This window comes from Talpa occidentalis, unplaced genomic scaffold (assembly GCF_014898055.3).
Source record: "Talpa occidentalis isolate TD23 unplaced genomic scaffold, MPIMG_talOcc4v2.1 talOcc4.5, whole genome shotgun sequence".
NCBI classification, from domain to species: domain Eukaryota; kingdom Metazoa; phylum Chordata; class Mammalia; order Eulipotyphla; family Talpidae; genus Talpa; species Talpa occidentalis.
The window spans coordinates 98,597,047-98,657,994 of NW_023604861.1; the positions used below are offsets into that span (position 1 = coordinate 98,597,047).

Genomic DNA, 60,948 nt, shown 5'->3' on the forward strand with positions numbered 1-60,948 from the left:
TATATTGCCTTTGTTTCTTTGCCAAAGATCAGTGGACTATATTTGTATGTGTCTATTTCTGGGCTCTCTACTCTGTTCCATTGATTTGTCTCTTATTTTGCCAATACCACACTGTCTCTGATTGTTGTAGCTTTATAGTAAGTCTTGATATCAAGTGCTGTCCGTCTTTGGACTTCGTTCTTCTTCAGTATTGTTTTGGCTATTCTGGGTCTTTTGGCAATCTGTATAAACTTCAGAATTAGTTTGTCAATATCCGCAAAATAAGTTGCTGGGGATTTTGATTGGGGTTGTATTGAATCTGTAGATCAAGTTGGAAAGAACTGACTTAAAAATTATAGCAGCACCATCTTGACCTTGGGGTGAAGTCAGCTTGGGGAATACGTTTTGAACTTTGATTCTCTCCTTCTCTCCCAGTTCCTCAGGCCCTTTGCAACCTCTTGCTTGTGTTTACCACAGAGACGTGGCCTTGGATTTACCCTGCTGGTGGCTTCCTCTTGGGTCTTGGCCACTCCACTTTCAGTATTGCCTGTTTGAACAGTTGTCCATGAGGGATTGGATGATTTTGGAGTTTGCTCAGGAGTCAATATTTGAAATCCTTCTCTCCCCTACTTTTCTCCCTCTGTCTAATCCCTTTGAACCTCTCACCAATTAAAAATCTTTTAGCACACTAGAGTTTGTTTGCTTTTATGCAACAAGGCTACATGGATTTTTTCCTCTTAACAGTCTGGGGTCCCTGGGCCCTTCATTTTGTCTGGTATCACACTTACATTTTTTTAAAGATGTATTTATTTATGCATACAAGAGCTGGGGTATAGGCCAGAGATGCGGGGAGTTAGAGGATCCACCAGAGACAGAGCAAGAAACAAAACAGGCAGATTGACTGAAGTACGCTGCTGAGGGGAGCAGCAGCAGAGACAGGAGAGGTCTGCTACGCCATATGGGTCGCTCCCTGGCCAGCCAGAGATCAAACTCATGCTGCAGAGGCTGTGGATTGCTTCATAGTGCGCCACCAGGGAGGCCCTGGTATCACACTTTTCAATACCACTATACCACTTCACAGACAATGCCTTTATACATCAAAGTAATCCTATTTCCTCTCTCCTATGCATGTGTCATTGCTGTCATTCATTTCATTAAGGATAAGCATACATAATCATGATATGGTTTACTTACCATACATCACATATGTATAGTAGAATCGTTTCTCTAGAGGGCAGACTATGTTAAAAACAGAATGCTCTGGCGTATTTTGAAATAGTTCCTTTCTCCCTCCATCTGCTAAAAGCAACTGCGATTTTTTTCTCTGATATTTTCTGTGAGAACCTAGTTAAGTTCCTGGAAGTAAAACTCACAAAAGTATGGGTACCCCTTAAGACTGGGTTCCCTGGAGCCTTTATCTCTCTGACTTGTCCACACCGAACCTCCCGCAATTCACTACAGTTCAGGTTTTCCTCCCCCAGGACTGGTTCCTACAGAGCTTTCTGCTCTAAAGTGTTGTGATGCTCTATATTTGCCAGCTATCTTTCCAACCTGGGGGTGGGCAGGGAGAGAGTGGCCCCACTTCTCTGACCAATCTAAAAAGAGTTGTTGATTTTTGAGTTTGTTTTTTTTTTTTTTTTTTTGCTTGTTATTCTGATAAAGTGACAACTTCTGACTGGAAAACAGAAGTGCCATCTGCTTATTTTTCAGCATTTCCATTTCTCTGTTTGCTCATCTTATTTCTAAATGCTTTAATACCATTATAATTGCTATCGTAATGTTCTTTTCTGTTAATTCCAACATCTAGGTCATTCATGGATCTGCTTCTACTGATTACTTTTTCTCTTAATTATGAGTCAACATCTTCCTACTTCTTTGTATGTCTCATAATTTTGTATTGTATGCCAGAGAGTATATATAAGAAATTTACAGAAACTAAAGTAGCTCTAGCCCCACCAGAAGAAGCCACACCCTTTGCTCTGTCAGACTGCTAGCACCAGGGCTTTATCTCATTGACCTTATCAAGGGTTGAGCTAGATGGAGCTGAATTAGTATCAGCTCACTGAGGTTTCAATATTTCAAGAGATAGTTCAGCCACCTCCCTCCGACAAGGTTTTTGAGCTAAATGCTCTAAGTCTCTCTCTCTCTCCCCCCACTCACCCACCCCTTTCCTTTCCTTGCTCCTCATTCTTTCTGAACCACACGAATTCACCTGAATGTTGAAAGATTATATATTTTCTCCTTTCCCAGCAAAATTGCTACTCAGTTTGGCAACCACTAGGCAGTAGGAAAGCACTGCCAGTGTCCTTTCTCCTGGGAAGGGCTGCTCCTTGGTGGTATTTAGCTCACTCTGTGTGTGTGTGTGTGTGTGTGTGTGTGTGTGAGAGAGAGAGAGAGAGAGAGAGAGAGAGAGAGAGCACAGCTTTCCTATGGCTTTAAAGAAAACATTTAAAAGATTTTATCTGCTGTGATTTTCAGTTTGGACAATTTATTTCCATCTGCCTTTGAGTTCACTGATCCGTGTTGCTATGGCAAGAACAATAGTGTTTCGCAGCCTTCTACATCCTACCAGGGCTGTATCTATTATCTCTTTTCAGCCTTCTCTTAGCAACTTGAATAGGTCAGGTCAGGGATTGACATCACTGTCCCCATTTCACAGTTGAGGTCACAAATGACCAGAAGACCTGGGATTGCTCAGAAAACATAATGAAGCCGGGACCACAACCCCAGAGCCTCTGTCAAGGGTCCATCCCCACAGGGCTCTGCCTCGGGGTTCCTACTCATGTGGGCAGATTCATCGTCCTCGAGCTCCAGATGAGTCATCAAGTATCTTATAGGGCTCCCGTCTCCCTGGCCCCGCTCATTGGTCCCTGTGGCCATTCCTGCTCACTCAGATTGGAGGGAAAGGTGTAGCAGCCCCAGCAAAACTTGAGTGACCCCCAAACTAAAGGAGTCTATATGACCTCCCTGGAAGCCACAGGGTAAGGCTGTGTGTACCCTTTGTACTTTTGCCCAACTCATCCATCAAGACAGGTGAACAATTTGTCCTCCAATTCCATCAGGGCTCCAAGGCAACCCTGCATTTTTGACCGTTTTAACCACTTGAGTTAAATCCCCACAATTCCAGTTTTCCAGAGCAAATAGTTTAGCTAACACAGAATAGCTTAATTCCCATGGGGATCATAGTTGCACGAGGGCACCTCCCAGGTGACAGAGTTCTCATCATAACGTTCCTGCCAAAGAGAAGGAAACATAAAATAGATCCACAGAAAACAGAACCACAGAAAATAACCCTGTCTTGTCTTGTGCAATTTTGATCTTAAATCTCTTTTTAAGTGCCTGTTAAGTGCCAAATTTGGGGCAGTAATCTAACTCTTCATCTTAATATGCAAGTTGGCCAAACTCTGCAAACATCTGTGCCCAAAAACACCAGCAGGCATTCTTCCTTGTGGTCTCAGTCCTTTGGCCCCGCTCTCTCCAGGGGCCATGTGTCCTCCGCACAATTAATGAGCCTGTCCTACATGTGCAAGATCACTTTCTCAAAATTAACCTTTGTCATGCTTCACTCATGCCTTCCCAAATTTCACCACCCCTCACATATTTGGAAGTGGAGGATGCCTCAAGATCCTCCCTGGACCATTCATAATCCAGAACCAAGTCATCACCTCCATCCTTTTCCTGGAGCATCCTAGGATGGCTCCCTCAGGCAAGCTCATCTGCTCACAAGGGGCTGATTATGGGGACTTGACGGGTAGAGCCAAAAATCATCATCCCTGACCCTTCTGTTCCTGGACCATGTTTGTGATGGGCAGGAGCCATGAGAAGTACAACAGCCCCTCAAGATTGTCAGCAGTGCCTCCTGCACCATTACTGCTTGGCCTCCCTAGCCATGGTCATCCATGACAATTTTGGCATCAGGGAGGGACTCATGACAATAGTCTATGCCATCCCTGCCACCCAGAAGACCATGGAAGGCCCCTGTGGGAAGCTGTGGCGTGATGGACAAGGGGTAGCCCAGATATCATACCTGCTTCTACTGGTGCTGCCAAGGTTGTGGGCAAGGTCATCCCTGAGCTAAACAGGAAGGTGACGGCATGGCCTGTCCTGCAGGAAGAAGCTCAGTACACTGTGACCTGCAGTGACTCCCTCTACCCCAAGAGCTCCATCAGGATGGTGCGAGGCCTGGGAAAGATGACCTAGGGGAGAGCAGGCTGAGAGATGGCATGATGCTCTTCCTCGAGCACTTTAGAGAACACGGCACAAGACTTGCCTGGCACAGATTCAGAGGATGTCTGAGGATGTTTCCAGGAGCTTGGAGTCTCTGGCTTTGGGTCACCCCAGGAAACACTTTCTAACAAGGACTTCCCAGCAATGGGCACACATTACCTGGGCACCTCCATGGGCTCAGCACCATGTCCAGCATATGGGGATGTTACTGCTGTCCTGTCTGTCCACCTGAAAATACTAGGCCAGTTGCCCCCAAAACAGTGAGATTCTTACCCCTGGAAGCATGTATGCAGAGCCTGGATGACCACGTGACAATGGGATGGAAGCCCTGCACTGGGAGGACAAGATCAGACCAGGTGTGGCTCCCCTCAGAGCACCCTTGGGAGAGGCCACCTGGGAGGAAAGTGGTATTTCCTTTTGCCATGGCCTGCCCTTCCCAGCTACCAGCTAGACTGTTGTATAGCCAGGGCTCCAAACAAGCATTTTGGGGAAGAGCCCGGGGCAGCAACCCACCCTCTATCCCCCACTGTCTGTCTTGGACCGCTGCCCAGGGCTCTGAGACCTTTAATTATGGCCAGGATTGTTACTAACCATCCCCATGAGCTTGGGCAAGGACTAGCTGTAGGAGAGGGGGCACTGAACTAGCACTCTTGTGAGTAACTCAAGCAGCTTTGTCTGTCTCTCCAAGACTCTGAGTGCATCTGCCGTGGCTGCACAGTGAAGGCATTGGCCAGCCATTCAGTGTGGTTCCTATAACACACCACGGCCTCCCCACTGAGCACACAGTTCTGGTGAGGCCACCCTCCTGCTGTATGTAGAGAGACTCTCGGCTCTCTCATTGTTGACTGGCTTCCCAAAGGAATTAGGCCATCTTTCCATTGTAATAAGCCTCCTCATGAGGACAGTTTGCAAAATACAAACTGATGGGCACTCTGCAGACTCCAAGCCTATGTCCTGGTCAGGGCTGGGGTTCAGTCCTGGACTCACGTGTATCCCAGTCCAGGTGTTAGTCTGGAAGTGGTGCAAAGAGAAGGCTCCGGCTTGCAACCCCCCTGTCCCCTGGGACTGTTAGGAGGAAATGATGTCCTGAGCTAATCCCATACAGGTTTTGTGGATTCCACTCCCACTCCAGACTAAAGCCATCAAGACATTGGGAAAGACAAATCCCGTCACCACCAAAGAGAAGGTGGCTGGGACCTGAGGGTGGAGTTAAACAACCAGGTTGGGTATAAAAACCAAACACGTGGGCCTTGGGGGTTGCTTGCTCTGTCACTCACCTCCTGGCTTTACGGCTCCTGGCTTGCAGCCAGCTCTCAGAGCGCCATTTGGGATTCCAGATCAGTGGATTGGGCAGGACGCATTTAAAACTTTGTCTCCCACTTTTCTCCCTGAACTGTACATTTCCTCATTTCCCCTTCCCTTGTAAATAAACCTTTTATTAACCTTTCGCGTGTGCCTGCAGTAGAGCATTGATAAGTCCTTTTAAGCGCGTGGGTGAGGACCCACAGTCAGGCACCCCGTTTTGTATCGGGGCTGCCCTATAACAGGACCACTCTGCTTGCCTGGCCAAATGGTGAGATCATTGGCTCTAAGGCCATCTCTCTGTGCCACCTCCCATCTGAATAGCACTTTCACAGTTTACAAAGGAGGGTATTTCACTCCATAGCTTCCTTAGAGAAGAAGGAGCAGCTTGTGTAAGTCACAGGACTGCTATGCAACATGCATGGGCAGGGGTCCGGGTCTCCTGTCTCTTGGAACCCAGGGTACCACAGTAGCCCTCCCTCCCACGCTTCTCAGGTACTAGCTCTTGGGCTGCCTGTAGGTGAGTGGGAAACCCACCTGCCTCTTCTCCAGCCCTGGCAAAGTCACTGTGTCCTGAGTCAAGGCCTGATGAACTCGGCCACTCACTGTGCAGTGTCACTTTAATAGGAGCAGATGAGGTCAAGTTGCCAAGGCCTTCATGGAGACTGCCTTCCCCTCTGCCCTGCAGATTCCTCTTGCTCCAGCCCAGCCTAGCACAAAGCCATTGACCCCCAGGGCAGTGGACATGGAGAGAGGGGGAGGAAGAGTTCAGGCCTGGCTCCAGGCTGGCCAGCCAGAGGCTGGGACTGCAGAGCTGCTCACGTCTGCAAATTTCTGAGCATCTACATCCCTTGGCTCGCTTCCGGGGGCCAAGGCCCCCACCCCTCCACTGGGGATGACCGCCCTCTGCACTTAACAAGAGGTGGCCCAAGAATTCTGACTGGCTTAGCCTCACTCCCGACCTCAGCAGAGAGGCACGCAGAAGGTCATGTCTTCTGAGCTCTCCCATCCCTGCCCTGCCTGGGCGTGCATAGTCACAGGCCTAGAAGGGTGAACCTCCTGGGCTCCCTGCCATCTCAACTCAGTGCAGGTCACCTCAAATGCCCGCAAACCCCTCCTTGACTCACCATCTCTCCAGCCACGACGCCCCTCCCCGCTCTGACCTCGTCCCTTCTGAAGGCCCTGGTTAGGCATGTGCCTCCTCTCACAGCCCAGCCTCACCAGCAGGCCCAGGGCACTGTCACTTACAGGATTTATTTCCATTTTCCCTTCATGGCCCTCCCTCCTCCCATCTCTCCATGGATGTCCTTAAATACCCACATATCCTTAGAACAATCTCATGTGACTGAGTGTGTCAAATAACATAGGTGGCTTCATGGTCCCACATCTATGACTTGGGTTTTTTTACTCAGCACATTTTTAGACTAGGTTGGGTCACTAGGTCATGGCTGGTGACAGCATGTGGCTCACGTCTACTGGGTCTCCCAGTGTTGGAGCGCTAATACAGCTTCTTTTTTTCTTTTCAAGATTTATTTATATATGCATACAAGAACAGGGGTACAGGCCAGAGGTGCGGAGGGTGAGAGGATTCACCAGAGACAGAGTGGGGAACAGAACAGGCAGAAGACCGAAATACACTGCTGAGGGGAGCAGTGGGGGAGGCAGGAGAGGTCTGCTACACCGTGTGGGTTGCTCCCTGGCCAGGGATTGAACTCATGCTGCAGTGGCTGTGATCAGCTTCTTAGGTTGCATCACAACCCCTTGCACCACCAGGGAGGCCCTAATCCAGCTTCTTTACTGTCATAAATAACATTGCAGGGAACATCCTTGTGAAGGTTCCTACAGGCCTGGGTGGGAGCTTTCTGGGTGAAACGTCCAGCAGAGGGGGGCAGTTCATGGAGCCATGCATACTTCCTATGCCAGGATTGCCCCCGGAGTGACTGGACCAGTCCACACTCCCACCAGCAGGTGTGATGAGAGGAGAAAGGAGGGATCTTGTTTGAAAAAGGCTCTGCCTTTAAAAGAAGGCAGACTCGTGTTTGCTTCGGCAGCACATATACTAAAAGAAGGCAGACTCAAGCTACAGGAGCTAGGAGAGGCTGTGGTTTTCCAAGAGGTGAGAAATGAGGGAGAAGGAAACCAGAAGGGAGAAAGGGGCAGAGGAGAGAGTAGCTGAGCTGTGTGCAAGGGAAGGACAAGTGGCAAATTTGGGGTTGTCTGAAACATCATTTTAAAGCTGTTTATTCTGGGGCCTCCCTGGGGCACACCAGGTTGAGCATAGCGCTGTGAAGCTGTCGGCAGCCCCTGCAGTGCTGGTTCTATCCCCGCCAGCCGCGGAGATGCCCACATGGCGCGACAGTCCTCTCCTGTCTCGCCCGCTGCTCTCCTCAGCAGTGTATTTCGTCAGTCTGCCTGTTCTGTTCCCCACTCTGTCTCTGGTGAATCCTCTCACCCTCCCCCACATCTGGCCTGTACCCCAGTTCTTGTATAAATAAATAAATCTTAAAAAAAAATAAAGTTGTTTATTTTGCACAGTCTAGTGAGAGCCCCTCCTCAGTAAGCCAGAACACAACCACTGGCCCCATGTTGCTTTTGTGAAAGGGATTCTTAGTGAGCAGGGAAGGTTAGCTGTGATGTGACCAGACAACAGTATGGGAGCCAAATTGGGAAGAACTGAAGGTGTGTGGTCTATGAGTTTCACCCAATAGTCACAGAGCCCCCCAAGAAGCTTCAGAGACCCCTCCCCCAGGCCTGTGTATATATAGGCCAGGATATTTTATATCCATCCAGGATTTGGGGTTCATGGTCATCTTACCTAGATCCCAAGGACAAGGAGGTGTCCCTCACCTCTGGGAGATGCTACATGACAGTGAGGGCACTATTAGGAATGTCATTTCCTCATGACAGCATGCCTTCCCCAGCACCCTTGGGAGAAACGAGGTTCTGCCCCAAGGTCACCTGTGCTATTTCTGAGTCTAGCTCTGTTTTGAACTAGAGGGTTATAAATGGTGTCCCTAATCAGGTTTCCCACAGCCACCCCTCCGCACCTTCTCTCATGAGTGTGCAAGATGTCACAGGGGGCTCTGGATATCCACTTCTCTGGGGATCCTTAGGTTTTCTTTTCAGTCCCCTGATGGTGTCCTTTAAAGCAGTTTTTTTAATTGAAGAAGTTCAATTTTTAAATTTTTTTCTTTGGCTGCTTGTCCTCTTGATGTCATATTTGAAAGCCATTGCCTAATCCAATGTCACAAGAGTTATGTCTATATTTTCTTGTAAGAGTTTTGTAATTTTAGTTTTTACATTTAATCCTTTGACCTGTTATGAATTAATATATTGTGTGAGGTAGGGATCCAAATTCATTCTTTTGCATGTGGGTATCCAATAGCCCCAACTCCATTTGGTGAAAGGACTGTTCTTTCTTCTATTAAATTGTCCTGGCACCTTTGTCAAAAATCAATTGGCTGTATATGTGAGAACTTATTTCCAGATTCTAAATTACATTCCACTGATTGGATTGTAATATTATGCCACAGTCTTAATGTAATTTTGTATTAAGTTTTGAAATCAGAAATCCTCCAATTTTGTTCTTTTTCAATAATGTTTTGGCTATTCTATGTCCCTTAGATTTCAATATGAATATCAGGATCAGCCTGTGAAGTTCTGAGGAAATCAGCTGCATTTTGACGGAGATTCCATCAAATCTGTAGATTAATTTAGGGAAGTAACACGACCTATCCAGCAGTTCCAGAAGCCTGCTAGTCACCTCCTCTGGCCACCTCTTCTCTGGGCCTTATCGCCTACACAGCTGGAGGGCCAGTCATTTCTGAGAACCTTTTCATCCTTGATGTGTAATGACTCTTAAAATTGGCAAGCACTTTGAATCAGCAGCCCTCTGGAAACCTCACTGAAGAGCTATCCTCATGGATGAGAAAGCTCCGTGCTCGAAAATGTTCCATGCAGAATTTTCTGTAGCATTGAAAGAACAGAAAATGCCCAATTGTCTAACAAGAGAACAGGTGTTTTCAGTGCAGTTGTGCCATTTAAAATAGGGCCTGCAAACACTGGCAGCAGGAAAGATGCCATGTGACATTGGTGGAAAGGTAGGATCCCAAACTGAGTGAGTACAGTGGGCCATGACCACATAAACATCACCAAGTGAGAGAGACTGACTGAGCAGTAACACTGAGCATGTCTCCCTCTTCTCTTTAGAGGTGCATCTATGTCACCATATGGTGTCTCTGTGACCTGCAAGTTAGAAATCAGTTCCTCTGTGTATGATCTGTGCTACAGGCTACCTACAGGCTGCAGCTGCCTCATGAGGCAGGTGGATTTCAGAACAAGGAAGCCAGGAGGCTGGTGGTCACTCCCCAAACTGCCTCGAAAAGTCCCCAATGGGCAGAGCTTCCTAGGGGCAGCTGCTGTGAACCACAGTGAGCGCCAGTAGGGGAATTCTGCTTGCACACTGCAGAGCACCATCACCCAATTGGATTAGTATCTTAGGAGAAACTGGGGCTCCATCTGGGGTGACATGTTGCCCCATATCAAACGGGAAATATTTCCTGGACAGAGATCGTGATGGTAACTCATTCCATGTCCTTGTCTTCTACTCTGGCACTACCCATGTTCCAAAGCATCAGTGAAGGAACAAAGAAGTAAGAAAATATAACCACAAGATCCAACCCATGTCTCCACAGCCCAAGGTGTGGGATGGGAAGTTTCCCTTTCCAGACGTACCTTGCAGCTGGGCAGTGGTGGCAGGTGACTGACTGGACCTCTCCTCTAGTTGTGCCAGGCCTAGCCTAGTGTCCACTCAGCACAACTCTCCTCCTTTCCTTTAATAGGCCCAACTCAACCATCATTGGAGCCCAGTGTGCACAGTTTCTCCTCACCTCAGCCGAATTTTTACCTCATCCCATGTGTAGGGTAGGTAAAAGGTATCAGGCTTTTCTGCCCTCCCACCATCAGGATAGATGATGGATCCTTGCGGTCCTGAATGCATGCCTGATGGTGGGCACCTGGAGTAGGGTGTGGGCATAGGTAGATGGGATTCACCTGGGCTAAGACTGGACTTTTAAGGGCGGCATCACAGGGACGCCAGCAGAAGCCAAAGCCGAGACAGAAGTAGAACAAGCAGAAGCCGAGAGAAGGAGAGAAGCAGAGAAGGCCAGAGAGCCCAGATAGAGTGAAGACTTGCTGTGGGCTGGGAGGCCTGCCAGCCTCCCAGGCCCCCAGCACCCCTGCCTGCTATGTACCAGGTAAATCCCAATAAAAGCCCGCAAAAGCCCCTGAGGACTCTGACTCCTCCTTTACCCAGTCTGCTGGATCAGAAAACCTGCACTGTGGCCCATTCCTGACCTTACACCATGCCTCCTGTGGGTGGCTCCCTGAAAGCCCTCAGGACCCACACTGTCACCCATATTTCACAGGGAAACTGGCTGGCCACACCCCTCTCACCTGAGCAGAAGGAAGCCCTACATTCCTGATTCCCTACATATGAGAGGAAGAAGGATGGAGGTGTAGGGTGATTATCAGGCTTTTCTGCCCTTGTGCCATGAGCATTAATGATGGATCCCTGGGGTCCACATGCATGCCTGATGGTGGACACCTGGAGTAGGGTGTGGGCATGCACAGGTAGGCGCACCTGAGCCAAGAGACTGGGGCTTAGAAAGATGGCGTCCGGGGGACGCCAGCAGAACAGGGGAAAGCGTAGCAGAATGAGAAAGGAGAGAACAAGAGGAGAGCCAGCAGAGAAGCAGAGACCACAAGAAAATGCCAGAGAGCCCAGCAAGAGTGAAGATTCGGCCGGCTGACAGGCCTCCCAGACCCCCGGCACCCCTGCCTGCTGTGTACCTGGTAAAAGCTCAATAAAAGCCTGAAAAGCCACCGAGGGCTCCAGGACTCTCCTTTACCCATCTGCTTGGATCACAGAGATCCTGCTCTATGCCTTCCTGGCGTTACAGGAGGAGATGAAGGAAATGAGGGAGGGCTGAGCTCAGCAGTGGCTAGCAGGAGTACCCAGGCTGGCTTGTGTCTGATTCTGTTGTGAGAGCCTTGTGCTTTCTGAGGGCCTCTGATCATCAAACTCAGCTGTCCTCTGCCACCTCCGGCCAGCAAAGAGAAAGGTGGGGCCTGGCTGGACTGAGAAGAGGGCAGCCACCGATCCAGGTCACAGCTTCACCTGAGTTCTGCTTGGGGCAGCTGGCTTGGTAACTGCTGTCCTTAGGCCTCAGAGGGAGAGAAAGCAGTGACAAGCGGAGGAACCTCAGTGGAATGGTTCCTGGACTTGGGGCCAAGGCGAGAACAAGGGGCAGAGTTGTGCTTGTTCAGGGAACTGACCCCTAATCCTAGAGGGTTTTTTCCATTTTCCAAAGTTCTTTCACAAGCAGGCCTGCAATCCCCCTCACAACACCAGTCCTAACCTGAGAGACAGGAAGGAAAAGCATGTGTGTAGGGTAAGGGAAATTGTCAGGCTTTTACACCATTGGCCTCTGTGGCTATCATCTGCAGCTTTCAATGCAGAAGGTGCGTGGAAGCGTGTGTTTTGGGGGAGATAGGTGCAAAGAAATAGTGATGATGTCAAATAGCTTCAATTTGAGAGCTTACTAATATGCTGACTGCATGACATCATTCCACAATTCTGTATTATTATTGTCTCATTTCACTGATAAGAAATCTGTCTTATGTTACATGATTTGCCCATATAACATATAACATATATTTTTGTAAATCAGGGTAGGTTAACTGCAATAACAGAGAGCCCCCAAATCTCTATAGCTTAGGGCAAAGTGATTTCTGGCTCACGGGACTCAGGCAGCTCTCCTCCAAGAAGTGACTCTGGGACCCTGTCTCCATTCAGCCTCTGGTGCCACCACCCTGGCCCATGGCCTTCAAGGTTGCTGCAGAAGAACAAAGAATTACACGTGGGAGACTTTCCTGGGCCAAGTGGAAGTGACAAAGGTCTCTACTGCCCCCTTCCCACTGACCTGAATCATCTCTAGATCAAGGGGACTGAGAAATGTGGTCTCAATCTCAGGATGGAAAGGAGACCAAGAATTCAGGGGTATTGATAGTTCACTCCTAAGCAATTGCCCCTGAGCCCTTGCCTTAACCAGAGGTTTCTGCCCCCACCCTGGAGGAACTGGGAGCCTTGGCAGCAAGGCAAATCACTGGAATGGCTCAAAGTGGAGGCAGAGAAGAAAGAGCCCCCACCACCACCCCTAAGGCTATAGGCCAAATGTGAAAGTCCCCAGCACCAAGGCATCTGGACTTTGTCCTTGGACAGTGAGGAGCCATGACAGACTTGAAACAGGGAAGTGCTGTAGGCAAGTCTGGGTTCCAAAGAGATAAGATTGCCTGCTGCAGAGAGGAAGGGGGAGCAAAACCAGGCCTGGGGGCCATGTGAGCAGGGCAGGGTACCCGGTGCCCCAGAGCTAACTCTCTGGACCCCTGCTCCAGTCCATCACAAAATCCCCCATATCTGCAGGGGTCCTAGGCAAGACATTCGGGTCCCATCCTGGAGGACAGCTGAGGGAAGTTTGCCCTGGCTCCGGGAGGGCAGACATCAGGCTATAATTCGATTGCCAAGGGTCTGGAAGCTGGCAGGGACAGAGAGGACCCATAACTTCATTTTGTTCATTGCAGGCACAGGGACATCACTCAGGTCCAGAAGGAGCCATTAACCCGGACTGAGTGTGCCTGGTAGGCAAACCATCTCCCAGCAGCCTCATTAGGGCAGGGCCTTGCAACAGGGAGGATAGAGGGGCACCAGAGCTGCGAGGGTGCCCACTCCTGGGTGAAGCACAATGGGGAAGATGGGTAATCTGGTCTGGATCTCAGCCCTTTGTCCACAAGGGAGAAGGACAGGTGTTTCCAGATGTATGTGGATCACCTCGTGCCCAACATGTCAGCTCCAAACCCCACACACCGCTTCCTGTCTCTACTCTGCCTGGTGACAGCACCTACCCTCCTACATCCGAAATCCCTCTCCTCTCTGCTGTCCGTTCAGGCTCTGCACCAGGAGGTGAGAAGGTACCCTGGAGGATTTCCCCCAGACCCCCAGCCCTGACCACAGCTGCTGGTTCTTCCCCTGCCCTGTCCTCACTGCCCACCAGAGGCCTCCTGGCTCACCTCAGTGGCCACCATAACAACCAGGCTGTTTCCCAGTGCTGCCACCAGACAGGCCTGTTCTCAGGCTTGACTTGCTTTACGTTACTTCACCTTCGTTAACCACACTGTGAGCACTGTGCTTCCCCAACCCAGAGGATGGAATGCTGCCCAGAGCAGGTAGGGAGCTTGCCTGAGTTCTCACGGCAATAGGGAGCAGAGCCAGAATTGCCATGACTTCCCCTCCTGTCCCTGCCCCTCCACAACCCACCATCCTTCCCTCCCACTGCTCTCCCACTCCAGCCAGTCTTCATCCCACCCTGAGGAGGAGCGTTCAGATTCCCTGGTGGGTGCAGCAATGTCTGTGGATGGAGTCAGCCCCTACAGATTAGTGGGTAGAAATGAGAGTCCAGAAATAAACTAATACATCTATAGGTAATTGATTTTCAACAACAGTGCCAGCCCCTCAGATCTGGGAGGAGAGAAACCAGCCAATGGGTGGCCTCAGGGCTCTATCCCAGTGGATCCAGGAGGAAAGGGAGCAGGAATAACTTCAAGAAAACCAGTCTCTACCTAAGGGAGCTGCACATGGCGGACTGGATCCTGGGGAGCTGAGGATAACAACACACACACACACACACACACACACTCACTGCCCGCCCCCCACACACACACATGGCCTCGGGAGCACTGGAAGACCAGGTGTCTGCCTTCTACTGGCAAAAGCAGCCAGAGAAGGTCTCTGGTGAGAAACAGGATGGCTGGCACCTGCAGAATTGTGGAAGTTGAAGGTGAGGAGGAGCTTAAGAAGAGGACAGGAAAGTGGTGTGAAAAGGCCAAAGGGAGGCCTGGTCCAGTCTTAGTTTAGGATCTCAACTCACTCTAGCCACTTAGTCTATCAAGGTTTCATCTTCTAGCTGTGCCTCAGTGGAAATTACTGATAATCTAATTCCTTCACAAACAGCTTCTGCAGGTGCCTGAATCATGGTTTCACCGACTCCATTTGAGTCTCACCAATCCTTGTTTCTCTGCCTTCAGCTGGTGCATCAGTAAGTACAGATCCAGGGAATTCATCAGAGTCAGAGATCAGGGTGTTTATCCTGGACCCTTATTTTAGGAACTGTATGCCCTGGGCAAGTGGCTTCACCCCTCTGAGCTCCATTTCCTGATACATAAATAGGCTGACATAGCCTAACTTTTAGTGCTGTGAGGGCCCCGTGCTGGCAGCACAGACCACACCTGGGCTTGCCACCCTCAGGAGATGACTGGTTGCCCAGGATCCTGGCTGCCTCTGTGAGCTTCTGTCTGTCCACTTATCCATGACTTCCAAGTCAACTTGTAGAAGATAACTTGCTGTCGGTCTCTACAGCAGGTCCCCGCTTGACTTCCACATTTTCTGATGATGATGATCATCCCAGATGCTGAAGCAAAAGCTATAAAATTATCTTAGACTTTGTCTCTTAACTTGTATCCTTCTACCCAATGGTCACCAAGTTTGGGTCAGTCCTTCATCCAAATTTGCCTTCACCCCAGTCCCCTGAACTCAGATCAGGGTCAGTACCAGAGCCTGTCCATAGCAAGGGCCAATCTGTGTGAGCTACAGGGTATGGGTGGGGACACAGAGGTGGGGTCTCTGCCCTCAGGGAGTTCCCAGTCAAAGACAGGAGGTGGACTTGACCAACCCTCCCCATGACAGAGGACAGGAGCCCACACCTCTGATGACAAAGACTGCAGGCAGGTACCTGGGTGGGATCTTAAAAGACAGGGAGCATTTACATAAGTGCAGAAGATGGGAAGGGCATTCCAGGCTGTGGAACAGTGACTCCATTCAATAATATTTTACGTGCCTGTTATGTGATAGTATACTACCTATGCCCAGTAACAAGGATAGAAGACTCTGCTCTCGTGGAGTTTTCAAATTCAAACACAACAGGTACTGTGAAAATAAAACAGAGTATGTGGTGGAGGGTAACAAGGAGAGGTCTCTGTAAGGACAGATTTCCAAAAGATCTTGGTGATAAAAAGGAGCCATGTGAAATTGAAAGGAAGAAAATTCTAGGCAAAGGAACAGCATGTGCAAAGAAGAAAAGCCCTTCTTATTTGGGGGACAAAAATACATTTGCCAATCCAAACAGTATGGTGCTGGCATCAGGATAGACTTACAGATTAATGGAATAGAAATGAGAGTCCAGAAATAAACCCATACATCTGTAAGTAATTGATTTTCAACAACGGTGCCAAGATAATTCAATGAGAAAAGAAGAGTCTTTCTGACAAATGGTAATGGGACAAGCTGACATCCACATGCCAAAGAATAAAAATGGTCCCCTACCTCACACCATATGTAAAAACTAATTCAAAATGGACCAAATGTCTCAAAGCAAGGGCTAAAACTATAAAACTCTTGGAAGAAAATTTAGTAGTAAATCTTTATGACCTTGGATTTGGCAATGTATTCTTACATACGACACCACAAATACAAGCCAAAAAAAGAATAGATAAACTTGACTTCATCAAAATTAAAAAACTTATGAGCATTGAAGGACAAGAAAAAAGTGAAAAGAATACCAACAGAATAAGGGAAAGTATTTGCAAATCAAATATAGATCCGATAAGAGTCCAGATAAATCCATCCTAAGCTGAAAATAATGTAAGTTGAGGGCCTCCCCGGTGGCGCAGCGGTTGAGCGCTGGGTTGCGAAGCTGCCCGCAGCCTCTGCGGCGCCAGTTCGATCCCCGGCTGCTTCCCGGCCACCAGAGGAGGGTCCCACATGGCGCGCAGACCTCTCCTGCCGCCCGCTGCTCCCCTCAGCAGTGTACTTCAGTCCTTCTGCCTGTTCTGCTCCCCGCTCTGGCTCTGGTGGATTCTCTCACCCTCCCGCGCTTCTGACTGTACCCAGTGCTTATATAAACAAAACAAACAAATAAATAAATAAAAAAAAAAAAAGACTGTCAAAAAAAAAAAAAAAAAAAAAAAAAAAAAAAAAAAAAAAAAGAAAATAATGTAAGTTGAAAATGCGCTTAATACACCTTTTCTCCTGATCATAGATTAGCCTACCTTAGACATCCTCAGGACACTTCCATTAGCCTACAGTTGAGCAAAATCATCTATATTCTATATTCTATATATATATATATAGACAATTCAAACAGTATGGTACTAGAATATTCTATATTCTATATATATTCATTCTATATTCTAATAGTGTTAAATAGCCCCTGCCATGTGCTAACGACTATGTTGAAAGTGAAAAATCAGAGTGACTGTCTAGATTCTCAGTACTAATGTGCACAGCTGAAAGTACCCTGGACTAAAGAATGTTTGACATATTAAACCAAAATTAATTGCTCAATGAGGGGAATGCTAGTGACAAGATCATCAATTTCTCCCTCTTGATGAGGGTCAAGAAAAGTTGGGAGACAATAATTTACCCTCATGATCATGTGGCTGACTGGGAGCTGCAGCCCAGCATCACAAGGGAGTACTATACTGCATCTCACTAGCCTGAAAAAAGATCAAAATTCGAAATCAAAGGACAGTCTCTAGTAAACATGTATCACTTTCGCACTCTCATAAAGGCAAAAAATTGTAAGTGCTGCATATAAAGAACTCTTATAACTCAATGCTAACAGACTAAATAGCCCAACTATTGCCCAAACAGGCAAAGCATTTGAACAGGCATGTCTCCAAAGAATGAGCCAAAAATAAATGGTCAAAAAACACACAAAAAGATGTTCTATGTCTCTAGTCATTAGGGAAATGCAGATCAAAATACAGTTCACACCCACTAGAATAGCCAGAAACTTAGAAACAAACAGTAACAGTGGAATTGAGGATGTAGAGAACTTGGACCCTCATACATTGCTGGCAAGAATGTAAAGATGGGACAGTCCTAAAACAGTTTGACAGTTTCTCAAAAATCTAAAGCTAGAACTACCACATGAGCCAGCAATTCTATTCCTAAGTAAATATCCTAAAGAACTGAAAACAGGTAATAAATGTACATAAAACAGGTAATAAATGTACATAAGATTACTAGTCACAACAGTTAAAATGTGGTAACACACCTCAAATGTCCATCACCTGTTGAAGGGACAAACAGAATGTGGTATCTCCATACAATGGAATAACAGCCACTAAAGAAATGAAGTACTGGTATCTGCTACATTGTGGGGAAATTTATGTTATGTAAAAGAAGCCAGACACAAAGGGTCCCACATATTGCAGGATTTCATTAATATGAAATATCCCGAATAGATAAAGTCATAGAGATAAAAAGTAGATTAGCTGTTCCCAGGGACTGGCAGAGGCAGGCAATAGGGAATAACTGCTTAATGAGACTAAGGTTTCCTACTGAGTATAAAAATGTTATGGAACAGTCACATAACATTGTGAATATACTAAATGCCACTAAAATGGTACACTTTCGAAAGGTTAGTTTTATGTTAAGTGATTTTATCTTGATAAAAATCCATTTTCTGACAATATAACTATATATTCAGGACAGATAAGGAACTATACATCAATAAGAAAAGGAAAAACAGCCCAGTTTTAGGAATAAGCAAAAGATTTGAATAGGTGCTACAGACAAAGATATTCAAATTTCCAATAAGCACATAAAAAGAGTCTCAACATCACTAGTCAATAGAAAAATGCAAATTAAAACCACAAGGTGATACCACCACATATTCATCAGACTGGCTAAAAAGGAAAAAAAGATAAATAACACCAAATGCTGGTGAGGATGTGGAGCAACTGGAATTCTCACACACTGCCAATAGACGTGTAATTGGTAGACTCCTACTGGAACTGTTTGACAATTCCAGTAGCGACTAATATTTACCTGTCTTACCAATAATTCCACTCCTAGATATTTACCCAAAATAAATGAGTACATGTGTCTAAAACATGAATATTCATATCAGCTTTATTCATAGTTACCAAAACCTGAAAATCATCCACATATCCATCAGAAGCATAGAAAGGGGTGTCCAGGGCTGGAAGGGACTGAGCCTAGCCAGCCAGGCTTGGGCCTGGGCTCCCTACAGTCTTGTGTGACACATGAGAAAGGGGCTCGCATCTGAGGCTCCTACCACTACCAAGCTTTTCCTCAGCATTGTCAGGCCTGGGGCAGCCACTCTCTGTTCAAAGATCCTATTAACCCCAGGCCCAGCCACAAAACCTGTGGGGTGCTCAGGCCCAGGAGCAAGGGGGAGAAAGAAAGGGGCATCAGGAACAGGGTGGGAGGGCCTGGAGTTTTGGTCCGCCCCTCCATCATATCTCTTCCCTGGACCTGGAAGAGGCTCTATCCATGAGTCTTGGCTGTTAAAAATAACCCGCCTTTCCATCATCCCGACAGCCGCACTCCGGGACAGTGTGTTCCAAGGCCCAGGCTGCTCTCTGGGGAATGGAGCAGCAGGACAAGAAGGGCTGTGGATGTTCCTGGCTGACCCAGGCCAGGAGAGCGTGCCCAGAGACCAGGGCACCACGGCCCGTGACTCATTCCAGGCGCCTCCGCCACACATGAACCCTCCTGCCCTCTAAGATCCTTGGGGAATGGGTCTAGTGACCAGGGGGATGGGTCCAGTGACCCCAGGATCCAGAGGCCCAGGGGTGCTCGTGGGGTGCTCTGGCTACCTTAGAGGTACACAAGAAGCTATAGGATGTGGGTGTCCCCTGGTGACCTGGAACCCAACAAAGAAATGGAAGTTGAGCCTGCCTAGCATCACATGGCTTGCTCCTCTGATTCTCAAAAACATGCCTGGCTCGGAGCAGAGGGAACATCACAGGGAGTCAGGGAGGAGAAGGAGGAAGCTGGGTGCATGCAACCCAAGTCCTTGTCCCTCAGATGCAGTCCCCTCTCTCTTGAGGCCCCTCCTCCCAGAAGAGGGAGGAGGGTAACAATAGGACTCGCCTGAGGAGTCCAGGCTCTGGAGGCAGAATGACCAGGATACAAATCCTGGTGGCCGCTGACTATTGTGTGACCTTGAGAAAGGTATTTTACAGGTGCCCTGTTCCCTCATGGTAGAATAGATGCTCATCATCCCAACTTGTAGGGTTATTGGGGAGCATTGTGATTCAGTGGTTCAGAATTCTCACCTCTCCAACTTGTAGAGTTGCTAGGGGAGCTAAACAAGTTCCAAATGTTACTAAATGTGGTGCCTGACACATACTAAGCACTCAATAAAAAGAATTATTAGCGCACCATGGTTAAAAGCTCTGGCAATGGAATTTCAAATCCTGCTTCTTCTAAGGACAAGCTGTGTGGCCTTGAGCAAGTTGCTTGACCCCTCTGATCTTTCATTTCCTGGCCCATAAAATGGAACAACACTACTTACTTCCTGGAGCGGTTGCAAGGTTTCTTGATGGATGCCCTTGGGATTGTGCTGAGTGTGTCGTGAGCCCTCAATAAGTGTGCAAGGCCCTCGTCGGGAAAGCATTAGAGCTGGAGCCCAGAGAGGGACAGGCCCAGGGCAGACGACAGTAGAGGAGTAAGGGCAGCTCCTTTGACCCATGCAGCTTCAGGAGCGGTTGGAGGCCTTCCTGGCCACACACCATGCAGACCCGATGCTCTCTGGGGTACCTCCTGGTTTCACCTTGCTCCACACCAGAGCCCCCCACAGCCTTCTGGAGGCCCCTGCACCGCAGACTCACCCCAACCAGCAGGCCTAGCTACCCCACCCACCTTCACACCATCCCACTGCTCCCAAGAGTGGGGAGAGAAGAAAGGAAAGAGGGATAAAGGGAAACCAAAAAGTGGCTCAGGATCCAAGAGAAAGGAAATTGATGAGAGAGAACGAGGGCCAGGACAAGGAATGAGAGGCACCCCGGGACACAAAGCAGCACTGAGAAAACGCAAGTGATGGAACAGTGCAGGAAATTTAGGAAATAGGAGTAACCTCTCCAAAAGGTCCAAATGGGAGACAAGGAGGAGAAAGGGAAGGGAACAAGCCGTGGGGGAGCCTGGGGTGAGGAAGTCATGGGGGACAGTGATGGAGCTGGAGACAGCCCCACTCCCCTGCAAACAGGGTTTTTACCTAAGGATGGGTAATATGTTGTCATGACAACAAATGAACATTTAGGGTAATTACTGGGGAATAACGGAGAGAAGAGGTGGCAGCCCTGGCTGATGCTGCAGACCAGGGAAAGTGTGGGGGTCTTGGAAACAGATCCAGGCCTCCATGTGCCCCTGCCCCATCCCAGACCCTTACCTTCACCTCAGGCCAACCAAGACCTTTCCAGTCCAAGAGTCTGCCCTGGCCAACATTCCGAGCCACATCCATGTCCCCAGGCCCTGTGTCCCTCCCAGTCTGCCTAGGCCTGCCAGCAAACACAGGCATTCTCTGTGAGAAGCTTCTCAGAACAACTCTCCCCAAGACCCTCCAAATGAGTTACAGCAGGGACTTCATTTTACAGATGGCAAGAGTCGAGGAAGTTGAATAACTTCTCTGAGCTCACACAGCAAATAAGGCAGTATCTGAATGCTGCTCTGCTGTCCGACATAGTCCCTCCCAGATGCTTCCAGGACCAAGGCCTATCCTGGGCACCTGGTGGAAAGGACCAGACATAGCATGTGTGGGTCAGAAGAAGGGCGAGGGATAAAAATTATTCAATACACCTAGCTGTCTGTAGACATCCTATTTTGTAATTGTTTTGTTGAATGGAAGAGAAAACAGCTCCGCGGGCATTGACGAGCCCACGTACCCCACTTGGCCAGGCAGGCACCTTCTCTGGTGCTCTGCTCATGAGCAGCCGTGTGCGCCAGGGCCACTCAGGCCTGGCTGAGCCAGTGGCAGGCAAAGCAGCTCAATGGATCCCTCTGTTCCCAGAGAAGCATGTACGCTGCTTATCTGCGGGGTCATTACAGGACCTAGGCTCTGTGTGTTGGGGTCCTGAGTATGGCATCGGCTTCTGGACCTCAGAGGCCAAGGCTCCATGAAGTTCCCTGTGGAACTTCATGGCAGCCCCTGCCATGAAGCCTGTGGTGTCTGCAGCGGCCCTTTCTGCCTCCATCCTCTGGGGTATTGGCCTTATACCTACAGAGCCTCCCAGACAGACAAACAGACATCCACCTCAGGTTATCAGGCTGAGGGGTTGGTGGGACATCTCAGCTCTGGAGCCCAGAGCTCGGGGTAGGAGTGGCCTAGTGGGGCAGTGAGAGGGCAGGCAGGAAGGATGCTCGGCCTCAGCAGGAGGGCATGTTTGTTAGTGACCCCAGGCTCTGGGAGGACAGGGCTTTGGCCTTTCACAGGCTTTCAGGCACCACAGCCTTGGCCCAAAGCTCAGGGTGACAGAAGGGCCTTCTTAACATTCCCCCTCCAGAGAGAGCTGCCTCAAAGAAGAGCTCCAGACCACCAGTGCCTCCCTGAAATCAACCCCTCCCCTCCCACCCCAGGAGCTGGAAAGCCAGCCAGGGTGGTGCAGGACTGGCAGGGTGGCCAGCTGGGAGGGGAGAATGCAAAGGGGCTGGGGCTTCCAAAAGCTCTGAGCTCCCTGACACAGTGTATGTGGGGGTCGGGGGAGGGGAGGCACATGTGGTGAGTAAGAGAGAGATTACTAAGGGGATGGAGCTGCAGGGCTGAGGATTTGGGGTCCTTCTAGAGGATCTATCAATAGACTTGATAAATCAAAGGAAAAAAAGAGAAGGGGAATCAAGAGAGAAAGGGGAGAGGAAGAGACAGGCCCTGGTGGTCTGGATTTCTTCTTTGAGGCAGGGCTCTCTGGAGGAGAGTGTTAAGAAGGCCCCACACCAAGCTCTGGGCTCCAGAGCTGCGGGGATCCCACATGCGGCTGCTGTCAGCCTGGGCTCCCTCTCATGGCCCTGGATGCTGGTCTGTCCCTGCAGCTGCAGGTCGCATGGAGCCTGCCCCAAGTTCCCTCATGAGGGATCTGATCACCAAGTCACAGGTGATCAGAGTGGTGAGATAAACAGCCACAGGCATTTGGGGGAGCAACCGTGGCCTTGCCCTGGGTTCAAATGCAGGCCAAATAGACCATGACCTCTAGCGGCCAGGGTTCAGCCCACAGAGGATCTTCTAAGTGAGAGCTGAGAGAGGAAGGGGGAGGAAAAGGGGAGTGCACAGGTCACAGGCTGGATAGGCCCAGTCTAGAGGGTCTGGGTGTGCTAAGGGGAGATAAGATTTAAGCACAAAGCAACTTGCATCCAAGCCCTGCCCAGACCAGAGGTCAAGATGCCCAGGGTCAGGACAAGAGCGGCTGTGTCCCTATCGCCCCATGTGCTCTGTAGCTAGGATGGCCAACGGCACCTCACTGGCCTTGCTCCATAGCCAAGGGGGAGAAGGAACAGGGCCACCACATTCATCCCTCCATATCCACAGAGCCACTCCCAACCCCTGCAGCATGGGGCAGCGTGGAGGCATGTCACCAAGAAACCAGGCCCCTGAGCTATGTGGATGTGTTAGGGGGAAATGATGTCCTGAGATAATTCCATACAGGCTTTGTGGACCCCACCCCCACTCCAGACTAAAGCCATCAAGACATTGGGAAAGACAAATCCCATCACCACCAAAGGGAGGGTGGCTGGGACCTGAGGGTGGAGTTGGGCAGCCAGGTTGGATATAAAAACCAAACACGTGGGCCTTGGGGGGCTGGCTCGCGATCGCTCGCCTCCTGGCTTCACCGCTGCTGGCTGGCGGCCAACTGAGAGCGCCATTTTGGGTTCCTGATCGGCGGATCGGGTAGGACTCATTTAAAACTTTGTCTCCCACTTTTCTCCCAGAGCTGTACATTTCCACATTTCCCCTTCCCTTGTCAATAAACCTTTTATGAACCTTTCGCGTGTGCCTGCAGTAGAGCATTGATAAGTCCTTTTAAGTGCGCGGGTGAGGACCCACAGTCAGGCACCCCGTTTTGTATCGGGGTTGCTCTACAACAGTTGCCCATGAGCACAGGTGGGTGTCATGTAAACCTTGATAGTTTGTGGGACTCATACAACCAGCACCTCCCACTCATACCCCCAGGCTGTGACCCTGACTGCAGGGTGGCTGTTCCCCACCGCATGCCCTCAACAGCCCCTTCTTTCAAGGGCCATGGTTGTGCATTTCTGAACTGAAGCCCCACTCAGAAATGGGCCCTGGGACACCCAGGTATGGCTTCAGGCATCACCAGTTCTGTGACTTGGGACAGATCCCTAAGCTTCCTGGGCCCATTTCCTCCAGCTGCAGAATGAAAGTGCCAGAAATGAAGTTGGATGAACAGGTTATGTACTCTTCCTCCAAGCAGGGTCTTAGGAGCATCGGCCCTTTTGCCTTCCCTTGCGAGTTCTATGGTGGAATCTCAAAGGAGTACTTAGGAAATAGAAGACCAGTCCCAGGGCATGTAGTGAGGGGTCTGGGGGACACCACAGGTCCATGGAGACCAGTGCCCCTCGCCCAGATCTAGGGAGCAGCAGCCTGAGAGACTTCAGGCCAGAAGAAAGAAAATAAACAAGTTTGTTGGCTGCCTTCAGCTGTGACTTGTCTCCTCCCCTTTGCCTCCCCTCCTGTCCTCCTCCTCCTCCTGACACTCATCACTCTGCCCCACTTCCTGGAGACAGGAGACCCTGACATCCCAATTTATTTTTAGTCAGCAGCCTCTGGCTCAGTGCTGCTGGCCTTGGGCCTCACCCTCCCCCCTTATTCTTGCCTCTGGGGGACAGCCTGGGGCCAGAAGCCACATCAGAATATGAGCAAGCCCACACCCAAGCCGTAGCCTGGAAATATGCACCCCCAACACTTCCCTTGCCTCCAGCCATGTCCTCTGCCGAGCACTGCCTAGGTAGGGCTCCTCCCCAACTCCTGTCCCTACCAGGTCTTGTGCCCTATTGCTGCAGTCCCTCCCTCAGTGCTTGCTCACCTTTGTGCTGGAGACCTTCCCACCAGACACCCACTGGGGTGCATGATGGTGGCGGTGGTCCTCTCCTGCACCCCTTTGGGCCAGCACAGAACCCAGAGCACTGAAGAAGCCATGCAGGAAAAGGCCCAGGGATCCAGGCGGTTCAGCACAGGGCACTTCAAACTGCTTCTTCTCCATCAGCTGTCCATCTGGGACTGCTTGGGGGCAGCCTCTGACCACCTCCGAAGTCCCAGCAATTCCCTTCAGGCCCCAAACTTGCACACTCCACTCAGACAAACCAAAGCTGTGCTGTAGATTAAGACCGCGTGAGTCCCCCAAAACAGCTCAGCTAACATCCAGCACCTGCTGTTGTTCAAGCCTATCTCTTGAGGCACTAACCTCCCACCCCCCTGGCCACCTTTCCTCCCCCTCAGGAGGAATTCACATAAACATGGTTTATGTGAATCAGTGAGGTGATCTGCATAAACCATATTTATGGTCCCGGATGCCCTGGCGCTCCCCCATCTCTGCAGGGACAGTTCTCCTGCTGTTAGCTCAAAAAGGCTGGGATGGAATCTTCCAACAGAATTTCTCTAGGAAACTATGGAAAAAAACAAAACAAAACAAAACAGAAAAATTAAACACCAAATCAGAGATGCATTCCAGGAGTGCTGGGTCCACAGCCTTAGGTGACGAATGCCAAGGCTGTCCCAGTTTTCTGAGAAAACTCCGTGGTTTTGTTGTAGAGCAACCCCGATACAAAACGGGGTGCCTGACTGTGGGTCCTCACCCGCGCGCTTAAAAGGACTTATCAATGCTCTACTGCAGGCACACGTGAAAGGTTAATAAAAGGTTTATTGACAAGGGAAAGGGAAATGAGGAAATGTACAGCTCTGGGAGAAAAGTGGGAGACAAAGTTTTAAATGAGTCCTACCCGATCCGCCGATCAGGAATCCCAAAATGGCACTCTCAGAGTTGGCCGCCAGCCAGGAGCGGTGAAGCCAGGAGGCGAGCGATCACGAGCCAGAGAGCGAGCAAGGCCCACGTGTTTGGTTTTTATATCCAACCTGGCTGCCCAACTCCACCCTCAGGTCCCAGCCACCCTCCCCTTGGTGGTGATGGGATTTGTCTTTCCCAATGTCCTGATGGCTTTAGTCTGGAGTGGGGGTGGAGTCCACAAAGCCTGTATGAGATTATCTCAGGACATCCTTTCCCCCTAACAATTTAACCATGTTTCCTGCACCCCAGCGCAGAGTCAGGGTTGTAGGGCTGTAGGGCTGTAGGGTGAGGGTCATGGGCACCAGCAAATTAGACAAATCCCTGCCCTCGTAGGAGAGAACTGTGGACACCCCTTTTGTTACGGAGCAACCCGGACATACAACGGGTTGCGTGGCTGTGTGTCCTCACTCGCGCACTTACAAGGGACTTATGAATACTCCACTACAGGCACACACAAGGTTAATAAAAGGTTTATTTACAAGGGAAAGGGAACTGAGGAAATGTACAACTCAGGGAGAAAACAGGGAAATAAAGTCTTTAATGCGTCCTACCCGATCCGCCGACCTAGAAACCCAAAGGCACTCTCAGAGCTGGCCGGACGCTGCAAGCTGGCGGAGAGCCAAAATGGGGGACCCCCTCCAAAGCCCACGTGTCTGTTTTACCAAACCTGGCTGCTTAACCCCACCCTCAGGTCCCAGCCACCTTCCCTTTGGTGGTGATGGGATTTGGAGTTCCCAGTGGCTTTGGCTTTGGCCTGGGGTGGGGGTGGAGTCCACAAAGCCTGTATGGAATTAGCTTTAGGACATCCTTTTCCCCCTAACACTTTCCCCCAACTCCCCGCAGCTGGGGTGAAATGGATTTACTTTCTGGAGCCACCTCTTCTCTCTGCCACTCTAGGCCATGACCACCACAACCACCACCACCCAGCATGTTTCCTCAGGAGCCCCCAGCCAGAGGGCCTTAAATTGCTTCCTTCTTTGCTGCCCCCATACAGCTCAGTTCTCCCTTCCAACCTTGCATTAGACACAAGGCCAAACTCAGGATCACTGCTGCCGCCCTCAGCACATGCCCACTCCCCTGGCTCCAGCCCCCAGTCTACTTTGGGGGAATGTATTTTAAGAGAACCCTCGGAGTTTCATGCACTGAGATTTTCCTGGGACACAGACATCATGGGCAGGACAGGGAAGTCGTTGAGGGGTGTTACTTGGGTCTGGACTGAGAAAGGGGTAGAAACCATAGGTGCTTGCAGTGGACGAAGCCTAGTGCACAAGGAGGTAAAGATACTTCCTAAAAAATAGAAAAACAGAGAAAGGCAGGGGTGGAGTGTGGAGAGGAGACCACTGACCTCGTTCTCTCCCCTTTCGGCCCCTGCCTAGTAGTCTCAGAGCCAGCACCCACGACAACAAATGCATCCTTTGAACCCTGTTCCAGGGCAACTCCTTCACTTGACAACGAGGAATTTGAAGCCCAGAGAGGTGAGAAGTTTTGACCAAGGCCACACACTCGGGCGACCCTGCTGACCTGTGCCCTTGAACCCTAGCCAGTGCTTCTGAGACAACTTTGGAGATCCTTCAAATAGATTTGAGCCCTGTGCCCACCCTAACACCAGCTGCCAGACCAGCAGGGGGTAGAGAGGCCACAGACTGCCCTGATCTGCAGCTGGAGCAGCTGTGTCAAAGAGGCACTTGACAAAGAACACACAGTGAACTAGTGGACCCGCTGCCTGTGACCACCCCAGCCAGTTCCCTCCTGCTCTGGGAGGGGAGGCTGGGTACAACCCTTGCCTATCCCCATGTCCAGGGAATCCAAGCAGTGGCTCAAACAGCCTCTCACGCTCCATCCCTCACAGCTGCAGCTGAGCTGGGAGAGGAAATTGGGAGGGACAAAGGGATACCCTGGCTCCCCATGGCTGTGACCCAGAGCTTGTCCCTCTTAAAGCAGTCCAGGTCCCTGTGGGGTCAGAGGCAATGGCTTCCATCTGAGCCCTGGCGGCTCTGAGATTGGAGGGGCCCACACCTCAGCTCCAGAAGGGGGCCTGCCACCTCCCCAGGGAAATCCAAGGTCAGGACTTTGGCACCCTACACTAGGCCCCAGTGCCTCCCCAGCCTGCTAGAAAGCCAAGGAGGCCAGAAGGCTATAACAAGCCCAGAAATAGTCCCAATTTGCCAGGGAGAGAGGCTCTTTCTTGCTCTCCTGGTCCCCTTGCAGCCAAAGTGGTCCACAGAGCCTGCGGGCCCCATGAAGAACAAGGACCATGCCCAAGGGGAAGGTAGAAGTCAGAGGGTCACAAGGAGGCAAAGAGGAGGCTCAGAGAAGGGGGAGCAAGTCACTGAGGACCGGAAGTGGGAAGGACCAGAAGAGGGGAAGGGACACAAGCAAGAGGGGCCAGAATCCCAGGCGTTAGTGGGCATTAAGAGGGGGGCGGCTCTCCCTGTGAAATCACTGCTAATCAATATATGGCCACAAGGCCAAGCCAAGGGCAAGCGCCTCTGGCCAAGGGCCAGGAGAGGGTGTGAGAAGCTCAGAGCCAGGAGGCCCCAGGGAGGGTGCAAGCTGACATGCCGGCTCCTTCCATTCTGGCCCCCTGACAACTGCCTTCCCTAGCCCGGATGGAAGAAAGGACGGATGCTGACTGATGTGGGGAGCTCGCAGAATCCCAGAGTCTAATTATAGCCAAGTGCTCCCCGCCTCCCCTGCTAACAGTGAGCAGAGTCTGGAAGTTTCCCACCCCTACCTGGGCTTCTGTTCTAATGAGGTGCCAGCAGACAGGGAGATGACCCCCAAAGTCATGGGATCTCTTCAGGTGAGACCCTCCAGCTCATGCAAGGTAGGGCTTTGCTGGGCTGGGAGGGCCCCAGGGCCTGTTTCCCCCTGTTGCAGAGGCAAATGCTGAGGTCAGTTAGTGACACAATTGAGATTAGATTGGGTTAGTTCATGTCCTGGCGCTGGGGCACCTCAAGCAAGTCCCTCACCCCGCCTCGGCCTGCATCCTCATCTCTAAAATGGGACAGTAATCGCTCCAATCTCAGCTGATGCACCACAGGCACTGATCCTACTCAGAGCTGTCACCATCCCTCTCACCACTGCCTGTCTCAGAGGGCCCCAAATGGATCATTCACCCCAGGCCTGTCTGCCTCTCACAGGGGTTCAAAGGTGAAGGGAGCATCCTACCAAGAGCCAGACTCCAAGAACCACTGATTAACCCAGGAACTTCCGCCTCTGCACCTTCATGGAAAGGAGGGGGGCAGAGAAAAAGCCTCAAACTGGGGAGCCCTGGGGGCCACGAGGGCAATCCCTGGTGGGCACACAGGGACCCTGAGGACTGAGGAGAGACACAGCCCCCACCCAAAGGCATCTGGACAAATGGTGGCAGAAGCAGGGCACCATCCTGGTCTCCCCACTTTGGCTTTCACTGGCAGAGAAATCCCACCCCCAGCCCTGCAGCCACCTGGGACCAGACTCTGAGTGCAACCCATGGCAGCACCGGGGAAATTAAAGGTTGCGCTGGGCTGGTGCCTCCTCCTCGGGCAGCAGCCACTCCACTTGCAGGTGGTACGTGAGCAAGGTCTCACACCTGCCTCCCAGCAACTTCCCCCAAACACACAAGATGGAGATCGCCTTGTGTAGAAGATGGGGAGGGGCAAGGAACCCATGTGCCCCATCCCACCTAAACATTGCAGGTCAGCCTGGCCCTCCTGCAACCACGCATTGAAGAAGAATTTCCTACACCCAGAATATCTCGGTGACTGCCCTGAGCCACAGGCTGCATCTGATTGTCTTTCAAGTCTGTCCTCCATGATCTAAGAACCCAGATTATCAGGCAGTGCATGTAAGAAGAGGTCTTCTTAACCCTCCCACAAAACATGTGCACACACGCACACACACATACACATACACACACACACACCTATTCTTTAACTGTCTTCTCTGCTGGTACCTCCCTTTATTTAAGGGCTCATGGGTCTCAAGACAGGGGTCTCCAGAAAGCAGATGCACCTGACCAAGACAGCTTGCCTCCAGCTGGTGAACTGCCAAGTCTTCCTGCTTGCCTACCTCCTTCCCCCACCCTCACCTCCATGGCACGTGCCTCCTGGGAGTTGGAGGGTATCCCCCCCATATCTGCTGCTCTGAGCCCATATCATTCACTCACAAATCCAGGTGTGCTCAGGGGGAAATCAAAAGTAGGTGCTACTCACCCAGAAGAGCAGAAATGAGGGAAGGCCAGATCGAGCGCCAGGAGCCCTGGGATCTAGCTCCAGCTGTACCACCTATATAGCCTGTGTGACTCTGGACTAGTCCCTGGGACTCCATTTCAGTTTTTCATCTGAGAACTGAATAAGGTAGCAAAGTGGGGTCAAGCCTAGCATGGGACCTGTCAGTGTACTCTGGCCTCCCCTCATCAAGCCTCGGGGTCTTAGCAGTGGGTACCCAAGCTTGTAGAAAGGGCTGAGAGTTCCTCAGCAGAGGGTGACTTTCTTGAGATTCCTCAGTGAAGCTCCATGTCAAGTCACCAGTGATGGTGGGTACGTAGGCATCTCCTCTGGTTGCCCCCGGGAAGTGTAAATCCTGAAGGTGGAGGGAGGGGCCCCTAGGAGGAAGTCTCACTGCACCTCCGTCTGCCCTCCCCTCCCAGGGCACACCTCTCCCTGGGCTCTGCCACCTGCATTGCCCCTACCCCTGGCCTTAGTTACCGGCCCTTGCTACCTGCCCACTGTCTGGCCTCCCTGCCCTTATAACTAGGCCCACCTGGGGCAGCCTGTCCTCTCTGAGGCAGGACAGGATGTCTGATGGTCTAAGCTCCTAACCCAGCTCACAAAGAGCTTTGGGGCTTCAGACTCTTTTTAACTGGGAAATGAGGAGACTAAGATAGCCGCAGACCTCCCAGCTCTGACGTGAATGAATCTTAATGCGGAGAGTTTAGAGCAAGGCAGCTCCACTCCGCTCCTCTGCATCTCACTGAAGGCAGCAACTTAAAACCATCCTGTCCCTCCTTCCTTAACTGCGTGGCTCCCACCCCATGTGGGCAGTGTTCCACCACCTCTGCTAGCCCCCAGCAGACTGACTCTCAAAACTCACAAATCCACCCAAGACAACATCCTGTGCATGTGCTGGTCCCCGCCCCAAACACCATCCTATCCTACCTCCTCATGTCCTTCTGCTCTTCCTCCAAGGCTTAGCCTAAATGTCACCCCCTCTAGAAATCCCCCCGACTTCCCTACTCAGGTAGCCAGACTCTGGCTCCTCCAGCCAATCTTACCCCCACTTATACGTGATGACGAATAAAGGATGCTGAGTGGACAAGGCAGGCAGGCAGGAGGTACCAGCCTGCCACACCCAGAAGAGAACCGGACCAGAGGGCCTGGAAGGGAGCCTCTGCCCAGAGTCTAGTTGAGGAATAGCTAATGCCTCCCAGCAGCCTTTGGACAAAGAGGACACAGCTTGCTTATTACAAAATATCCTTTATTGACAAAATAGCTCAGACTTTAAAAAAAAAAAAACCCTACATATCACAATAAGAGTGCCACAGGCAGCAAGAGCCAGGGTCCCATGGGGCACATCAGACCCTCCCCCGGTCCTGCCCCCTCAGCCCTGCCCCAGGGCAGTGCCCTTCACCTGGCCCAGAGACCAAGGAAGCTGCTGGATAGCCTCCCTCCCCAGGAGAGACTTTCTTTTCCTCTCCATTCTCTCCACCCCAGAAAAGTCTCTCGGAACCCCTCCAAAGCTGCCAGGCCCAATAGAATGCCAGTAGTGCCTGCAGCGCTCAGCCCCACCCTCAAGCTAAGATGCTCGCTGGCTTGATGTGGAAGCCAGACATCCCCATGGGGAAGACTGGGAAACTTTCTTCAAATGCTCCCAAATGTTCCAGAGGCCCTGGCTCTGGGTGGGGGAGAGGAACAGCAGGGAGAGGCCCCTGGAGCCCCTACAGTAGCGTGGGTAACTTGACTGGGTCTGAGGTGGTCAGGTGGTAGCCCTGGTGGTGGGATCTGTTGTGCATCACAGGCACCCATTTGGGACCTGGAGTCCTTCCCTGGGGAGTCCTTCTCTCATGGACTCATGAGTCCTCCCATGAGTCTAGGGGGCCCTTGTTCACCTGCTCCTGCCCAGCACCCTGTCTGCCACCCACCACAGGCTCTCAGACTGTTCTCATGGTTTGGGTATTTTTAGCTGTCTTGGGGAAACAATTTGACTGCTTGATGACAAAAGACTTATCCCCTATTGGGGAGTCAAGCCACTGAAAATCCTCTTGGTGTTGCAGGTGAAATGTCAAGACGCTGTCATGCAGCATAATAACTCAAATCTTTGCAGGCACAAGAATATATTCTCAAAGAAACCCTTTAACTGAAAATAGTGGTTCTGTCTGCCACTCCCCACTTCCAGTTCGGGGTTAGGTATTCACACACCCCAGGCACAGAACAAAAATCTACAGGAAGACAGGTAGTGGTAAACACAGAGAAAGGGGATTTTTATATCACTGAATAATCACATTTTCTGGTTCTTTAGGGCATTTTTCCTCATGGAGCTCAAAGCTTTCGGCAAAGCCTTTCATGTCCCTGTGGCAGGTAGGCGGTCATGCTATTGTTACCCCAGTTTTTGCAAGGGGTGAATGCTAGTGATCAGGAATCTCCTGTTGAGGCAGAGACCAGGCCTCCAGACCGCCCCACTGAGACATCCACGTGCCTACCCACCTCCCAGAAGGGCGCCCAGTGTGGAAAATGATCCATGATTCTGGCCTTTAAAGGAGATACAAATCCAAAAGCTGGGGAAAGGAGGGTGAAAAGAGTTCAGAAAAGCCCATAACCCCTACCCCAGTGCCTGATGGGAACCACAGGCGCCCAATGGGGATGCACAGTCTTGGTGTCTGCCTCCTTCTAAGCAGCAGGTCCACCTGGGAAAAGTGGAAGGCTGGCTTCCTGCTTTTAACAGGGGAGAAAGATTAAAAAGCAACAAAGACATCACAAGCAAGTGACCTGCCAGGGAACACAGGGCCCTCAAGAAAGGGAAACCCACTCACTGGCTTGCAGGGCACATTCTGGGAGGGAGGTGTTCTAGCCTACTCTGGTCCCCACTATATTCAGGAAGGTTTAAGCCTCATCTACCTGCTCATGTTCAAGCAGGGAGTAGAGAACACATCCCCAAAGCCAAGTCAGCATGAGGAAGCTTCTAGTGAACTCCCTGTGAACGGTGTCCCTGCCTTTCCTTGGGGGCTCCCAGATGAGACCTTCAGGACCTGGGAAGGGACAAGAAACCCCCCAGAAGGTGGCCACATAAAGGAGGGTAAGAAGCAGGATGGCCCGGGTGCCACCTGGCACCAACCGTACATGGGCAGTGGGCAGGCGGGCTCACCAGGCCGTCTGGGTCCACTGGCGGCAAAGGATCCTTCGGAAGGCACGGCGAAAGTCCTGGTTGAAAATGGTGTAGATGACAGGGTTCAGCGAGCTGTTACAGTAGCCGATCCAGAAGAAGAACTGGAAGAGGTCATGGGGCACCTTGCATTGCTGTGGGCAGATGGCACCCAGGCTGTAGCTGAAGAAGAAAGGGAACCAGCAGAGCACAAAGACACCAATGACGACGGCCAGCACGAAGGTAAACCGCTTCTCACGGGATAGCTGTGTCCGCCGACGCCACCACTGGCCACTTGCAGCGCCAGCAGCCCTGCCGAGGAGCACCTGGCCACGGAGGGTAGCCAGCACCTGGGAGCCCTGTGGCTGCTGCAGCGGTGGGCTGCAAGCCGAGGCAGGAGATGCTGGCAAGGCCTGAGGCTCACACTCTTCCTCCCTCTCCTCCTCGCCCTCCTCCTCTTCTTCAGCTTCTTCCTCCAGAGATGCCTCACAAATACCTTCCTTTTGATCTTGGCCTGAGTTGGGAAGAGCAGGCCAGCTGGGTGGCAAGGTAGAAGTTCCAGAATCTTCAGGGGTCTCCCCCATTTCCTTCTCCCCAGTGGGCTTGGAGTGTCCATTGGTCTCTCCGGCAGCAACCAGATGAGTGGCCAGGTTTGGCACCTTGGCTGAGGCTAAAGTTCCACCAGGGACCTGGCGGGACTGCTTAAACTTACTCTTCCCAGGGGCTCCCTTGGCCCTGGGACCTCTGCAGTGGCTGCGTTTGGCAATCAGATAGATGCGCAGGTAGACAAGGATCATGATGAGGCAGGGTGCAAAGAAGGATCCAATGCTGGAGGCCAGGATGTACCAGGTCTCTTGATTGAGATTGCACTGGGGGCGCCCACTGGGCTGGGGGCCCTGGTCGCCCTTGTAGACAAGGGATGGCAGCGAGATGACAGCTGCAATGAGCCACACCATGAGGATGATGCACTTGATGCGGCGCGGGGTGCGCTTGGAGTTGTACTCCAGGGCTCGGCTCACGGCCCAGTAGCGGTCCAGGCTGATGGCGCACAGGTGCACGATGGAGGAGGTGCAGAAGAGCACGTCCAGCGCCAGGTACACCTTGCACCACATGCGCCGGAAGTACCAGTAACCCAACAGTTCGTTGGCCAGCGAGAAAGGGATAATCAGCGTGGCCACCAGGATGTCAGCGGCGGCCAGCGACACCAGGAATAGATTCTGCGGGGCGCGCAGCGAGCGGCTTGTCAGCACAGCCAGGATGACCAGCGCGTTGCCAAAGATGGTGAAGAGGATGAGGAAGATGATGATGGCCGCGATGGCCGCGGTGGCCTGCACGGAGTAGGGCTCCTGGTGGTCCATGGCGGGTCTGGACCCGGCCAGAGGGGGCGCTGCTCGCCCAGCGCGGGCACCACGGGTGACAGCACCGTCCCACCCAGCTCGGCAGGACAGGAGGGTCGACCCCCTGGCGGCGCCGAAGGCGCTAGCGCCCCATGGCCGGACCGAATAGGGCCTTGGAGATCCGGGGAGGTTGAGGGTCAGCCACCGCCCTCCTACATCCTTTTGTACCGGCGCCCGGAGTCTCCCCGTCCGCACCGGAGAAGTTTTCCAACTTGTCGCGCTGCAGTCCCTGCCCCGCCCGGGATCGGGGTAAAGTTGTGCCTCCCGCCCCCGCTGCTGAGACGCTGGGCCGCGCGCTGGGCTGGGGCGCGCCTCCGGCTCTCGGAGGAGGCTGAGCGCCGGCTCGCCAGCTAGCAGGAGCCCGGAGCCGCGCCTGCAGGCGAGCGCGGTGGCTGGAGAGTGGGGAGCTGAGCGCGCGCGGCTGGCGGAGGGAGGAGACGGGAGGCGGGGGCAGGAGGAGGGAGAGGGAGGCGGGGCTGGCGGTCCGACCTGGGGGTGGGTGGAAGGTGCGCCTCGTCGGAAGCTAGGCGAGACCGGCCTCCCCGGACCCTAGGTCTCCGCTCCGGCGCCCCTACCCCTTTTCCTCCCGGCCCCCGTGCCGCTGGACCTCGGCGGGGCCGGCCTCTGGGGTCTTTGGGAATCTGAGGAGGGCGCTGGCAGAGGTGGAAGGGTCGGCGCGCGCTGGAAGCTAGAGCAAGGCGCTGGGGCGGACGCGGGCGCCACGGCTGGACTCTCCTGCGGACCGCGGGGCTGGGGCGGCGCGCTGGGGTCTAGAACAGTGGGCGGCAACGGATCTGTCTTTCTGCGGCCCAAGAGCCCCAAGAAGAGGCTGGGTCCTCGCTGCGTCCAAGGGGCGCTGGAAAGGCTCCCAGCCGGGTGGGGCCGCGAGTGCTCAGAGCCTGGGACTTCTGACTTCAGCGCACCTGTTTCTCTGCAGCTGTTTCGGTTTCCACCATTAAGGGTGTGTTAAGGCGCCCAGAGTAAAATAAACCACAGCCCCAACCCGGCGTCCAAGAAGCCCAGCGGAGGAGAGTGGCCGCGGGGCGGGGAGGGGGTGCGGGGAAATTGCCCCAGCTCTTTCCCCAAAAGCTTTCCTACCCGAACCGGACTCCTTCGGGCCTGCAGAGCCGGAGAGGCGCACGCCCAGGTTGCGAGTGCCCCCTGCCGCCGCCCGCGTGCCCACGGGGTCCGCAGCGCGGGGGGAGACCAGGGTCTCATCCCTGCTCTCGCTGCGTCCAAGGGGCACTGAAAAGGCTCCCCAGCCGGGTGGGGGCAGCGAGTGCTCAGAACCTGGGATTTTGGACTTCAGCTTACCTGTTTCTCCTGCGGCTGTTTCAGTTTCCTCCATTAAGGGCAAAGAGGTAAGAGTAAAACTGGCCTGGACTCAAATCTCAGCAGCACCTGAGACCCAAGCAAGGGTTGTTTTGGGAGGTACTTGGCGAACTGCCACCTCTTGAGCTATAGAAGATGATACCCCTTGGGGCAAAACAAAGAAACCTAGTTGGGGATAGGGGTTGGTCAGAGGTCGGGTCTTTTAGACATAGCTCAGAGGACAAAAAAAAAATAGGTCCTAGGGGTCGGGAGCTTCCTTGTCCTGTGTAGTGACCCCCTCGGCGCTCCAGTTCTGAGCGCATATATGCAGCGCGCCCCTCTTGGAGTGGCGTGGAAAGAAGAGTAAAATGAAAAGAAATTTCAGATTCGCCCCCTGCCCCACCTCTATCCTGGCTCAGAACTGCAAGCACCAACTCTTCACCAGAACCTCGCCCATTGTCTTCCTGCCACCAGGGCCAACCTGAGCAGCCTCAAGGGGTGGTTTTTCACAGCTGCCAGAGCTCCTAATGCTATAAGCCCAGCCCCAAGTCAGGCTTTGTATTTATAGCCCATTGCACCATGGCAGCCTTTGGATAAATGAGCATCAATCCATCCCCAAAGGATCTGGCCTTAAGCTAGTGTGCCGGCTGGACCTTTGATCCTGCCTGTTCTGTCTCCATGGGAGCAGGAAATGTGAGCTCTCAGTGCCCACGGCCAATCTCTCACCCCCACCCAGGCTCAGACAGGTTGCACCCCTGTCACCCCAAGCTATGCAGGAAGCATAGCTTCCCCCCCAATCCCAGGCTGCCCCTGCCTCTGCCAGCCTCCCCAGTCCCTCTGTTAAGTGAGAGTGCCACTGCCTGTGGGGTGGGTGTTACCCAGGCTAGGTTAAGAGAGACAGTCAGCCTCCTTTGCCTCCTCCAGAGGCAGATTTTAAGGGTGTATCCTTCCCACTCAGCCAGACTGGGCTGGCCTGGGCAGGATCTGGACCTTGGGTTGCCAGGCATGGAGAGGGCTCAGTAGCCCCCTTCCTGAGGAAGGACAGAGGACGGAGGTATGACCGTTGGGGCCTGGGATGCAGCTATTGCCAGTCCAGATGCCTCAGAGTATGAGTACCCTGGCATCCCAAATGGTCATGTGGGGGGTGGGCACTTTTTCACTTACTCCAACCATATTCACACTGGGGATTCGATGGGCATCTCCCTAGACATTGCAAACGGGGTCAGCCATTTTGTCTCCTGGTTCAGTTTCCTTAAAAGGCCAGACCTCCACACAGATCTGACACTAGGGCTGCTCATACTCCCTCTCCACCTTGCAAGTCTCCACTGATTCTTACCCAAACCTTCCCTGAAGGGACAGCTCCAGGTCTTCCCAGCACCTGGCCCTACTGGCCACCAGCCAAGGAGAGTCCACAGGCACCATCCAGCTCAGCCCCGCTGCAGGCGCTGTGTCACCTGGTGCAGCCCCCCAGCCCCACCCGCCAGACAGGCACAGCATGGGGCAGCCGGGCCCTTACATAATGCAGCGCTTCTGCACCTCTTCATCTCCACACACACCTTCCCAGCAGCTGCTCCACCAGGCCCTACATGGCTGCCAGATGTGGCTGCAGCAGCGCTTCCTTCAGCTCTTCCCAAGCTAGATCTGCCCTTCCACTATCATTCTGTTCCACCTGGGCTGGCATTGAGCAGCCCCAGAACTACAGCATTCCCACCACCCGTGGGGGAGGAGCAATAGTGACAGGGGCTGGCTCTGGACAAGCCCTGAGCTGTCTCTTTCCAGTCCTTTCCAGGGACTATTTGCTTGGCCGGAAACACCCTCCTCACCCTTCTCTCTGTGCTATGTGGGCTCCTGCTCTCTCACTTTGTCACCATCCTCTCAGACAGAGGGAGGTACCCTGATCGCCAGGCTCCTTGATGCCACACAGAGTCATTGTACTGAGATGCTGTCCTATGGCTTTGTTGTCTCACCCCCTCTATCAAAGCGAACATCCCTTCTCTGTCCCCAGGACCTAGCCGGGGTTGCTGAGTGGTGAGGGATAGGGCCAGCAGGTATCAGCGTGTAACATACATAGGATCCTTTCTTATCCAGACAGTGCCCAAGTAAAGGTGTCCTTGATGGATGTCCTTGGAAAGAGGAACAAGCCACAGGGGAAAGGTGACTTAGTACCATCCTCTCCAAAGAAAGGGAGACAGCTGTCCTGTGCCTGGCCGTGAGAGCACAGCAAGAGATGTGCCACCGTATCTGAAAGCCCTGGAGACGCTTCTACTCTAGGTCTGCGAGGAGAGACACCCCAGATCCTCCTGGGCCAGGACTCAGGCAGCTCCCCCTAACCCCATGAGCCCAATCCAGCTTTCACACCCCAGCTTTCCCCCAGATGCCCCAGAGCCTGTTCAAGTTCCTGGGACTCTTATCACCAGACCACTCTGGATGGCCCCCTTCCCACCCCCTCGAGTCATGCCCTCTATAATGTCAGCCGGCCTCCTCTCCCCCCATCACCACTCCCCTGTCAGAACCCCAGCCCTGCTCAAACCTAAATCATCCACCACCTCCTCCCTGCCTCTGACCACGCGGCTGCTTTTTCCGGAGAACTCTCACTGCATCGACTGGCCTCGATGACCACAAATCCCCAAACCCTGCTAGTGTGCTCTCCCACTCTTCAGAACTGCTATTCCTCCCTCACTGTCCTCTGCCCAGCTGTTACCCTGCTTCCTGTTTAGAGGGAAATGGAAGCAGCAGGCAGGAACTCACCCCAGCAAGCACCTGCATTTGAGCTCCAACCCCACTCAAAGGACAGGTCCTCTGCCTGTCCCCCAATCTACCCCAGCAGTCATGCCCTCTCCACCTGTCACTCCCCCACGCTCAGGGCCACTCCCACTCCCTAGCCAGCCCTCTGAGCCCCCAACCCCATGGTCCCCACCTTCTCCAACTATCTCTAATCCCGCCCATCTCCCCCTCACCCTGACTAGGGAGTCCGCCCCCCTCTCCGCCCAATCTACTCCTGACGGGCCACTCATGACACCACCAAGGGCCAGGCTCTTTTCTGGGTACTCCTCTTGCTCAGTTTCTCAGCCATTTTTATATAATGCCCCCCCCCCATTGGACCCCTGCAGGTTTCACTCCCTCCTCTCAGCCTTCTGTCTTCTCTAAATTCCAAATCAGTGTTTCTTATTGAGTGACTCTTGTCCCTGCCCCTTCAGGGCACCTCTGGCCATGTCTGGAGACATTACTGTCACAGCAGAGGAAGAGGGAAGAGGGTTGCTACTGGCATCTAGTGGGCAGAGGCCAAAGTTGCTGCTGAACATCTTACAATGTACAGGACAGTCCCCACAACAAAAAATTGTCAGGCACAGAAAGCTAATAAGCCGAGATTGAGATACCCTCACTAAATAATGAAGCACCACCCCGGTTCGGGGCTGGGACACCTGTTCTTCAGAACTCTTCCTGGGTTTCACCTAACCCCATGGCTGCCCCCCAGATGCCGATGACTTCCCCAGAGCACTCCTGTCCTGAACTGCAGGCTCATGCCACCCACACACTCCCTGACACAGCCACTGATGTCTGATAGCTTCCCCAGACTTAACATATCCCCGAGCCCTGCCTCTCCCCCCGGGTTCTCAGTGCTGCAAGTGGTGCCCTCTCCCCCACATCCAATTGAAAGTGTGGTTGCCTCAGCCTCCAAAACAAACTCCAAAAGCCCCCACTTCTGCAAGTTTCCACCGCCCCCGCTTGCTCTCACTTGCACAACTGCAGGAACTTCCAAGTGTTCTCCCTGCTTACAATCCATTTTCCATAGAGTATCCAGAAGGACTTCTATAGCTTAGATCTTGTCTCTCCCCTCCGAGAACCTCACTTCCTCTGGCCTGGCCCTGCCTAAATCCTCCCCTCTACATCTCTGCTCACTCCAGCCTCAAGGCCTTTGCACTGGCTCTTTTCCCAGATTTTCTCAGGGTAGCTTACTTCTGTCATTAGGTCTCAGTTGAAATGCCAACAACCCAAAATAGTGCTGCCCCCCATAAGTTATCACAGATGCTTCCTTACTTGCCTGTTCTGTCTATCCCTGCCTCACCCCTGAATAAACTTCAGGATGTTATTCCCAATACCTATAGCAGAGCCTACTTGGCACCCAATTCAACAGTCTGTTGGATGAGTGAACAAATTGATGAGTGAACCCACATAGCTCTGGGGTTACAGAGCGGGGAACAGGCCTCACATGGGCTGGGTGGCTCACTCTGGTTAACACCCTATGAGCCCATACATATCATGTCCCCCAAGGGGCTGAAGCAGGGCTGGGTCATGAGGTATAGGGCTGGGCTTGTGAAACAGGACTGGGCCCAGAGCTAACCTGGGAACAGTGTCTGTAGTGACTGGAGGCCTCATGGGGAAGGATATGACAAGGATCACCCTCAATCCTCTTGAGCCTCCAGGCTCAGCCATCCCCACTTAACTTTCTGGAGAAGCCGGATACTAATTCCAAAAGCCACATCCTAATGGAGGTTTATGGGGGCAGTCTAGAACTGGGAAGGTCTCACAGGGCTGACCCAGTGTCTGACAGCCGCTGAGAAACCCCACACCCAGTCGGGTGCCAGAGGCCTGGGCTGGTTGCGCAGAGACCTGTAGGTCTTGAGTCTGTCACGGTCACTTCTGAAAAGCAGGGTACTATACTGTCTTAGAGTTGGCCCGAAGTCTCTGATCTGGAGTCTCCCAGGGGAGCTGTCATCTGCTAGGTACATGGTCAGAGCCCCAGCTCACTCCCCCTAGACTTAGACACCCCTCCTCCCAAGTCTAAGAGCAAAAAGATGGACAGGAGACTTGAGTGGGGGACAGGAGACTTGAGTGGGGGACAGGAGTCCCCCCCCACTAACTGACCCCATGATTCTTGCCTGCTATTAACTCCTGAGACAGTCCCTGGTCAGTCTTAAGAAATCCTTGACTCAAGTGACTCAAGACTGAAACCCAAGATAGACGGTGGAGGGTCCAGAGCCCCTGAGTGTGCCCCAGTGTCCCCTCAGAGTCCAGGGGTCGGAAAAGGCCAAGCCTCAGCCTGCAGTGATGCCCCCATCCATGCTATCTCAAAAAGTTTATTTGCGTCCCTAAGTCTGCTTCCTCCTCTGGAAAGCGTGTATAAGCATCCGAGCCCCTTCCAGACCCTCTGGCCAAGACTGAAGGGAGGAGAGGGGAGGGGGGGGGGGCAAGTCTCCTGGAAGTAGCAACATGGAGGAGCAGGAGCTCAACAGGAGTCCTATGTTCAGGGACCTCATTCTTGTGGAGGTCCCCAGACCTCTCGAGTGAAGAGGGTAAAGGCACTCATACTTAAAGTCAACACAACCTGGAACCAGAATCCTGGAACAAGTACCCAGCTTTATTTCTGCTTTCCCAAAAATCATCTGAGGCGGCCAGCCCCACTGAGACAGGGTGTCAGCTCCTGTTCCCGCCCATCCCAAGCAGGGTTTCCTTGGGCTTTTGACAGGCCATTTGGCAAGGGGGGGGGGGCTCCTGTCCCAGGCCCACCCACTGTACCCTGGAGACTTCACTCCTAAGCAGACCTCACATGAAAGTCAACAGCTGGGGAAGAGGCAGGGACTTGGCTGAAACAGGACAAGCAGCCCCTTCTACCTTTAGAACCTCCTCTGGCCATGATGGAGGGGAGGGGAAAGCAAGTCTCCTGGAAGCAGCAACATGGGGGAGAGAGGAGCTCGACAGAGTCCTATGTTCAGGGAGCTCATATTCTTGTGGAGCACCTCAGAGTGAGCCCACCACTTCCTCATCACCCCACTGTTGGCAACCCTGCATCTGGAGCCTTCGCGCACTGAAGGGGAGGAAGGGAGGCTCTGAATGCCTCCCAGAGAGCAGGACCTGAGGAGACAGCTGCAGGGTAACATTCCCACCCCCCAGGCATTAGGACAGGAACCTGCTTGTTCCCAGGGTACCAGCCTCAGGGCATCTCCCAAGGCCTGACCTGAGGTTGAAGGGGGCAGCACCTTAGTCCACCTAGGGGCTGGGCCTCTCTTGCAAGAGGGCACCCAGGGGTCTTCAGGGCTGGAAATTCTTCTGTGCCCCGCCCCCCCCCCACCTTTGTCCTTGGAAAATGTGACTTCATTCCCAAGCATCTGCCAGGTGTGACTATGGATGGGACAGGAGTTGAGCAGACAGAGCCAGACATCCCGAAAGGTCTGCCTTTCCCCTGATAGATCTATAGGGACCCTCTGTTCCCCAGAGCCTTAGGGCAAAAGATGGGGAAGACAGGAGAGGCCTGGGCCTCAGACGGGGTAATCAGATTGGGGCTGGAAGACAGGGATGTTGTCCAGAGGGGCCAAGGGCTGCACGACCTGGCTGTCCTGAGCAGAGGATGCCCTCCCCATTTGGGGACAGAAGCCACAAGCTTCACCTCTGGGCATCTCCCTAAAGGGAATTCTAGGAGCATGGGCTCCCGGCAGAGCTGGATTCACCAAATCAGCCTGCACAGTAGATGCAGGCTGGTCTGCACCCAGAGATGGGACTGGGGGGAAAGTGGGCACTTGTGCTAGCCAGGAATGCTCCAGGGTAATACCAGGAGCACCGGCTCCCGACCTTGAGCTCCCCTGTGCTTGCAGTCACATCCCAACCCAGGGCATGAGGAGGACACATCTGAGCACTGTCAGGCCCATTAACTCGGAGTGACAGTCCCTCCTTGCTCTTCACTGTCACTCCCTACCTTGTGCCACCCACTATACTTTGTAAAAACTCTTGTTCATTTTAGGCCCAAACAATTACCTGGGGCCTGCCCCAGTCCCTGCCTTACTCACCATGCTTTTCCCTGTCACTCCCGCCCACACGCTGAAGCTTCTCCAAGAGCCCGTCTCCCAAATCTGAGCTGACTTGCTTCTCCCAGGGACTCTTCATTCCCAGTGACCTCACAGCCCACCCCTGCTCCCGGACTGGGCTGCACTTGAAATCCCACTGCAGAAACCTCAGTTCTCAACAACCCATGGTCTGACAGTGGCCTCCTCTACTCCCAGCTCATTCAAGTATCATAACTCTGTACCCCTGCTGAGCCTACAAACCCTAATATCTTCTTGCTCCCCAGCCTTGCTTCTAAGCTGTTCTCCTTGCCTACCTTGGACTCTAAAGCCCTCACTGCAGCCCCTTGCTTGGAGACATCCTCAAGCAGCCTTACCCCATCTCCTTGCCCCCCAACATATACATGCCCACAAAACCCCTGTCTGGGAGTCCACCTCACCACCCTACACCATACTGCACCTGGGCACCACCCCAGCCCAGTGACTCTAACAGGTTTCTTTTCCTGCCCTTCACACCGTTAGCCCTTCACGTCCATCCCTTTCTCCCCAACCTCTTGGCCGTGATGTCCTGTGATCTCTACCTGCTCAGCTCTGCAACTTTACCTCCCACCTCTCCACCTTCATTGACACCACCTCCGCATAGGAGCCTTCTCCAGGTTCCTCAAGTCACTCAGCCCCGTCACTCACCTCTGCCACGGGGCCCATGACCACTCGGACTACAGTCATAAAGCCTGAGGACCTGCGTGATGTCCAAGCTGCTCAGGTTCCATCGCTGGCCAATGTAGACATCGGGGGCCCAAAGCGGCACGAAAGTGGGGAGCCCACAGCGGCTGAAGGCAAATCTGAAACCCACCGGGCAGGGACCTGAGCACTGATGACAGCAGGGGCTGGCAGGGCCGTGCCGAGGGAAGGAAGAGAAGGAAGAGGGTCCTCACCTCCTGTGGTCATCACTGATGAGCAGTCATAGGGCACCAGCATGTTGCTGGTCCAAGATTTGACAAAGGTTATTTCAAAGCCTGAAAATATAATTGCAGATGGGGGAAGAGGGCAAGGGAGAAAAGCGGGGGGCAGGGTAGAGGTGGTGTCAGGACATGGGATTTCTGGGAATTTAATACCTACCTCAGCTGGGAGGAGGGGGATCTAAAGCTACAGTCATACGTGCTTCTCCCTGTACCCCACCTGACTCCCAGCACTAGTCCATGCTCCCTGTCTCCCGTCTCTCAGTGTCTTCACTGCCTATTCTGCCCACCCTGGCCTGGGAGGGATCTAGATCTGTGCCAGGTGACATGGAAGCACAGGGACCTTGTGGCTGGCCGGCCATTGCCTCCTCATAGTTCCCTGCGCCTCTCCCACTCACCTTTTTTTTATTATTTAAATATTTTATTTTATATAATTCTTACATGTTTTTTCATCTTTGCACAATGTATGCATTTTCATTTTGGTTATATTCCCCATACAATTGCACCCCCCCTTATTTTGACTCTAGTCCTTCCTTTCCCCACCTCCCCTCCCCCACCCTGTCCCTAGTGTGTCCCTGGTTTATAGTTGCTTATTGATTTTGATTTTTACTTTCTATTGATTAGTCTTTTTCCTGGTCTCTTATTTAGGTTTTCTAGATTCCTGCTATGAGTGAGACCATCCGGTATTTTTCTTTTTCTTTCTGACTTATTTTGCTGAGCATGATCCTTTCTAGCTCCATCCATGTTGCTGCAAACTGTATGTGTTTATCTTTTTTGATTACTGAGTAATATTCCATTGTGTACATGTACATCTTCTCGATCCAGTCATCTATTTTGGGCATTTGGGTTGTTTCCATAGCTTAGCTATTGTAAACAGTGCTGCTATAAACATAGGGGTGCAGGTGCTCTTTGGAATTGATGTTTCTGTGTCCTTTGGGTAAATACCTAGGAGTGGAATTGCTGGATCATATGGAAGCTCCATCTTTAGCAGGTTGAGGAATCTCCACACAGCTTTCCATAGTGGTTGGACCAGTTTACACTCCCACCAGCAGTGCAGGAGAGTTCCTTTTTCTCCACATCTTTGCCAACATTTGTGGTAGCTATTTTTTTTTAATATGTGCCATTCTCACTGGTATAAGATGGTATCTCATTGTAGTTTTGATTTGCATTTCCCTGATTACAAGTGATGTTGAACATTTTTTCATATGCCTGTTGGCCATTCTCTCCCACTCACTTTGTATGAGACTGATCTTTGTGTAATTTACAGCCTCCAGGAAGTCAAATGTTGCTGAGAGTGTCTCGGGCACCCCCTACTGGTGAAGTGGGGGTCCTGCTCCTCTAGCTAGATCTGGAGACCTGCTCGCCCACCCTCTGTGGTGGTGAACACCCCTCCCCAGCAGCAAGCCCACCTTGGCCGGAGAGCCCACTTGTCCCTGTCACTCGGGTCCTCCCGGCCTGGGCAGGCCAAGGTTCCCCGCTCCAGGTTCTCTTCTAACCTTCATAGTGACCGTCATACACCACTGAACCCCCTACCCCCTCTCGCCAGCACCCCCATGCTGGCTCTCTATGGTCACCAGCAGAGATCAAAGGACATTCCCAGCACCTTTATCTCATCACCTGCCTGAGATTCCGACCCCTGAGTGCTTATTTATTCCCTTCAAAAACCTGTAAGTTATTAATTTTGAATAGGCAATAAGTTCTAGTACCCCCCAAAAAAATCAAAAACTGTTAGTCTCCTCCCTAGCCCCCTTCCCTAGTCCCCACCTCCCCAGGGTTAATTCCTGTTGCTCATAGTCTAGCAGTTGGTTCTATGTGTGTTAACTAAATGTAAGTATATTCCCATCTTTCTCTATTCTTTTTTTTTAATGTTTTTTTTTTAAATAGAGGCATGTTTTATTTGTTTGTTTGTTTGTTTGTTTATACAAGCACTGGGTACAGTCAGAAGCACGGGAGGGTGAGAGAATTCACCAGAGCCAGAGCAGGGAGCAGAGCAGGCAGAAGGACCAAAGTACACTGCTGAGGGGAGCAGCGGGCGGCAGGAGAGGTCTGCGCGCCATGTGGGACCCTCCTCTGGTGGCCGGGGAGCAGCCGGGAATCGAACCGGCACCGCAGAGGCTGTGGGCAGCTTCGCAACCCAGCGCTCAACCGCTGCGCCAACGGGGAAGCCCTCTTTCTCTATTCTTAAGCAATTTTTTTTCCATTAGGGTAGTTGGCATTCTAACCGGTTTTTTTTGTTTGTTAACAGCTCTTGAATTTACTAGTGCTATTTTGTGACTCATTAATTTCTGCTTTTACTATCAGTAATGTCCTTTTTTAAAAAAAAAGTTCTACTTTCATTGACATAAGCATTTAACTATACACATTTTCCTTGAGCATCGCTTTAGTTATGAACCATTGGTTCTAAAACATTTGATTTTTAGAATTCTTGCAATTACTTTAATCCAGGAGCTAAAAAATATTTGTTTAATTTCCAAATGGAAGAAGGTTTTCATGTATTAGTTTCTAATGTTTACTTTCCATCATGACTAGAACATTTACATTAACTCTACTTTTTTTAATTTGACGTTTCTATATAGGTTTTCACAAGCATTTCATGCACACCAGGAAGGGCTTTAGCCTCTACTTTCAGAGCACAGTCACTGTTCATTGTTCCTCACTACACTAACCCCTGATCTCAGTCCCCATGCCGCATCCCATCATAAGATACTACCCATGTTCCCCAAAGCACCCTTTCTCCGGGAACTCCACAATTTTCAGTCCTGAGCACCCTCCCCCCAGTGATGGTGGTACCCTCACCAGACGCCCTGTGTGCAGGAAGCCCTTGCATGTTCCCCTTCTCCTCCCACACCCCCAAACATCTACATCCTCTGCTGCCCTCCCTCATGAAGCAACTGTCTTTATACCTCCCCTCTCCTGGTTTAAACTATGCCCCCATTCCCAGAGCCAGATACCCATCGTATGACCCATGCTCAGCTGCTGCTTACTGGCATCCAGGGCAGTGACCACACCCCAGATCATCCTGGGCCTTCCCCTGTTGCCTTTTATGATATGTTCTCCCTGTGCTTCCTCTGTCCCACAATTTTCAGTGCCTATTTCACACACACTGAGCTACAGGACCACCCTCTGCCCCTTCAGCTCTCCAGCAGAGGGCCTGCCCCAAGCCCACAGTAGTGTCTGGCACCAGAGCTTAAATACACCTGCTAGTTAAGTACACAACCAACAAGAGTCACAAGACACAATCAACCCTGTCCTCAGGAACCAACAGTGTCAGTGAGAGGTGAGACACAAAGCAAACGGTGACACCCTAGCTCAGCTGGGGATGGACCATGAAGGCTTAGAGCCCAAAACAGCAGCATGTGAATACCTCTAGGTCTCAGAGAGCAATGGGATACCCCTTCCCCATGAGACAGGCAGGCAGCAGAGAAGACGGGACAGCCTCTTCTTTTTTTTTTTTTTTTTTTAAGATTTATTTATTTATTTATACAAGCACTGGGTACAGTCAGAAGCGCGGGAGGGTGAAAGGATTCACCACAGCCAGAGCGGGGAACAGAACAGGCAGATGGACCAAAGTACACTGCTGAGGGGAGCAGCGGGGAAGACAGGAGAGGTCTGCCGTGCCATGTGGAACCCTTGCTGGCCAGCCAGGATCGAACCGGCGCTGCAGAGGCTGCGGACAGGTTCATAGCGTGGCGCCTGCACCACCTCAACCGCCTGCACCACCAGGGGAGGCCCTAGACAGCCTCTTCTAAATAGCCTGGTGACCCCTGTGGTACTGGCCTACACCTTTGCCCTCTCTCATGTCCCACCCCAAGACCCCCAGACCCAGCCGGACCTGTGCATGATAGGACTTACCTAGAAGGATCTCATTCCAATTGATACGGATATAGCGGTCCCGGTCAGCATGGGCATGCTCGTGCCAGAAGCCCAGCACAGGCCTGAGCTCATGCAGGACGATGCCCTTGCCCTTCCGGAGACAGGGAGGTGCCAGGGATACCACCTGCATCCCTCCATTGCGTCCCACACTGGCGAAACACCTGCAAGGCCATGAGAGAGCTGGTGGGCACCAACCCACGGAGCCCGAGTCAGCCCCTTCTTTTCCCAAGTTCTGGCGTGGTAAGCACCAACAAGCAGCTAGCCCCCGGCTTGCTGTTCCCCACACCCCTGTCACTGCCTGGCCTTCTGTGAAATGGGGGTACTAGAACTTGAATACCAGTCTGGGCTGCAGGAAGGTAGGAACTTATATTAATGTGGGTAGCAGAAGCAGCTAAGTGGCTGTACCCACTCGGGGAACCCTGAGTTCAAGTTTTCACATGCTTTAAAAAGCACCTAACAAGCTAGAAATAGGTATTGCCCTTCTCAAAAGAGAAGCTGAAGAGGCTCCGAAGTTAAGCAACTCGCCTGGAATCATGCGGCCCTGCACTGTGGATCCTGGACCCGAGGCCAGGTCTGTCCCACAAAACCTTCACTCACTCACCAGAAGTCTCCCAGGGATGAGGGCTTCATAAAGGAGCACTGAGCACTTCACCCCCTTCCTCTCCCACACCTCCTCTACTTTCTGCCCCAAATATCGATAGGTCCGTGAGGCAAGCCATTCGGGGTGGACAGAGGGACCCTGGACCCAGGAGGACAAGCCCAGAAATAGATTTCAGACAATGGCTTGGTTCATTCCAGGCTGAACGCCAAAGAAAGCATGCAGGCTTCTGCGTGCATGCAGACATGCAGCACACACACACACACACACACACACACACACACGCACGCACTTACCCTGACATGGGGCCAATGGAAATGAAGTCTCTCTGGCCCTGGTAGGGGACAAACCTGATGCACGTGAGGCGTTCAAACTCAGCAAAGGCCTCTAGGATCACCTTGTGGTTGGGCTCATCTGGGAGGAAACACCCTGGTTGAACCCGCCCCCCAAACAAACCCCCAGAGTCTTCGTGACCCCTTGGAAGTCTGCCTGGGCAATAGGGAACTTCAAGTCACTCTCCTAAAATAAAATGTCAAGAAAGTGTAGTGTGATGGTGCTGGGGGAAGAAGCTAGGCTCTAGATAGGCCCTGGACAGGTCACTACCCTCGAGACAGATTGGTCTCAAAATAGATCAGCTAGTCCTTTAGTATATCTTCCCCATCAGTTCTTCCAGGACTTCAGCTCTCCCAGTTGAAAAGGCCTTCGGGAAGAGAAGGGGTCTTGGTGGAAGCCTCTCAGGGTGGTGGTGGTGGAGGGGGCTTGGTAGGATTACAGGGGGTATGGAGGGAAAACCCAGAAAGGAGCCCAGGCCCAAATAGTAATAGGGTTGGGGCAGGGAGGAAGCCCCAAGGCTCCCAAGGCTGGGGAGCACATGCTCACTCACTGTACTTGCTGGAGAGCAGGAAGGGGACCTCTACAACACCACCACTCTTGGGCCATTTTTTGTTGGGAGTGGAAAACAGCTGGAAGGGACTCAGGAGAGAGGGCAGCTCCTGAAACCCTACCCCTTCAGGAAGCCTTCCCAGGGTTACTGCTGTACCAGTCCAGATGTTACCCTCCCTTAGTATTCAGGCTAACTTAATCCCAATAGAACATTCTCTGACTTTTAAAATTTTTTTAATTTAAGATTTATTTATTTATACAAGAGCTGGGGTACAGGTCACAGGCACAGGAGGGTGAGAGAACTCACCAGAGACAGAGTGGGGAACAGAACAGGCAGAAGGACCGAAAGCACTGCTGAGGGGAGCAGCGGGTGAGACAGGAGAGGTCTGCTGCGCCATATGGGTATCTCCATGGCTGGCCGGGAATGGAAACTGCGCTGCAGAGGCTGCGGACAGCTTCACAGCACTGCGCTCAACCCACTGTGCCACCAGGGAGGCCCATTCTCTGACTTTTGAAGAAGAGGTCTTATCAAACTGCGAGCAAGCAGAGAGATCCCTTACATGTCCCACCCCTGTAATGCTGGGGTTCAAACGTTACTTATAGCCACATGTGTGCACAGCCCACTCACTGGTCCAAGGATGTCACCCTCAGGGAGGAAGCTGTTCTCTGGGGTTTCCTCTGGGATGAGTCCTGGAAAGGAAGGAGGATGTGTATACCCCTCAGAACACAGACTCTTAGGATGTGCCCAGCCGAGGCCTGGCTGGCAGGTCAACCCACCCAAGGTCTTCTCAGAGCTCGAATTCTCTCCCAGACTCAGGCTGTGTGGCCTCAGGTGAATCACACCCCCACTCTAAGTCCAGTCTACAACATGTGTGATGTTTCTTGGACTGATCCCAACTTCCTGCTCAAACACAGTCTATGGCTCCCACAACCCACACAATCCTGTTCCAATGCTTCAAAGCCCTCTGCTGTCAAGAAGTGGCCTTTTCTCTAGCCGTCTCCTTTATCCTCCACTCCAGCCCAAGTCACCCCCCAGAATATGCCCTGGACCCATAACTCTGACCCACCTGGGTTACATTCAGGACCCTTGCAGTGGCAGGTGGCACATTCCAGCACACAGCACCATAGGAGGAGGCTGCTAATGGCTCCTGTGAACCCTCCTTTCCCCGCCTGGCACCTCTCACCTCACTCCCCTTCCCATCTCTGTCTGTTTCTCTCACAGCTGCAGCCCTTCTCCACAGCCTTTTACTAAGATATCAGCCCCCTGGGGAATCTTAGAACCTCTGGCACCTGAAGGTACCTTAAGTTGGGTTCCCTAGAAGAAGGGTCCAAACCAGGAGCCACCTGCCAGTGACTTCTTGAGGAAAGCAGGAGAACACTAGAGAAGAACTGGGGATCAGCCCAAGTGCTGCCTCAGCTTGACTCCACAGAGCTCTGGACCCCAGATGGCACCTTGGACTTGTCCCCCTCAAGGCTAGGGCCACCCCAGGCAGGGGAGATGTCCCAGGCACCCCTGCACTGCAGCTCCTTTAGCCAAGGACCTTCAGCTGTCAAGCCTTAGCAGCCAACATTCCCCACAGCCAGGAAAGCATGCACTCCCTAGTGAAGGCACCTGGGCAGGGCATTAGCCACCTCTAAGGTGGGCTGCAGACAGTTGGGGGTTACTAGCAGCCCTAGCTGAGTGCCATCTCCCCAACATAGGACTATCAATGCTGGATAAGCTGGTTGGTTTTGGCTTCCTCCAGGCCATTCACAGTGACCAAAGGTAGCATACCGCTGTTCAAGCTTACTAGTCCCAAGTCTTGGCTCAGAAAGAGGGGAATTTGCCGCAAGTGTAGCCACTTTGTGCCCATACCCCCAGCAAATTCCCATCCCCACTCAGGCAAGGTACCCGCTATTCCCCCAACACTTTAGCATGTGATGGCTCCAACTCCTGAACTAATGTTCATTTCTACCAGCTTCATCCCAGGGTATCTATACGTTTTCATTCTTCAACTGAGATCTGCAGACAACGAGGTCTGGAACTTCATGCTTCTTTGCTGTTGTACCCCAGCCCCCTCACACCTCTGGGACGTCCTGCATGAGGCGGCTGAAGTGTTTTCCAACATCCACTAATAACTTAGGGAGCTGCAGAGACCCGTACTTTATCAGTTCAATTTTTAAATCCTATTCCCTGCCCCCCCCCACACACACACACACTTCTTATAAATGAGCTTAGGAGAAGATACGGGAAAAGACATTGAAGAAGTTGCCCACAGAACTACTCATCTAGAGCCTGCTAAGCAGTGCATCTCCCAGCTCTTTATGCCTCTGAGTGTTCAGTGAGGTTTTGGTGAAAACCACTACAATTTCATACCCCTACACCCCAAGAGAAGACATAGTGCCCTCACCTTGATTAATTGCAGGGATGTCCTTGTCCCAGGATGTCTGGGTCCCCTCAGGAGTGAGGTCTTCTAGGAAACTGGTCCCACAGGCTCCTGGGCAGCAGGAGGCTAAGGGCACTCCTAGGATCACCTGCCCAGACAGGGGCACACACGATGCCCAAAGTGCTCCCATTGGTGAGTTGAGATGATGGGAAGAAGGGGAGGGCAGTGTCAGACCACAAGACCCAGGCTCTTCACAAAGGTCTCCAACATGGAGTCCTGAGAGCCGCCTGCCTTCCCCCTGAAGCCCCAGCTGGTGTCAAAGCCTAGACAACACTAGAAGCAGCTCCCTTGGTAGGACAAATGCTGGGCTCCAGGAGGCAGCCTAGTGCTCTGAGCACCTGGGTGTCTATGAGGCAAGAGAGGGAGCAGGAAAGCAGAAAGAGGGATGGTAGGACTAGACCTCGGGGTCCGGTGATGATGGCAGGGTGCAAGCTAGCCTCAGGCCCACCCCATGGCCCCCTTTCTTAGTCCAGACTTCTGGAAAATGGGCTCAGCCTGGAGAAACCTGGCAGGACTAGGCTAGAGTAGTTACAGTCTCCTGCCCCCACCCAGAAAATGGACATCTGGAGTACGACCTGTCCCATATCCTGCCCGGCAGGACCCTGCTCCTAGGGTATTCAGGAGGCCTTCCCTTGGACCTCCAGAAACTAACTTCTAGAAACATCCCTGAAGAATGCTCTTTCTCTGAGTGGTTCTGGTCAATTCAGATCCCTGAAGGCTCCAGCCTCTCCCTAGAACTCTAAAGGCTGGAGGAGGGCAAGGCAGCTCCCTTACCTGGAAAAGAGAGCAGACCCAGCACCAAGACCAGAGGCCTCCCATGTCCATGCTGTCTTTGGTGAGGCCCTGTGGAGCCTGCCAGCAAGCAAGCACTACTATGCAACCTAATTGCAGATTTAGCACCACCCCCTTCCCTTAAATAGCAGCTTCACCAGTCACCACCTGCAGTCCCCTGTCTCCAACAGCACCTGCAGCCCTGGGTCAACCAATTGCACCTGGGATCACCACCCAGCAGCCCTACCTACCTGTGCTCCCTGCCCCCCACTAAGTCTGGACCTGAGTCTCTGGGTCCTTTTTGGAGCCTTCTTAGCCTAGCCAAAGGGAGCAAGAGGGTGCGAAGGGGGCAGGCACAAAACACCGTGCAGGGATCCCACTTGGGGCTGTGCCTCGTCTGAGGCCCCCTCCACCACCAGGGGGCAGAGAAACATTGCAGAAAGGAGCTGAGGCGGCCTGCTGGGAGGGGCCACATCCTCCAACCTGGAGAGACCCCTTTCCTGCCGGCGACGTATGCTTAAATCCTGAAAAGTCCCCAGTCTACCTATGGCAGAGGGACAAGGTCACTACATTTTTTTTATAAGCTTTAGTTTCTTTATGATAAATATTTTATTTTAGTTTACATACCAAAAATAGACATATCAGTGAAAGTTCACAAACCAAAGGCCCCATGTAATCAGCAGCCCAGAGAAGCCTGCCACATGGCAAAGGGAAACTCTGGGATACCTACACCTTCTCATGGACACTACCCCAGTCACCCCACAAAAATCCTGCAAAATCAGCCCCTTCAGATTTGGAAATTAAAGCTGTTTACCCATGTTCCTCATCCTCTGTACCCCTTGACCTCTCTAGAGGCCCTATCCTCAGAGGTTGACTACCAAGCGTCCCCTGGATTTAACTCCCGAAGGTGGAGGAATTAGGGACACCAACACCACCACTGATGCACTGTGAAGGAAACGACAGAGCCAAGGTCATTAGCCAGGGCCACGGGAGCCTCTCAGCTCCCTGCCAGGCCTGGAACCCAGCACACTTCCAGAGAGTCGAAATCCAGGGAGAAGGTGACAAGGTCACCCTTCCTGCTGCCCAGGGAGTATGAACATAAGCAAGAATGTGCCCAGCTGGCCCTGCAGATGAGTGCTCAGAAAAATAATAATAATATTAATAATAATAATAATAAATATTAGGTAGAGTGAAAAGGAGCATGGGTAGAACAGTTAATTAAGAAAAGCATTTGGGGCCTCCCTGGTGGCCTAGGAGTTAAGTCTCAGCACTATCACCTATCACTGCAAGGGCCTGAGTTCAATCCCCGGCCAGGGAGCTACCCACATGGCACAGCAGACCTCTCCTGTCTCGCCTGCTGCTCCCCTCAGCAGTGTATTTCAGTAGATCTGGACTGTTCTGCTCCCCACTCTGTCTCTGGTGAATCCTCTCACCACTATCCCCGACACACGCACACACATCTCTGGCCTACACCCCAGCTCTTCTATGCAAAAATAAAATAAAATCATTTTTAAAAGGAAATAAAAGCATTTGCCTGATGATATTCTGCCAAATGAAATAAGCCAGTCTTAAAAGACAATACTGTGGGGCCTCCCCGGTGGCGCAGCGGTTGAGCGCTGGGTTGCGAAGCTGCCCGCAGCCTCTGCGACGCAGGTTCGATCCCCGGCTGCTCCCCGGCCACCAGAGGAGGGTCCCACATGGCGCGCAGACCTCTCCTGCCGCCCGCTGCTCCCCTCAGCAGTGTACTTCGGTCCTTCTGCCTGTTCTGCTCCCCGCTCTGCCTCTGGTGAATTCTCTCACCCTCCCGCGCTTCTGACTGTACCCAGTGCATGTATAAACAAAACAAAACAAATAAATAAATAAATAAAACATGCCTCTATTTAAAAAAAAAAAAAAAAAAGACAATACTGTGTTACTGTATGATTCCATGTATATGAGGTACCTAGAATAGTCAAATTGATAGAGACAGAAAGTAGAATAGGGGTGGGTGCCAGGGGCTGGGTAAGGGGGCGTGAGGAGCTGTTTAATGAGTCCAGAGTTTCAGTTTTGCTGGATGGAGAAGTTCTAGAGCGTCATTGCATTTGACACAAGTGCACTTGACATTATTGAACCAGATGCTTAAAAATAGCGTAGATGGTTGTAGGGTAAATGAAGATTGCTCAGGCTTTTGCGCCACTGGCCTCTGTGGCTATTACCTGCAGCCTTGATTGCAGGAGGTGCTTGGGAATATGGTAGGGGGCACACATGCCTGATGGTGGACACCTAGAGTATGGGGTGGGCATGCGTAAGTGGGTACACCTGAGACTGGAGCCTGAACATATAAGGGGCGGTTTCAGAGGACTATGTACGACAGAGGTTGGCGGAGAGACCACTAGAGAGTAAAGATTCTCTGGGAGCTGGGAGGTCTGCCAGCCTCCCGGCCGCCCTGCCTGCCCTGCACCTGGTTGCTCCACTACAAGTGGTGTAGAAAGAGCATTAAAAGCCTGAAAAAGCCACTGAGGGCTCCAGGACTCTCCTTTACCTGTCTTCCTGGATCCATAGAGAGCTTGCTCTGTGCCTTCCTGCCTCTACAATGAGGCAGGAGTCAGTAGGATGATTCGACGCAGACAGTTATGGAGCTCTCTGAAGACCTCGGGAGGGGCTGAGGAGAGGGGTGGCAGGCTGCGAGCGTGTAGTGCTTGGTTGCCGGCCTCCTCTCTGTGTGGGCACCTCCCCATAAGGGGCCCACTGACATGGTGAGTGTCCTGCTTGGAGGCAGGGCTGGGGGGTGAGTGTTCCCTCACAGCTCTGCAGTGGCGTCACGGACAACACTGGAGACTCCATGGCAGCACAGAAGGTGATCAAAGTCCAGGAGCTGTGAGAAGAGCTAAAGACGCTGCAGGAGCACAGGAGGTGAACAAGGTCCCGGAGCTGCAAGACAAGACCTTGTGTGGAGGGGACGGCCTGCAAGGACTAGCCCACTACTCTTGAGGCAGCAGACCCATCGGGGAAGAGAAAAGACCACAATTTGTCATTTGGAGCTTATCCAGTGCTGACGTAAAGAAGAAACTGATGGGCTTGGACTCACAATCCCGCCAGAAGACTGAGGAACACTGGCAGCTTGATATGACTATGGGTCCCTGGGGATGGAAGAGGTCACTTGTATACCCCAGGAGATGATAATCAAGGACTATCCGGTGGGCCTTGGTGGCCTAAAGCAGTCTGTGTGCTGCCCAGCACTCCCAGAGCCACAGCCAGGAGAGGCAACAGCCAGAGTGGAGAAGTGGCAGGTATAAGGGCAGCCCAAGGCCAGCTGAGGGAGGAAGCCCTTGCCTAGTTCTCTGCAGCCAGGCAGGAGATACATCAAAAAGCCAATTTAGATAAGGCAAAATGTGGAGCCAAGGCTGGGAAGTCCTGAGCAGTTACTAAGCAGCCAAAGGATTTAAAGCAGGCAGGGGAGCCTCTTAAAAACATCTGTTGGTGATGCCCTCTTCACTTCTGAATAAGGATGAGGTGCTGTGGAACCTAACCTCGGCACAGGTGGGGAACACGGCTTGTGGTGGAGCCCATAGCTGGAGATAGAACCAGGGAGGCCACATGTGGAGTTTGCTGTCCGCAGGTCCCCAACCCGTGCGCATGTGCAAAGGGTCGGCCTTAGTGCAAGGGTCTGCTTGGCACCGTGGTGGCTATGAAAGCCAGGTATTGGCATGTCAGCAGTGAGTACCCCTGGGGATTGAGTGATTACCCCCCCCAAAGGACTATAGAATGTGTTGCCAATCTGAGTGACTGCATCCTGGGGGGATACAGTGCATGATTTGTGGCTGAGACCACAGTAGAAGGCCAGGAAGCCTGCTGGCTCCTGGTGTGTGACAGCAGATGCTGTGAATTAATAGTGGATCCCCCCCATGAATAAGCAGTGCGCTTGGTAGCAGAATTGATGGATTATCTGCTGGCACCAATAACCATCTTGTCTTTTGTTGTCCCTAGGTTGGTGCCCCGTCTGGGCTTAGCTGTAGCCTGCTGTTCAGTTGCATTGTTTACTTTTGTGGTTCATGGCTGCAGCACTCCACATTCGCCAAAGGAAACTTATCTGTAGATTGTACGGTGAAAAATCCTGAGGGGGTGGATTGAAGATCCGGTAAATGAAGATTGCTCAGGCTTTTATTCCCACTGGCCTCTGGCTATATCACCTGCCGCCTTGAATGCAGGAGGTGTTTGGAGACTTGGGCACAGGGCACACGTGCCTGATGGTGAACACCAGGAGTATGGCTGAGCCTGGGGGCTGAGCATGTAAGAAAGGTGTACCACAGCATGAGGTGCGGCTGAGAGACCCTGAGCTAACGCCAGGGAGCCCAGATACAGATTCGTGTCGCACAGGGTGCGAGGGTGGGTGGATGGGCCACCCACACCTGCCTCCATTCTTTTCCAAGAGCCTGTTGGCAGGAAAGGTGAAGTCTGATTAAGAAACAACTTTTGAGCATTTTCCCAGGCATTAACTTGAGACCAGAAGCTTGAGAGGTTGTTTGTTAAAATGAAACAATATTTTATTGACACATCAATGTTCTGTATAAATATAAAGTGCTAAGTTTCCACCCCTGCCCACAGGGCTGGGAGGAAGTAGGGGAGGGAGTGTTAAATGTCAGTTGAACACAAATAACTTTCCAGCGCCAACACAGCATGAGATGCTCACGTACATACACACGCAAGCAAACGGTCCACAGCTTGACGTTCAAGTCACTTCCCTGAGCCCCAGCTCCCCCAGGCACAGGCTCAGGCCCCAGGCCCCAGGGTGGACCACCCCAGACAGGGCTCCTGGTTGTCACAGCTTGTTCCTTGGCGCTCTCAGGCTGCCAAGGGCTTCAACATGGTGGTGGGACCATGAGTGTAGAGTCAAGTTCATTTCTGCCAGGGGGTGGGGAAGGAGAGAAGCAGACATGCCCTTCATTCTCACCCTGGAATGAGGGCCAGCCCTCAAACCCCTAGCAGAAGAGCACCAGGTAAGGAAATCTAGCACTCCTGCATTTCTAGTGCCCCCCCAGAGCACTAGGAGTTTTTCAAACTCTGAGGAAGTACAGTTCCCCCTGAGATGAGGGAGACTGGACCCCAGGGGAGCCCAGCTGTCCCCAGGAATAAGCAGCCTCTCTCAGCCTTTGGGGGTCAGCCTGGTGCGGCCCTGCCTTAGTGACACAGCACCTGAGTCTCAAATTGCAGTAACTGCCCCATGAAACTAAAGTTGGGGGAGATGACTCCCCGACGTTGCTTAACAAAGTCGAAAGCCTCATCCAGCCGCACCCGGTGGCTCTGGATCAGGTATGCCAGGCAGATGGTGGCGGAGCGTGAGATGCCTGCCTGGCAGTGGACCAGCACCCGGCCTCCGCTGTTCTTCACTGAGTCTGCAAGGGAAGCGGGGAACAGTCAGATGGGAAAGCAGGCAGGGGAGGAGAGACATGCCCAGGGCCCCCTTCTGGGGCCTTTCCCCACCCCAGGGCTGAGGCTCTCTCTTACCAATGAAGCCTATGGCCTCCTGGAACCAGGCACTAATCTCCACCATCTGGTTGTCCTCCACCGGGATGCTCTTATAGCGCAAAAGGCCCTCAAAGTGGTTAGGGCAGCTGGCAGAGACGTTGAGGACTGCAGTGATGCCACATGCCTGCAGCCCCTGCAGGTCCGAGGAGTGGCTGCAGCTGCCCAGGAACAGGTAGGGCAAGATCTCCACAGGGCCACCCTGGAGGGAGAGGAGAAAGGGGCCCATGAGGTCTTCTCAGTGCAAGAGAACTTAAACACCAGCGGGGATAGAAACATGGCCGGCTGCTTCCCTGCAAGAGGAGCTTTCAGCCAATCTTGACCTGGGATCCGGCTCAGAAATGCCAGGAGGACCCAAGAGGACAAGCAGAGATAGTCACAGACACACACCGAAAGCCCAAACTACGCTGGAGATACATACACAGACCCCCAAAGGCTCATCTGACCAATTCAGCCAGGCACACCCAGAGAGATGTGCTCCTGTTTTCATACCCTCGCCCCTCTGGACATGGACAGAATCCTGGCATCTACAAATGGCAAGCTCTTTCCTCAGAGCGCCTCTCCTGCCCAGGGGGTGCGAGGGGAGCGAGGGGAGAGTGGGGAACAGTGCCAAGGATCTACCTCCACTCACCTGGTCATAGAGGGGAGCCCTGGCGTCAGCGGAGCAGCTGTTTTCAAGCCCAGCCGGGGACATCACCGGGGTGGGGGACTCAGAGCACAGATCCGGACAGCAGGCCTGGAAGGTTTGGAAGCCTCCTGCAGGTGGGACAAGGGCACCGGTGAGTGGGAGGGCCGGGCCGGGCCGGGGTCGGGGAGGGAGTGTTATAGGACAGGGGCCACCCTGTTACAGGAGCAGCGGGCAGCCGTCTCGGGCCGGGCCGGGGCTCACCTCGGAGGAAGCACACGGCCGTGGGCCCGGCGCGCGTCTCGTGCAGCAGCGCCGCCAGCAGCACCGGAGCGGGGCCGTCGGGCGGGAGCTCGGCCACCGCGGCGCTGTCCTCGTCCAGCACGACCGCCCGCGCCAACTCCCCGCGAGCCAGGCGCGCCCGCAGCGCGCGGTCGGGCAGCAAGCAGGCGAGGGCGGCGGCGGGCGGGCCGCGGGCGCGGCGCCGGAGCAGCGCGTTCCAGGGCACCGGCCGGGCGGCGCGCACATGGCGCCGGCAGAAGGCCAGGAAGGGCCGGCAGTCCAGCAGCAGCGTGCGCTCCGCCTCCCGCGGCTCCCGCAGCAGCGCGCCCAGCGCCGCGCAGTCCAGCTCGCTCGCCGCCTCCAGTCCCATGGCGGCCGACCTGCAGCAGCTTTCCTTTCCCCTCTGGCGTCCGCTCCTCCTCTCTCCCCTCGCCGCCCGAGCCGTCTGCTCCCGCCGCGGCGCCCGGCCTTAAGTACGGGGGGCCGGCCTCCGGGGTCACCATACAAGGGCACAGCAGGAAGGCGCCAGCACCGCCCCCGCGGCTCCGCCCCTCCCCCAACCGCAGCCTCACGTGGGGTGCAGGCTGGGCTAGCCCGGGGACTAGGTGCAGGAAGGGGTGGTGGGGAGGAGGTGCGCACCGGGAAGAGGCCAGGGAGGAAACCGGAGATCAATTCTTGAGAGGAGGGATTTGCCAGAGCCAGTGGGGCCCATGCGCCCCCCCCACACACACAACTTTTTGTGTCCCATCCTGGAAGAGCATCCACACCCTCTGTCCCCCTCCACGCTGCTCAGTCCCTGAGCACTCGGCCCCCTGGGATGCATGTCCCCATCCTTAGAGATTTTTTAGCTCTGTGGTGCCAGGGCCCTGCTTCTCCCTTTGCCATTTCCCTCCCAGGATTTGCCCCCTAGGAATTCGCTGCAACAAAAATGGAAATGTGTCTGCTACCATGGATGGTTTCTACACTGGAGGATGGGGAGCCAGCTAAGATGGTGCTTTTTTCTCTTCTACTTAGACGTGGTGGACAGAGGGACTTTATCCCTCTCCTCCCCCATTCTATGAGGATTGTGGCTGGGCCAGGCCAAGCTAAGGGAGAAATTCACCCTCTGGGCCCCAGACCCTGGGCATTGGTATGCTGAGGACCCCTGGGCCTATCCAGAGATAGACAGGGGACTATGACCAGTTTCCTGTTATGAATGCGACAAGATTTCTGCCCAGTGAGTCCAGGAAAACCCCAGGGGCTCAGGGTGAAGCACTTCCCCAAGTCACAGCTCAGCTCTGAAGGGGAACTCTGCTGACGCTGGCTGCTGGGTTCTCCCAGGGGCCTACTGGGAATTTCAGGAGCCTCACCACCAGAAGAACTACCAAGAGCGGCCACCCTCACTGCCCCCCACCACATCCCCTCAGCTGTTCTCAGCCTGCTGCAGGGCTGGTGGGCTGTGGGGAGCCAGGACTGGCACCTGAGCAGTAAGAATGGGGAGTTTGGTAATCCACATCCCTTCTGCGCCCCCACAGGGCCGATAGCCCGGATGTGGTGAACCCCAGGTGTGCAGGAGGGCTCTGGGCCCCAGGGGTGGGGGCCAGATATATTAGTAGTTGAGCTCTGAAGCAACCAATTCAGGTGGGTGGGGACAGTGTTCTAGAGCCGGAACTGTCCCCACCTCCACTCCTAGCTGCTTGGGATTTCAGACTCTCACCTCCTAGGCCCCCACTCGTCTGAAACACACACAGTGTCCCTGTGAGAACTTTCCAGCTCCCCGGCAGACACCTAGGACAAGACTGTCTTGGAGGGCTAGAGTGAGGACCCGTGTGAACCCTCAGCCTTTCAGTTGACTTAAAAACGCTGGACTCCTCACAGTGTTTTGATGTATCTGAGCCTGTTGGAGTATAATCTACATATGGTTCCACGATCTTGAGATGAACTTGTAGCTAAATGTGCTATGAGGAAGAGGGGAAAGATAGAAGCCCCAAGGTCTCCAACAATTCCTGGGGCTACATCACCCTCTCATGCCTCAGTGTCCCCACCTGTAAAATGGGAGTTCATAGTAGACTAGCTGTTCACCCCCACTGCTTCCAAGACTATCTCCACCACTGCCTGCACATCTGATTGCTGTCCCTCCTACCAGACCAGTCTGGAGGCTGATGTGGCAAAGCCCACAACAGAGCCAGGCAGTCTGGGCCACAGATCCCAGAGGCTGATATGGGCCCTTATCCTTGGCATCAGCCTAGCAAATGACTTAATGGCTGATTCCAGGGACAAATTACAGAGCACAGAAAAGGATAGTCAGGTCCAGTCTTGTTGACCCGTGGGACTGGCGTCACCTGTCATGCTAGGAGCCATGGCCCTCAAGCTCCTGGGGGAGGAGGAGAGAGGACCCAGTCAGCTGGGATCCTGACTCAGGAGTGAAAAGCAGATAGGGAATAGGGGCTCTAGACCCCAACTCCACTGGCTGGGCCTCTTTCTGTCCTTGGGGAGAAAGCGGACACTGTGCTGGGAAGCTCCACGAGGGAGTGCATTGCATTGCCCACAGTTTGCTCTAGTGGCAAGGTCTGGGGTCCCTCCCAGCGCGCTGGCCAGAACCAGTGATTTCTGCTGAAAGGTGGCTGCAGGTGTGTCACCGGCTCAAGGCCACTTTGGGGCTGTCCCCTTTTCAGCCTGGGGACAGATCACAGAGGTCTAACTTAGCCCTAAAGGAGGGGCGCCCCTTTGCCCTTTGCCTCCTTCTAATCTCAGACAGGGGAAACCCCCACCCTTATAACTGA

At 52.8% G+C, this 60,948-nt stretch overlaps 3 protein-coding genes across 3 annotated transcripts; all 3 read right to left on the minus strand.

Moving 5' to 3' along the window:
- Window positions 1–32,707: 32,707 nt before the first annotated feature.
- On the minus strand, window positions 32,708–34,479 carry ADRA2B (adrenoceptor alpha 2B). The gene has a single exon (XM_037528901.1). It carries the CDS (start codon window positions 34,140–34,142, stop codon window positions 32,784–32,786), a length of 1,359 nt encoding a protein of 452 aa, XP_037384798.1. The 5' UTR covers window positions 34,143–34,479; the 3' UTR covers window positions 32,708–32,783.
- Window positions 34,480–36,508: 2,029 nt separating this feature from the next.
- On the minus strand, window positions 36,509–51,831 carry ASTL (astacin like metalloendopeptidase). The gene is made up of 10 exons (XM_037526867.1): window positions 51,781–51,831; window positions 50,971–51,094; window positions 49,209–49,270; window positions 48,582–48,687; window positions 47,995–48,112; window positions 47,080–47,261; window positions 43,204–43,284; window positions 42,956–43,132; window positions 41,939–42,075; window positions 36,509–36,523 (listed from the first exon to the last, which is right to left on the minus strand). The coding sequence occupies exons 1-10, from the start codon at window positions 51,829–51,831 to the stop codon at window positions 36,509–36,511; spliced, it is 1,053 nt and encodes a 350-aa protein (XP_037382764.1).
- A 4,452-nt stretch (window positions 51,832–56,283) lies between these two features.
- DUSP2 (dual specificity phosphatase 2) lies at window positions 56,284–58,556 on the minus strand. Its single transcript, XM_037528902.2, has 4 exons — window positions 58,169–58,556; window positions 57,911–58,035; window positions 57,262–57,481; window positions 56,284–57,149 (listed from the first exon to the last, which is right to left on the minus strand). Exons 1-4 carry the CDS (start codon window positions 58,554–58,556, stop codon window positions 56,935–56,937), a joined length of 948 nt encoding a protein of 315 aa, XP_037384799.1. The 3' UTR covers window positions 56,284–56,934.
- Between the last annotated feature and the right edge of the window lie 2,392 nt (window positions 58,557–60,948).

Coding starts and splice junctions, on each gene's coding strand:
- ADRA2B (XM_037528901.1), bottom strand. CDS start 34,142: ATGGACCACCAGGAGCCCTACTCCGTGCAGGCCACCGCGGCCATCGCG.
- ASTL (XM_037526867.1), bottom strand. CDS start 51,831: ATGGACATGGGAGGCCTCTGGTCTTGGTGCTGGGTCTGCTCTCTTTTC. Junction 48,688..49,208: donor AGGGTGACATCCTTGGACCA/GTGAGTGGGCTG, acceptor GGGTTTCAGGAG/CTGCCCTCTCTCCTGAGTCC. Junction 43,133..43,203: donor ATCAGTGATGACCACAGGAG/GTGAGGACCCTC, acceptor ATCAGTGCTCAG/GTCCCTGCCCGGTGGGTTTC.
- DUSP2 (XM_037528902.2), bottom strand. CDS start 58,556: ATGGGACTGGAGGCGGCGAGCGAGCTGGACTGCGCGGCGCTGGGCGCG. Junction 57,482..57,910: donor GGGCTCCCCTCTATGACCAG/GTGAGTGGAGGT, acceptor CTCTCCCTCCAG/GGTGGCCCTGTGGAGATCTT. Junction 57,150..57,261: donor GGAGGCCATAGGCTTCATTG/GTAAGAGAGAGC, acceptor CTTCCCTTGCAG/ACTCAGTGAAGAACAGCGGA.